Genomic DNA, 54,993 nt, shown 5'->3' with positions numbered 1-54,993 from the left:
TGTTGACGGTGGTGATATTAGTTAAGAAATGTGCTAATGGTAACATTAAGGGTGGAAAGCAGGACGAGCAAGGGACAGATAGCCCTGGTGGGGGTGGGGTGGGGGGGAAATCGAAATAGGCTAAAAGGTAGAGACAAAACAATGGATGGAAATACATTTAAAAATAATGGAAATAAGTGTAAAAGAAAAATATATATAAATTATTGGAAAAAGGGGGATCGGAAAGTGTGTGGGGAAGGAGGAGAGAGTTCATGATCAATTGTTGAACTCAATATTCAGTCCGGAAGGCTGTAAAGTACCTAGTCAGAAGATGAGGTGCTGTTCCTCCAGTTTGCGTTGAGCTTCACTGGAACATTGCAGCAAGCCAAGGACGGACATGTGGGCATGAGAGCAGGGTGGAGTGTTGAAATGGCAAGTGACAGGGAGGTCTGGGTCATGCTTGCGGACAGACTGAAGGTGTTCCGCAAAGCGGTCACCCAGTCTGCATTTGGTCTCTCTAATGTAGAGGAAACCACATTGGGAGCAGCGAATGCAGTAGACTAAATTGAGGGAAGTGCAAGTGAGATGCTGCTTCACTTGAAAGGAGTGTTTGGGCCCTTGGACGGTGAGGAGGGGGGAGGTAAAGGGGCAGGTGTTGCATCTTCTGCGGTTGCATGGGAAGGCGCCGTGGGAGAGGGTTGAGGTGTAGGGGGTGATGGAGGAGTGGACCAGGGTGTCCCGGAGGGAACGATCCCTGTGAAATGCCGCCAGGGTGGTGAAGGGAAGATGTGTTTGGTGGTGGCGTCATGCTGGAGTTGGCGGAAATAGCGGAGGATGATCCTTTGAATGTGGAGGTTGTTGTGGTGATAAGTGAGGACAAGGGGGACCCTATCATGGTTCTGGGAGGGAGAGGAAGGTGTGAGGGCGGATGCGTGGGAGATGGGCCGGACATGGTTGAGGGCCTCGGTTAAGGAAGAGGGAAGACATGTCAGAGGAACTGTTTTTGAAAGTGGCATCATCAGAACAGATGCGACGGAGGCGAAGGAACTGAGAGAATAGAATGGAGTCCTTACAGGAAGCGGGGTGTGAGGAGCTGTAGTCAAGTTAGCTGTGGGAGTCGGTAGGTCAATATTCATTACAAGCCTACCGACTCCCACAGCTACCTTGACACCAGCATCCGCAGTATTTTGCTTTTATCTAAGTTCTTCTTGTCGACTGGTTGCTTTGCAATTAATTGGAATTTAAAAATAAATATTTTTGTTCTAATTGGTTTAAAATTGTTGTGCCTCATCAAGCTCATGACAGAATCAATCCAATAATCAATTTAGAAGAAATTTCTTTCTCCAGAGAGTTGTAAGAATGTGGAACTCTCGAATGCAAAGAATAGTTGTGGTGAATAACACAGATACATTTAAAGGGAAGCTAGATAAATGAATGAGGGAAAAAGGAATTGAAGGATAGGCTGATAAACTTAGGTGATGAGGAGTGGAAGGAGGCTGGTGTGGAGCATAAACACAGGCAGAAACCAGTTGAGCTGAATGATCTATTTCTCTGCTGTACATATGTGATTCTTCATACTGGTTATTAGTTTTGGCATCATTTTGATACATTTTAGAGCCACACGGAGATAATTTTAATCAAACCTAATCCAAGTGGGACAGAGGGGATTGGATTGTCCGCCTGTTTTATATTAGCCAGATTTTACTTTCCATTAACTGTAAACATCTCAAGGTGCTGTGAAAGACTGTGAAGATTCAGAACACAAAAGTGACCATTTTAACCCTATCTATGTGATAGAAACCAGACGAGAGGACAGTTGATGTCAATCAAGTGATTAACTCACTGATGTCTTGCCTAGGTTCTGCTATCTTCCATTTTAACCTGATCTTTTCAGCAGGCAAGGTCCTTCTTTAACTATACAGATTGAGGTCCAATTTTAACTCTGACCTGATTGGGGAAACTTCTGCTTTCTCACCAGGTGAAGGCAGCCAGAAGATGCTCCAGGTCAATAAGAGGTCATTAACGCTAGGTTTTGTGCAATCCTCTTGAATCCATCCCCTCCCTGTGACACCATCTTGCTGGTGTACTTTCCTTGAATGATAGTTAACTATGGTCCAGTAAACAAAAACTCTCACTCATCGACCAGCTGCCCATTTCCACCTATTTGTCCAGGTCACCTGCTGCCAAGGTTGGATGTGCTTAGCACTTAGCCCACTTCCTGCCAACCCTGCCATTCCTCACGCATCACTCCCAGTTAAAATCCCTCTTAAAGAGTTAATAACATTCAGTTGGATGACACCTAGCAACCATTTCTATTTCTATAATATAGAAACTGACATGTGGCTCTAATGGTTGCAAAAATGCAGAAGTGAATTTATAGGTGATATCCATATAGAAAGGAGAAAGTTTTCATTTAAATGTTTTTGCAGATCTTCTCAAGAGAAGACAGCCCAAGGGGTTATTCGGAGTGATTTCAGCTAATGATTGAAAACCCATTTATTGGACATCTTCCAGATGAGTACTTTCTGATTACAATCAGAATAAGGTTTGCAAATATTTGTTCTTGCCTTGCTTAAAATTGCAGGTGTTTGTTGGAATGAGACAGATGACAATTTGATTTTCTTTATTACCGATTGCACCAGTTGCTGAACAGTCTGTAGAGTATAAACTAGTTTTCTCAGCATGACATAAAGCTTTATTACCCACAGCCCAGGTTAGAAATACAGTAAAGGCTGATCAGATTTGTTGTGATCTCTAAAACTGTTGGCTGCACATCAGTGTTATGGATGGATGCAGATATGTTGACTGATCAGTTTTGTGCTGCCAAATATGAAGAAAATACACAACATTTAAAACTTATTTTCCTTGTGGCTGTAACATTTAAATTATGGCAAATGTTTTCACATGTTGTTTGAAGAGTGTCAAGTCAGACAGGTTCTGTATTTTCAATGGTATCTTCACTGACTGTTTCTTTACAGCCTTCTGGGCTGAATATTGAATTCAACAACTTTAGATCTTAAACTCCCCCTCCCCCCATCCCCACCCCGTTTCCCCCCCCCCCCACCCCCCGCTTTTTTTTTCAATAATTTATATAGATTCTTCTTTCCCCACCTATTTCCATTATTTTTAAATCTAAAACTAAAACCTTGTTAGCCTTTCCACCCCACCCCCACTAGAGCTGTACTTTGAATATCCTGTCCTCCATTCTTAATTAGCACTTTTCTCAGACAAAACACCTCTTTGACCCTTTTGTCTGTGACATCTTTTGATTATCTGCTCATCTCCACAATCACCACACCCTCAATGTGTCTCTCTCTCTCTCTCTCTCTCTCCCCCCCCCCCCCCCCCCACACCTTAAACCAATTTATATTTCTCCCTTCTTCTAACTATGCTTCAGTTCTGCCGAAGGGCCATGAAGGCTCGAAACGTTAACTGATTTCTTCTCCGCCGATGCTGCCAGACCTGCTGAGTTTTTCCAGGTAATTCTGTTTTTGTCTTGTTATTAACTGACTATTCAGAAAAAACCTAATTGGTCCATACTTATCGATATATCCCTTTGCAGTAGATGAGTTTTTCGACTGTGGCATAATGGGGAAACTATTTCTCAAATGGAACAATTGTAACCCTATCTACTTGGAAGAAACAGGGTTAAACCAGGATGGTTAAATATTGGTATTTTCCCTATTTTGGTAGCTCATTTTCTCCAGCTGACTGAGATCCCCTTCCTTGAGCCTGTGGACCATGTGTTGATACAATCAAGACCACTACATGGCTTATTCTCAGCTCGTTGCCTTGCATTCCCTATTAGGAGTTGCAGGAAAAGCATAACTTCTTCCTGCTCAGGAAAGCTTTGCAGTTCCAGATATTCCAAAGACAATTCAATGCCATGGTACAAGAATGTAGCGTGTGCCTGTAACAATGTCTGTACTGTGTTCTGCTCTGCATTTTTTAATTGCTGCTGGCTTGATGTTATTGTTATTTTGAGAGTTGGCCCTAGGTGGTAGCTGCTTTCCCAATATGCGAATCGAGTTCTGCATCAAGAGACAGATTGTCACCGTGGATCTAAGGTAGCAGAATTTGCTAACAACTTCCAGCGGGGTGTTACTTAGTGCGGCCAGGGGCAGTTATGACACACCAGATGGTAAACGCTGAGCTGCTCAAATCCCAGAGGAAAACTTGAAACAACTGTCACAACTAATTTTCAATTTGTATGTTTCGAGATGCGGGCTTTGAATCTAGTAATAAAACCACTGATCTTAAGAGGTTTTAATAAAACTAAATTAAACCTTTATTAATAAGGGAAATTATTCTAAATACATACATAGATCTCCAAATTACCACTATGATAACTTCCAAATCCCCTAATCAATCTAACTTTCAGTTACACCTTCGTTAAGGTAACAGTAAGACAAATAGATTTCAAAAGTCCCAGGCAAAGTAAACGATACCTTGAACAGTCTGATTCAAAGTGAAATCTCTTCATTTCAGTCCCTGGGGGCAGCAGTTCGGTACATACAGCTGCAGGCTTTTTCACACTTGTTGGACCTTAACCCACCTTTGGGTCTTAAACTGCTTCCCTTACAAAGTTTTCTCTCTTTTATACATATTTTCCCCTATGAATGCAAATTTCCATTGTTTCACTATGTCTTTTGAACTTTATCTCTCTACTAATAAAAAATCTACCATAGTGCCAATTTCACCAGTAATCTTTGGGGAAAATAAATAAACACACTATTTCTTACTACTTCTGCTGGCTATGTATACATTACACCCCCTCCTTTGAATTCAAGCCACTACAGCTTGTTTAAAAATGCAAATGTTCCCTTTAGATTTCACATTCTCAGACTTCCCACGTTTACCGAATTAACATTTCAAACCTAAATTCTCTCCTTACATCAAAGCTCCCAGGCTAGCTGCCTCTAATTCAATTAAGTCTCACACGCACAGACACACACATAGACACATCCCGCTATTACTCTATTTTAAAATAAATTTCAATAATATAATGGAAATTATTATACCTTCCTAACAGGGGCAGTGATTGACAGCCTGCTCATAACCATGGTTTTCTGGATGCTTATAGTAAGGGAAATGTCTAATGTGTCTTCATGTAAATAGCTTATAATATTTGACCATGTGGGATGCCACAGCCCAACTCAGTCACATCGCATGACTCAGGAGTCTCTTTTCTTCCTCTTTACTTATAGGAATACTGAAATTAAATGCAACATTTCAGATGCTATCAATTTAGACAGTAGCATTTAGATGTGGGAGAGAGAGAGAGAGAGAGGCCCCAAACTCGCAGTGCTGTTAGATCTGAAGTTTGAGGTTACAGGATGGAAAAATATTTCAGTAGGAAACAAGCAGCTGGGTTCCCCTTCATAAATAATTAATGATAAATTATATCATTTAAGCCTTTTGGGCCAACTTGCAATTTTTCATTTAGACACATTGCTCCTTCCCCTCCTGAAGTACTATCTGTGAATCATTTTCTGTTTGTCTAACCAGATACCCACTCAGTGCCGAGTTAATTAATCTTATATGGTAGCATCTGGAGTGCTGCATTTAATATCAGTGTCCTAAGAAAATCAAACTCTTTGTAGATGGTTTTTCTGAGATGTTTATTCAGCTTTCCAGTTAGTAAATGTCTTTTCTTATTGAATAGTCTTTCCCACAGTTATCCTTGTTCTTGTTAGTTTGCTGCACCTTCCATCTGCAGATAATATGCTGCCTGAATAATTGAATTCTTGCACCTGTTCTAGTTCACTTCTTTTGTGAGTATATGAATATTTCTTGGTAATTTTGAGATATGCATCATCTTGGTTTTGTTCATGTTCACTTTCATTCCAAAGTTCATGCCTGCTGTTACTCGCCTATCCATTAGTTCTTGTAATCCTCCTTCTGTGTTTGTTACAAATGCTTTGTCATCTGTAAATGAAACTGATGTTACTGCACCCCACCCCTCCCACCCCCCGAATATTAACGCCAGATCCGTGTCTTTAACCGCTTCTTTGATTGTTACTTCTACATAGACATTGAAGAGGACTGGAGATAAACAACACCCTTGTCAAACTCCTCTTCCAATTACACAGGGCTCCGACTCCCCTTTGGGTACTCTCACTGTTGCTGTTTGACCCACCTACAGATTTCTTATGAGCTGTCTATCTCTCCAGCCTACTCGAATGTCTTTCAGCACTGCCCAGAGCTTAATCCAGTCAACTCGATCAAATATGTTTCAAAATCAACAAAACAAGTACATAATTTGTGTCAAAATTCTAAACTGCATTCACTTATTGATCTTATAATGCCAATTGCTTCTCTTGGCCTCCTTGCTCCCTGGAATCCAAAGTGGTCATCGTCGATGCAGTTCTGTGCCTTCCCACCCACTCTCTTCATGAATCATATCTCAGGTGCAAGAATTCAAGCATTTAGGAAGCATAATATTTGCAGCTTGAAGATGCAGCAAAGAAATAAGAACAAGGATAGCAATGTGAAAGGTTGTATTTGGTAAGAAGAGATGGTTACTAACTGGAAAGGTGAATAAATAACCCAGGATGTGGCTTATAAAGAGCTTGATTTGGAGTGTTGTTTTGTATGGATGTAAGCTGTAGACTTTCTGGAGGGAGGAGATCAACTTGCTAAATAGCTTTGAAATGTGGGTTTGGAGGAGAATGGAAAGGTTCTACTGGACAAAGTAACAAATTATGAAGTGCTGAGGAGACTGAATGAATGAAGAAATTTGTTGAACATAATTTGGAAAAGTCAGAGAGACTGGGCAGGACATGTTTTAAGAGGAAATGGACACGTAAGAGATGTTATGGAGGAAGATTTCAAAGAGGAAAAGGAAGGAAGAGAATATCAATGTTGCATGGCTTGAAAATTGAAGGAAGTTATTGCCAAATGAAAAGAATGGCATAGAATGGAGAGGTATGGAAATTCTACTATGAGCTAAGGAACTGTCTGTGTGAAGAGCACTCATGATGACGATGATGATCCCAAGCAAGTAAAAGGGAAGAAAAAAAACTCCTGAGGGATGTACATGTAGCATAATAGGTTAATAGTTATGGTAATGAGATAGTGATGTGTATCATAATGTAACAGTGACATCAGCAGTTATGTGCAAGAGATTCTGTAGAAAGATGGAATAGTCTGTACATAAGAGAGATGTGCTTACCTAGAAGCTTATCATGTACATAGTGTAAATAAAGTAGTTTTGAAACCTGAGTCGGACCTAAGTCACTGAATGAGTAAGAGAGGGAAACCTTCCCAATATAGATTAGGCCACAAGTTACCCGAAGAGAGGTCCAAATACTATTCTCTGTGGAAACCAAACCACAAAACATGGTGGCAGCGGTGGTGACGCCAATCTAACAATGATTTTGTGCCATCGACAGAACACCCATGGGGAGAAATCAGAAGAAGACTCCTTCAAAGGAAGAATCTGAAGACTTACCTTGGTAAGAGGCGCACTGAGAATCAGTAGCAATGTCAGCACCAGTTGGACAGTCACTGGCCCTTCTACAGCCATTCTAAAACCTTGAAGGGCTACATAGAGGCCAGTGTTGGGAGTTGTAGAAAAAACCCTGCCTGAGATACCAAGCAGCGTCAGGTTTACATGCCAAAGAGCAGAAGAACCAGGTTAGTTCATTCTTCTATGCAGGTGCCTGTTGCCGATGATGTCCTCCTGAGACAGGGGTAGAAGGGATCTCTGCAGATTTCAAAACCATCCTAAAAGCGTTCGATGCATATTTCAGCCTAAAATGGAGTCTCATAGTCGAGTGGGCACAACTCAATCGCTGATCCCAAAGACCAGGGGAATCTGCTGAATTGTCTCTTACAGACCTGTATAGGCTAGCCAGTTGTTGTGGGTATTGTGCTTTGAAAGATGAACTTATTCATGATCGCATTGTTGTTGGAGTCTGTGATGAAAAGCTGTCAGATTTTTTACAAACAAAAGACAACCTAACGCTCAAACGGTTCAAAACACTTGTTATGATCCCTAGCTGAGGTTAATCCTGGACAAGCCTGATCCCAGAGTGAAACGCCAGCTTGATAGATCCTAACTTTTATTTGTTTATTTAGATACGTGGAGAGGGGCTACTGAACAGAGCCACAGGAGTCAGCTAATGAACTTTTAACAAAAGCATAAAACGTTTATTAAACAAGAAAAGATGAATTATATTACAGTACCCCTTCACCTACAGCTATAACTTTACAGATATATACAGATTTGTAAGAATAACTCATCTCTGCACCGGTCAACAATGATCTGACTATATTAGTTCCATTTTCCACCACTTGGCCCATGGCTCTGGAGGCTATGACAACACAAGTGAATATCTAAATACTTCTTAAATGTTACAAGAGTTTCTGATTCAACCCTTTCAAGCAGTGAGTTCCAGAATCCCACCACCTTCTGTGTTAAAAAAATTCTCAACTCCCTTCTTAGCCTTCTACCTCTTACCTTAAATCTATGCCCCCGGTTATTGACCTCTCTGCTAATGGAAAAAGTGCCTTCCTATCCACCCTATCTATGCCCCTCATAATCTTATACACCTCTATCAGGTCCCCTCTCAGCCTTCGCTGCTCCAAGGAAAACAACCCCAGCCTATCCAATCTTTCACAAGCTACATAAGCTATCTTATTCTCTAATGCCCACAGTAAGTACACAGTCCATGTAACCAATAGGCAACCCGTGGTCAGACACACCACACTCTGAAACCAAGTGACAGATGCCACCTCAACCAGATGCTATGGATCTCTCCTTAACTCCCCTCAGATGCTTGTCGCACCATGAGCCAACTAGTCTCGCTGAACTCTGTCTTTCACACGAGAGTTTCCAATCTCCACTCTCCAAGAACTCACTTCGGAGTCTTCTCCTAAACTGACACTTTCTCTCAGACCCTTCCGCAAGGGTTTCGAACTCTCTTTCTGATGTTCCTCTTCCCTGGGTCACCATATGTATTCAAACTATCTTCCATGTGCTCCCTCTCACTGATTCAGCTGTCAAAAGTACACTACTGCTTCACATGCTGATAGCAAAGAGTTACATGCCTTCAGTTGTCCCTTTGGACATTCTTGCCTCTTTCAAGTTTTTCTCGCCTTAAATCTGCTCTCTGCAGCTTTTGTCTCTTTAAACCTGAAGCTTGGAGCCTTTCACTCTACGCTCACTCTCAACTTCTCTTAACAGTCCCTTTTCCCAGGTTCCTGTCTTTCCTTTGACTAGAAGGTCTACTTGGGACTTTCTCCTGTTCAACTCCCTGGATTTTGGGGTCTTTTCTTTAGCTTGGGACTTGCTATCTGTCCCCTTTGCTCCAGTCTGTCTCTGGCAGCTAATTTCAACCAGTTTTAGCTTGGGACCAGCTATCTGTCCCTTTTAGGTGGCTTCTGTTTGGCTGCTATCTTCAAACTGAGCGCAAAACTACTGTTTCTTTAATTTTACTGTGTGTGTCTGGGGGTAGTGGGGAGGGGGTCCTACCTATCCAGACCCCTGTTGCTGGACAACAGCCTAGTTTCTCTACTCTTGTTTGTTTAACTTAGCTTCCAGAGTCATACACCTCTCATTAGAAATGCAGGCACCTTTTAAAGTGAGACTAAAGCTCAATTTGGCCTTTTCTTAACATACAGATCAAGAAATACAAATTAAACTTAAACATTAAAGCTAAAACTCATTCCTAACACTCAAAAAATACAAATATAACTTACTTAACCAACTCTATTTCCTAACATGCTTGGCAGGCTGAACTTAGGGAGTAAAATCGGGCTATAATCTGTGAAAAGGAGATTGCAAGAGTTTTTTTAGATATATAAAGGGTAAGAGAGAGGCAAAAGTGGACATTGGGCCACTGTAGTAGTGGGGAACAAAGAAATGGCGGAGGAAGTGAATAGGCACTTTGCGTCAGTCTTCACAGTGGAAGACATGAGTATCATCCCCAAAGTTCAAGAGAGTCGGGGGGCAGAGGTGAGCATGGTGGCCATTACTAAGGAGAAGGTGCTAGGAAAACTGAAAGATCTGAAGGTGGATAAATCACCTGGACTAGATGGATTACACACCAGAGTTCTGAAGGAGATAGCTGAAGAGATAGTGGAGGCATTAGTGGTGATCTTTCAGGACTCACTGGAGTCAGGGAGGGTCCCAGAGGACTGGAAAATTGCTAATGTAACCCCCCTGTTTAAGAAGGGAGCGAGGCAAAAGACGGGAAATTACAGGCCGATTAGCCTGACCTCGGTCGTTGGTAAGATTTTAGAGTCCATTATTAAGGATGAGATTTCAGAATACTTGGAAGTGCATGGTAAAATCGGGCAAAGTCAGCATGGTTTCATAAAGGGGAAGTCATACCTGACAAATCTGTTATTCTTCGAGGAGGTAACGAGCAGGTTAGACAAAGGAGAGCCAATGGATGTTATCTACTTGGACTTCCAGAAGGCCTTTGACAAGGTGCCGCACAGGAGGCTGCTCAGTAAGATAAGAGCCCATGGTGTTAGAGGCAAGGTAATAGCATGGATAGAAGAGTGGCTGTCTGGCAGGAGGCAGAGAGTGGGGATAAGGGGGTCCTTCTCAGGATGGCGGCCGGCGACTAGTGGAGTTCCGCAAGGGTCAGTGTTGGGACCACAACTTTTCACTATATACATTAATGATCTATATGAAGGAACTGAGAGCATCCTGGCTAAGTTTGCAGATAATACAAAGATAGGTGGAGGGACAGGTAGTATTGAGGAGGCTGCAGAAGCATTTGGACAGGTTAGGAGATTAGGCAAAGAAGTGGCAGATGGAATATGACGTGGGGAAGTGTGAGGTCATGCACTTTGGTAGGAAGAATAGAGGCGTAGACTATTTTCTAAATGGGGAGAGAATTCAGAAATCTGGAGTGCAAAGGGACTTGGGAGTCCTAGTCAAGGATTCTCTTAAGGTTAACTTGTAGGTTGAGTCGGTAGTTAGGAAGGCAAATGCAATGTTGGCATTTATTTTGAGAGGACTAGAATATAAAAGCAGGGATGTGCTGCTGAGGCTTTATAAGGCTCTGGTCAGACCACATTTAGAATATTGTGAGCAATTTTGGGCCCCGTATCTCAGGAAGGATGTGCTGGCCCTGGAGAGGGTCCAGAGGAGGTTCACGAGAACGATCCCAGGAATGAAAGGCTTAACATATGAGGAACGTTTGAGGACTCTGGGTCTATACTCGATGGAGTTTAGAAGGATGAGGGGGGATCTGATTGAAACTTACAGAATACTGAAAGGCCTGGATAGAGTGGACGTGGGGAAGAAGTTCCCATTAGTAGGAGAGACTAGGACCCGAGGGCACAGCCTCAGAGTAAAGGGAAGACCTCTTAGAACAGAAATGAGGAGAAACTTCTTTATCCAGAGAGTGGTGAATCTATGGAATTCATTGCCACAGAAGGCTGTGGAGGCCAGGTCATTGAGTATATTTAAGACCGAGATAGATAGGTTCTTGATTGGTAAGGGGATCAAAGGTTACGGGGAGAAGGCGGGAGAATGGGGTTGAGAAACTTATCAACCATGATTGAATGGCGGAGCAGACTCGATGGGCTGATTGGCCTAATTTCTGCCCCTATGTCTTATGGTCTTAAAATACCGAGATTTCGGATTAGCCTGTCAGTTGGGCAGGCCCAAAGGTGGTAGCCACGCCTACTCAAAAGACCACCAAAACAGATGAAAGAGTGGGAAACCCTACAGCAACCTTCTTGAGGTGCCTACACTGCAGGGCTAAAAAGCAGCACAGAAGGCAAGATCACCAAGCAGGGGCTGCAAAATGTTTCCAATGCAGAAAGACAGGACACTTCAAATAGTCCTGTAAATCTAAAAGAAATAATTGAAAGAAGAAAGCAAGAGAATGTCTATGATATGCAGATAATTCGGGAAATTGGGAATAAGGAAAGAACTGAGATTACAGATTTCCTCGGAAAAGTAAAGGATCAAGAACAAGGATTTTGGTCAGTTACTTTGGAAGTTAAAGGCTTTAAAACTGACTTGAAACTTGATACTGGCCCTGGGTGTTACAATACTGGCTGATCATTTGGAATGGCTCAAAGCAATAGATATCCAGCATTAAATTGCAAGGTCCAGGTAGTACAGATCTTCAAGTAAAGGGCCAGATAACTGTCACCCTTCACCAAAAGGGGTGACATATTACAGAGACCTCTATATCATGCACAATTAAAGCCCCTATCTTTCCTGAGTGGAAATGCATGTATACAACTGAGCATTCTGGAAAGAGTAGGCAAAGTCATACAACAGGACAGATGAGTACCATTCATGGAGGAATTTCCAAAGTCAGGTGCAGAATCAATGGATTTCAATTCAGCAGCAGCTGATGAGATCTATTCATTGATGGAGACACCATCCACTGGATCCCAGGAGGACATTGAGAATTTTTTTTAATATTGGCTTATGGGATGGGGATGAAGGTGTCACTAGTTAGGCCAGCATTTATTGCCTTTGAGAACTGAGTGGCTTGCCAAGCCATTTCAGAGTCAACCCACATTATGGGCCTGGAGTCACATGCAGGCTAGACTAGATAAGGAAGGCAGATTTCCTTCCCTAAAGTGCATTAGTGAACCAGGTGTGTTTTTGCAACAATTGACAATGGTTTCATGGTCATCAGTGGACTTTTAATTCTGTTTTTTAAAATTCAAATGCCACCATCTGCTGTCATGGGATTTGAACCCTGGTACCCCAGAGCATTACCCTAGGCCACTGCTCCAGTGACAATACCACTATACCACGAGCCAGAAGGTATGGAAACTGAAGGAACTGCAGCAGATGGTAACCATCTGCAACAGGGCATTCTAGACCTAGAATGGCTCTTTCCTGAAGGAGGTTAGGAGAAAAAAGACATTGCAGCAATGAGTGACCTGTGGAAAAATGAGGCCCTAGAGATTGGTGCGCTCTTTGAGTATACTACTGCTGAAGCTTATGAAGCCTCTATGGTATTTTTTGAGGAGACAGCTGTGTTTGAGAGCAGAACTCTTAAAGTGTTCCACTGAACCTACTAATGAATGCATTGATCTTAGTCTGCTGTCCAGGAAGAACGAAACGTTTGATTCCATGGTGAATTACACTGCCAGAGTGGCTGTGGGGCCTATTAGTTTGGGTGAAAGTAAGTTGACTTCCACACTTCAATCTCATCAGAAAGTCATCCTTCTACTAAAGTTGTCCTTCAGCGCAGAAGCAGAGGCCAAAACTACACGAGCTTCTACAGTTGAAGAGTCCTATACAGAAATTTTGTCTAGATTTCATTCTGGAGATTCATTCCATTGTTGAATACCTTCTTACGCTGGCACAGTCATCCCATTACCTACAGTGGAGCTGAAGCAATTGTGGCAATGTTAACGCAACCTATAGAAAGTTATTTGTAAAGTGTAGTAGGTAAATCATATTTTCTTCATATCCTGCCGTACTTGCAGAATTTTTGTCATTCTTCTTCTCGTCTTCCAGATTTGCACAATCCTCAAATGTTGAATACCATTTTTGTCCTCAATGCAGCAGTGATTGATACAGCTGTGCAATTCTTCGTCGAAGTTGAAGATACTTCATCTCCTCAAGCCTTTCTCCGGTGTGCTAAAAGGGAGCAGAGGCTTCCTGAACAAGTGTTAGTTTGTCCTCTTCTTGTTCAAGACAGTGCGATTGTCTGTGTCCTGAAGCCTCCTCTCTTGGATCTGTCTTTCATTGAAAAGGTTTCATGATCCTTACAGTTCAGTCATCTTGGAGATCACAGCCCAGTTACAAGCAGCCCTGGAAAGCTGCTGTCCCACTGCGCTGACGTTGTGGTCTTCCAGGAAACAGAAGAGTGACCACATGCGTCTACAATGTCCTCCCGGAGAGCCAAGAACACTGTGAGAGATTGATGCTCTTTATAACAGTGACTTGGTGGGGGGGGGAGTGGTGGAGAAGAATTTTTAACAGTAAAGGAGGTTACAGAGATTTGAAAATATAATGTAAATAGTTAAGAAAATAGTTTAAGATTGTTATTAAAAAGATTATACGTGGGGGGAGATGTAGCACAATGGGTTCTTCATTATGGTAATGAGATAGTGATGTGCGCCATGATGCAACAGTGACATTAGCCGTCATGTGCAAGAGGCTCTGTCAAAAGATGGAATAGTCTGTGCACAAGAGAGATGTACTTATCTAGAAGATTAGCACGTATATAGTGTAAATAAAGTAGTTTTGAAGAAACCTACCTGAGTCAGACTGAAGTTACTCATGAGTAGAGGGAAACCTTCCCAGTATTGAACTCAAAGAGAGATCCAAATACTATTCAACGTGGAAACCAAAGCACTAAACGGTACACTTGTGCAGATGTGATTGGGTTGGGCTTTGGCATCCTTCATGGTCAAATATCCTAGGCTTGTTACATGAAGTAATGTTATGATATTTCCCTTACTGTAAGCATCAAGAAAACCATGATTATGGGACAGGCTGTCACATCTTTGCCCCTGATCACACTCAGTAACACCCCACTGGATGTATTTAGCAAATTCTGCTACCATGGGTCCACGGTGACAGGCAATCTGTCTTTTGATACAGAACTCAATACACACACAGGAAAAGCAGCTACCACCTTCGGCACCTTGTTGTATTTTTGTGAAACATGGACAATTTTCAGCTATCAAGAAAGGAAGTTCAACTACTTTCATCTTCATTGTTTGTGGTGCATTCTGGGCATTTCATAGAAGGACAAAAGCAAGAATGTGACAACTTAGCTGGCTTGGGCACATTCACAGGATGGAAAATGGATGTTTACCCAAGGATTTTCTCTATGGAGAGGAAGCTGGAGCCAAAAGACCTGTAAGACATTCAAAGTTCTGCTTGAAGGATGCTTATAAGCATGACATAAAGGCCCTAAATGTTGATTTTCACACCTGGGAGACACTAGCCAACGACAGAGGGGAATGGTGACATCATCTGTGGGGCAGCCTGCACCATCATGACAATCAGTGGCTGCAGCAGCTTGACAACAGGTGCCAGCACCATAAACAGCAACCCATAACAACACCTGATAACCACCTCATATGTGGCATTTCTGGTAGAAGCTGCCTCTTACAGATTGGTCTCCAGCCATGAGCAAAAGTGCATCATATGAAGCTAAACCTTCCCTAGTGGAATTGATTTATTGCATGTCCATCATGTTACGTAGGGAAAAGATGCTGTTAGACATGACAAATAATTACTTGAGTAAGATTCCAATTGGCTGCTGGTGCCCGGGGAATCAATGCCAATGAAAGTCAAAGAAAGAAAGATTTGCATTTATATCACGCCATTCGCTACTTTACAGCCAATGAAGGACTTTAAAGTGTAGTCATCATTGTAATGTGAGGAACGAAGCAACTAATTTGCACACAGCAAACTTCCACAAGCTGCAATGTCATAATGACCAGATTCTTTTTTTGTGATGTTGATTGAGGGATAAATATTAGTCAGGACACCAGGGATAAATCTCCAACTATTCTAGTGCCTGGCAATCTTTTACATCCACCTGAGAGGTATAGTTGAAGATTCAAAGTAAGCATTTATTTGGCTAGGTTTAAGGAGAAGAATGGGAGTTGTTATTCTGCTGGCTGTACACTATAGACCAGCAAATAATGGGAACAGGTGGAGAGGCAAATCTGACAGGGCCTCAGTTTAAGATCTCATCTGAAAGACAGCACATCTGATAGCGTAGCACTCCCTGAGCACTGCACTGTAGTCTCAGCTTCTACTTTTGTGCTCAGGCTTCTGGATTGGAATTTGACCACACAGCCTTCTGGCATGGAGATGAGCATGCTGCCAACTGAGCCACAGCCAGCGCCTTCATGAGGAAAGGGCAAGCGGCAGGAAAATAGGAGAGTGCCTTTTTGTGGTTCTGTACATGGGGAGCTTCATTGTAGAGATAGATGAAGAGTGCTTTAAGCTTATACTTGTTCCATGACATATCAATTTAGGATTAATCAGCAGCCTGTATTTATGTAGCACCTCTAATGTGGGAAAAATGCCCTTAAATGTTTCACAGAGGTATAATTAAAAAGGGATTCTGAGCCTGAGGAGGAGCTATTAGATGGGGTGGCGGGGGGGAGGGGTGACTAAATGCTTGGTCAAAGAGGGGGATTTTAAGGAGGGCCTTAAAGGAGAATTGGGAGATGGAGAGATAAAGGGTTTAGGGGGAAATTCCAAAGAGTAGGCCTTTGCGGCTGAAAGAATGACAGCAATGATGATGAAGGAAGTGAGGAGCATAGTTAGAGGACTGGGAAGATTGTGAGGGCATTGAAGGAGTTTGAAGCGATAGGGAATGGCAAGGAATTGATGGGTTTTAAATATATTGATGAGAGCTGGCTTAATCAGGGGCAGGAAGAGGAACTTAACATTCCCTGGCTCCAACACATTCAAGAGAAATATCAAAGGAAGAAAAGAGGGTGAGGAACGTCAGTACTGATCAAAAATGCTACTACAGCACTGGGAAACCATGGTGTACTTGAGGATTCAAAGTAAGCATTTATTTGGCTAGGGTTAAGGAGAAGAATGGGAATTGTTATCCTGCTGGCTATAGACCAGAAATTATGGAAAGAGATAGAAAGGCAAATCTTCAAAGATATCTCAGAAAAATGCTATCACCTAGGAAACAAGTTAATGTAAAGGGAAAGAATGGGGAAGAATTTCTGAAATTTGTATGGCAGAAATTTTTGGATCATTATGTTTACATCCAAATGAGGAAGGAAGCAATACTGGATCTCGTTTGGGAGAATGAATTTGAGCAGATCTTGAGAGGGGAGCAATATCATTAGATTTAGAGTAATTATGGAAAGACACTGGAAAGAGACAAGAAACAAAAGGTTAAGATACTCAACTGGAAGAGGGTTAATTGTGGTGAGATGAAAAGGGATCTGGCCCAGGTGCACTGGTATCAAAGTTTTGCATGTAAAACAGTAAATGAGCAACAGGAGGTCTTCAAAGAGGACATTGTTCAGGGGAAGGAAGGACATTCAAATCTGGAGCTCCCTGATGACTGAAGAGTTAGAGATTAAAATGAAACAGAAACCAAAGGCTTATGATAAATGACAGGTTTTTAACACAGTTGAGAATCAAGCAGAACATAGAAAGTGCAGAGGGGGGACTGAAAAGGGAATTGAGGCAGAGAGTGTATTAGAAAAGTTTAGTTATTATAAAAGGGAACACTGAATTACTTTATAAACATATAAATAGTTAAAGATAGTCAAAGGAAGGTTGGCTAATTAAGGAGCAAAAGAAGATCTTCTTGTTAAGATGAAGGGTATGACTGAGGTATTAAATGAATACTTCACATCCATCTCCTCAAGAGACGAGGATGTTGCCAAGGTCACAGTAAAGGAGGAGGTGGAAGAGAAATTGGATAAGATAAAAATAGATAATGAGGAATACCTGAAGGTTGGCAGTACCCAGTCCAGATGGAATGCATTTTTGATTGCTGAAGGAAATAAAAGTGAAAATAGCAAAGGCTCTGTCCATAATGACCCCAATGTTTATGGGGAGGCAGTGGTGTGGTGGTGGTGGGGAGGGGGGGTGGGGGGGCTGCAGTTTTGCAGTCGGAAAACCCAAAACATGTTGCCTTTAGGTTTTGCTCAATTTAACAACAGGACCTGATTACCATTTTTGAAAATAGTTTCCCTGGCACAGACAGCCAGACTGAAAGGCTTGGCTAGCCATTGGGAAATAGGCCTATGATACCAGGCCGCAACCAGGGAACATAGATGACATATGAAGAGATTGGAGAAATAGGGGAGGAGGAGATTGTGGGGGAGAGGGGTCCATAGAAGGATGGGGTGGGTTGGGAGGATATTTCAGGGCATGGAGGACATCAGGAGGGCATCAGACTGCATGGGAGGCATTCAGATCACTGGTGCAGATCAACAGCATTGCTTGGGGATCAGTGGGGGTTGGGGGCGGGGGGGATGCTGGGGAAACACACCTGTTCCTTCTGGTCCACAAGCAGTGCTGGAAATGCACTTACCTGCTCCATGCAGCAGTCCTCGGCTCCCTGTAGCTGCCCGGTGTTTCTTGTTGGTCTGGTGTTCCCTGTCGGCCAGTATTGAAGCCGGATATCGAAATAAATCTGAGACATGCTGCATAATTAAAACATTTAAATGAGGGAATCACCCCCTGGCAGCGGGATGGTCACTGACATTAAAACAATAAGTGAGCTGGCATAAGGTGGGCTGGCTTCGAGATAGAAAGCAGTGATGAATGGTGGTTTTTCAGCTGGGAAAGTATTTGACAGTGCTGCCCCCCCAGGAGCTATATATATAATATATATATGTGTTTTATTAAACACACACATACACAACACACACACACACACATATATATATATATATATGGCATTATTTCACAGTTTGCAGATGACAAGAAACTCAGAAATGCATTAAACAGTGAGGAGGATAAAAGTAGATTCAGATGAAACAGACTGATGAAATGGACATAAACATCAAATACAGAGACGTGTGAAGTGATACGTTTTAGAAGGAAGAATGAGGAGAAGCAACATAAACTAAATGGTACAATCGTAAGAGGGATTCAGGAGTAGAGAAACCTTGGGAAGGGGGGGGTGGAATTAGCTACACAAATCTGTGATTGTGGCAGAACAAGTCAGTCAGGTTGTTAAAAAAAAAGCTTTATAAACCGAATCACAGGGTACCAAAGCAAGGGTATGTTAAATTTCATAAATCATAGGTCAGGCCTCAGCAGGAGTTTTGCGTTTAATTCTGGTCCCTGTACTTTAGGAAGGGTTTCAAGGTTTTGGGGAGGGTGTGGGCTTCAGTTCTATAGAGAGACTGAAGAAGCTGGGGTTATTTTCCTTGGAGCGGAGAAATTCAAGGGGCGATTTAATAGACATTCAACACAATAAAGAAAAAGAAATTCTCACAGAGTTCCCTGGGGGTGGCATTGACACATATAAGGACAAAGTAGGCAATAATATCTTTCGATACCTTGTTCAACATCCTGTTTGTGACTCTGTTTATAAAGCTTTTTTTAATAACCTGACTGACTTGTTCTGCCACTTTGGATAGTAGATATAGAGAAACTATTTCCAATTGCAGGAGGCTTGGTAACCAGGGGATACTAGGTAATTGTCAAGAGAAACAAGAGTGGATGAAGAGAATTCTTTTCTACGCAATATTGTTATAATCTTTTTCACTCTGCCTGAAAGGATGGTAGAATCAGATTCAATGGTAACTTTCAAAAGGGAAATGCATCAATATTTGAAAGGGAAATAATTGTATCGCTATGAGGAAAGAGCAGGGAAGTGGAACTAATTGGATATTTCTTTCACAGAGGAGGCATAGGAATGATGGGCTGAATGGCCCCTTCTGAGGTGTATGACTCTATAAATCATTGCATGTCTTAAAAGAGCATGGATAGAGCAAGAACACAGTGAGAAGAGAGTGGCAGAAAGTGGACCTGGAGCAGGAGTGGCTGTGGTGGCCAGTATCTCAGGATTCCCATAGTGTTCCCTAGAGATGACATATAAGGACTAGGAGGGCAAGAACATCTTCCGATACCTTGGTAGCATTCAATTTTGATTTAATTCCTTGCTTTTTTTTTTACATACATTCATATTCTTTGCAAAGGAATAGGTCACTCACAATAAGTACCTAGGTGGAAGGAAGGCAACCATCAGATCCTTAAATGGGAATTTTGGAAGTATTGCCATCGCTTTTGGGCAGATATGCCAGGTGGTAGATGCAGGAGAGCTGCCAGGTTCAGATCGGCAATGAGATGGCTCACCTGTAATTCTGTGAGTGCTTACTGTGAGTATTTTGAGTATGTGAAAGGCTCGTTAACTTTTTCTGAATCACAAGTGAGAGTGCATCTTTCTAAAATGAAAGACCTTTGTGTCCCTCATAAACACTGGACACAAAGGAAAACTTGACAAGCAGACTGGCAGTTTTGTACAGCACTAAGCACTAATTCCTGCCTCTGACACCCTGACTCCATCTTGGCAATTTACGTAATTCAAGTATCAGCCTAGATGCATCCATTTGCGAGAATTTAACTGGTGTGGCATAGGGTATGTCACAGTGTGATGTAGAATGCACCAATGAGATGAAAGGGCTTGGGAGTGACAATGAGAACCGAGGGTGCAAGCCATGGCTTAACTGCAGAGATTCTGATCTTAGGCCATAATCTTCAATGACAGCACAATGGATTGGCTCAAAGATGACTTGAAGCTGGCAAAGGGGTCCTTTGTGTAACCTAATCATCTTGCTACAATTGCACTCCTTCCTCTTACTTTGCTCTTCCTGATTCACATACTGCAAAAGTTGTGCAGTATGTAGCAAGCTACCGTAGTCCTTGGACACCCTGGCTTGGACTACACTGCAGGTTAACCCCAGCTCTATCAGGACACTTGAAGTATGCTTTCAGAAGGCTTGTCAGCTGCTCCATAAATGGTTTTGGTGGTTCCGTGAACATCACTATATCAGTACTGAACTGGAATCTTAGAAGAATGGAACGAGGTCAACAGCCACAGCACCAGAGAATATCTTGGGTTTCCAAAAAGCCACACAGACAGTGGTGGGTGCTGCACAATGAAAGCACATGGCAGCTTTCTGGATATCAAGTATTCATATGCATTGTTAGGTATCTCTGGTCACTATAGCAACATGAATATCCATCGGATGAAACCCTTCCCTGTTAAGAGTGTCCCACACTAAGTGGTTGACTCATATTGAGCAACTAGTGTTCAGCAATAAATGCAACTTTGCCAGTGTTGGCAAAGATTGCCATGCTCCCTTGTCCATATCCCAAATTTAATTTGATTTTTAGCCAATTGGCAGGCTAGTATGTTTACTTTCTTGTCAGCCAGTGTCCTGTCTGTTTGGGGATGATGAAATTTCTGAATGAGGAGCTCCTGCCTCTTGACATTGCCTTTTCTCCATCAGCAGGCCTTGTTTCTGGTGATGAAAATCTTCATACTTAATCAAGGCAGACAAAGGAAATTGTTCAGAAAGGTTGGGGCCTGGTATAGACGGACCCTGGCTTGATTTGCAGTCTTTTCTCCGCTGTGCTGCACTGGGAGGGCCACAGATTATGACCCTGCAATTATTTAATGTTCTGTCAAACAATGGATGGACCACAGACTGAAATCCGATGCTTGACATCATAACAGCATTTAAATTCAATTAACAGACAGCCACCGGTATTTTGGTAACAGCTTCCATTTGTAGGATTGGAGCAGCGGGATTGTTAATTACCACCAAATCTCCCTCTCGCAACTGCTCTGAGACCACCTAAAATTATATGGCAAAACAAAGGAAATAAAGTACATCAGCTCAATGTGAAATAATTATGTTCAGATTTGCACTAGATAAGTGTAGATAATTTATTCTAATGGTCATATTCCCATTAGTTACATGGCTAATTAATATGTTTGAATCCTTTCTCTATAGATTTTATGTTTCCCTCCGTCTAATTAAAAGGATTCCACTGTGCTTAGGTATGTAAACCATTATTTTAAAACCATATTTTGTGTTTTGTTGACTAGTTAAGTAATTTTGGATAAATGTTAAATGTTTATGTCATCAATACAATTGGATAAATTCTGAAGCAAAGGAGAGCACTGAGGTCACATAGCTGCACTCCTGTTGCAGAACTTCAGGTGATGAGACTGTGGATCGAAGAAATGCCACAAAGCTCACCTAATTCATACTGCTCCTTCTCTCCCAGTGATCAAAATCCCAAATGGCCACATCCTCTGTTGAATTCTGCAAAAAGAAAAACTTCCCTGATGTTGCTGTTGTAAGTACAGTTACATCTGCAGCACATTCTGAGAGATGGTTCTAAGTGCCTGCACATAAGTTCTGTTGCTCATTAAAATCCTCCCCTTTGGTTTGTGATCCATGAAATCTGAAATCCTAGCTCTCCAGTCAAGAGTAACTGGCTTTGCAGCTTTTGTTGAGGTACCATCAAGCCCTCCCCGCTCTCCACTCCTGTGAATCCCTCTTCCTCATCTCAAGTATCACCCCCCCACCCCGGTCGAACTCTTTAAGCTGGTGTGTGGGAAAGGATTAGAAGGTTTGAAAGAGCCTTAAGGACAGAGGCCAGTCTCCTCATCATTCTCCTTTCTCTTTTCCTCACTATCTGCCTGCTTGACTGTGAATAATCTTCAGAAGAAAAGTTAATGAGCTCAGAATGGAAGTGCCAGATCTAGAGAGAGTGACAAGATAAAGTGACAAGATGCTCTGAACCTGGTGGCAGCTGTGTTCACGAAGGTACTATTGTAGTAGGATGCACTACTTTGTACATACTCAGCTACACATAGTACTGGTCCAGTGACCTCTCCATCACTAATAGCTAAAGCAGAGTACCTAGTCCTCCTACTGAATCTGCTGCCTTATGTCCAAGATTTTGCAGTTGGTAGCCTGCCTTTGCCGGGCCTTCTGTGCTAGTTTTTCCTCGAACAAAATTAACAGTATTAGGTAAGGAGTGTTGAATGTTAATGAAAAGTTGCCTTTGAATGTTATTTTCCAGCTGCCAGCAGACAGTTGATGCTCCAGATCCAGGGCCGATTCTAGAAGGATTCTACAACATAAAAGATCGGAGTTGTAAGGAGATGCAAATTTCTGTAACGCCCAGCGCTGCCACCATGTTGTATGGTGTTGGTCACAGTTCGGTAGGTCTTGAAGAAGTCTTCATAGTCTTTTGCAGGTTAAGTGTAAGACTGTTAGAACTATTTACATATATATAGTAAAGGGTACAAGCTAGGAGCTGTCTCCATGCTTGCTGGTCTCCATGACTCTGTCCAACACTAGACTGTCCTCTTACATCACTGTGTGGAAAGTACTGTACTCAGTGCCGCATTAACCCGATATGCGCCTGACCCTTATACTGCACAGACAAGGTTCTAAGTAGAGTTAATGACCATTGAGCCATTGTATGTTGTGTAATTTATTGTAATTTATTTTAAGAAATTAGGGTGATCAGTGGAGCTGATCCCATGGTGCCTAAATGAAAAGGGAAGGCTGTGACCTTGCTTTTCCTGTCTCCATCAGGTCATTGAAACCTTTGTGGCACTAATCTGGTGTTATGGGGGCGGGTGGGGGGAGAGATGGCACTCTACATCACTCCTACTTAACTCCACATGGTTTCGGTTACGCATTTCACTAGCTTTCTCCTGTGCGGCCCCAGTTTTCTTATTTGCTTTCAGAAGGACCTTGATTTCTGCAGATAAAAATGACGTGACCTGTATTTCAACCTCCTCAGTGTCTGAGTCTGCTGGCACACTAGACAATGAAGTTGCTGTGAAATGGCTTAGCTCCTGCGGCCCTTGTTCCGTTCTGAGAAGGCACTTGAGGGAGGCACAAACAATACTTTACCAAGAAGTCAGTGCAGTTTGACATGCTGATAAAAAGTGGAGCTAACAACATTGAGCTGGCCTGCCAGGAAGCTGCTGCCACTTTATGTTGCAACAGGCATTTAAACTGTGTGACTCAAAGCTCTTTCCTGCCAGCCTATTTTGGGGTTGTGCTGGGCTATGAATTACTGTGCAAATGAGCTGCCGTGTCACATTCTGATGTGCATAGTGACACTCTTCACCAGTGATTGAAATCCTTTCCCAGCATCATCCTGATCCCCCAAAAACACCTTGAGGAACATCAGGATTGGTTCATTTAAATACATGGTTGCCATGGTAAATGTGGTTATACATGTTGCAGTCTTCGTTCATGACAGGTCCCTAGGATAAAGACATTCACACCCACAACACCATTTATCATTTTTTTTTTTATTCATTCACAGGATGAGGGCTTCACTGGCTGGGCCAGCACTTGTTCCTCATCCCCAGTTGCCCTTGCTCATTTAAGTGTCAACCACATTGTTGTGGGTCTGGAGCCACAACGATTGCAAATGGTTTTTTTTATTGAATTCAAATTCCACCATCTGCCGCAGCAGGATTTAAACCTGGGTCTTGGGGCATTACTAATCCAGTACCAATACCACTATGCCACCACGTCACCTGGCTTTATTTAGCTTTATTCTGATTCTAGCTGAAGCAGGTTCGATAAATTAGCACGGTCATCAGTGATTGTAGGTCCTATACGTCACACATGCTGCCCAAATCATACCTGAAAACCACATTGTGTTGCAGATTGGATGCATTCTTGTTTCAAAGTGCTGGTAAAAATGCACCACAATTATACCAAAACAAAAACAAAAATACCTGGAAAAACTCAGCAGGTCTGGCAGCATCTGCGGAGCGGAACACAGTTAACGTTTCGAGTCCGAATGACCCTTCAACAGAACTAAGTAATAATAGAAGAGAGGTGAAATATAAGCTGGTTTAAGGGTGGGTGGGACAGGTAGAGCTGGATAGAGGGCCAGTGATAGGTGGAGATAACCAAAAGATGTCACAGACAAAAGGGCAAAGAGGTGTTGAAGGTGGTGATATTATCTAAGGAATGTGATAATTAAGGGTAGAAAGCAGGACAAGCAAGGTACAGATAGCCCTAGTGGGGTGGGTTGGGGTGAAGGAATCAAAAAAGGCTAAAAGGTAAAGATAAAACAATGGAAAGGGTCATTCGGACTCGAAACATTAACTGTGTTCCTCTCCGCAGATATTGCCAGACCTGCTGAGTTTTTCCAGGTATTTTTGTTTTTGTTTTGGATTTCCAGCATCCGCAGTTTTTTGCTTTTATCTTAGTGTTTAATTGACTGCCACTTCTCTTCAAGGAATGCCTACCTTGAAGAAGTATTGCTCTTCTCCCCATCAGGATTTACGTATCTCTCTTTTGCCTTGTTCACCTTCATTGCTTTCCATTTCTCTCCTGGTGTTTGACAAGGTGTTTACTAAAACCCGCTTTTGCAGCCATATTTCCTTCCTCAGTGACTGTCTCATTATTTTTAAATGTATTTCCTTTCCATTGTTTTATCTCTACCTTTTAGCCTTTTTTGATTCCTTCACCCCACCCCACCCCCACTAGGGCTATCTGTACCTTGCTTGTCCTGCTTTCTACCCTTAATTATCACATTCCTTAGATAATATCACCACCTTCAACACCTCTTTGTTCTTTTGTCTGTGTCATCTTTTGGTTATCTCCACCTATCACTGGCCCTCTATCCAGCTCTACCTGTCCCACCCACCCTTAAACCAGCTTATATTTCACCTCTTTTCTATTTTTCCTTAGTTCTGTTGAAGGGTCATTCGGACTCGAAACGATAACTGTGTGCCTTTCCGCAGATGCTGCCAGACCTGCTGAGTTTTTCCAGATATTTTTGTTTTTGTTTTGGATTTCCAGCATCTGCAGTTTTTTGCTTTTACCACAATTATACCACACTGGTTTAGAGAGACAGGAAAATGTTTATTAGAACAAAATGATCCCAAAGATATATTTAAGGACTTTATTAGCTATAAATCATGAACAATTTAACATTGGAAATACATACTCTTTAAATTTCATGGAAATGATTTAAATTAATGTTGAAAAGATGTTGCAGCAACGATTGATTCCTACACCTAGAGTCAGGACAATAATCCATAGATGGGACTGAGTCGCCAAATATTTTCTTTTCTTCATGCTTAACATGGGGTTCTTGTGCCATGGACAATTATAGTACAAAACACCGAATTCAAGAAGTATGTTGGGCTGACATAATTAGTTTTCCACTCATTTCCTAGACAAACCCAATGGAGGAAGTGAGGATGTGAATTATAGATTAAATTGGAGTATGCCTGAGGTACCAAAGAGTTCTGGGCTGATTCTCTGAGTTATCACCTGTCCTGGGATGGATCTGGAGTAAGTCACCAACAAGCTGGTGACAAAGACCCAGTCTGTTCGGCCCCTCCCAGAGGTTGGAAGCATTAAGAGAATGGCCATCTCCACTCCGAGATGCTTATAACATTTCGAGGTAATCATTTTCATCTCAGGCGCTCAGAACCCAGGCACTCAGGTGGTGCTTAGGTATGTTAGAATAGGTTAGAAGAGAATCACACGTGAACGTGATCACACGCTTTATGCGCAGTGTAAAAAGAAAATGAATGTTTCTGTAAATAACTGCAATAAAACGCTGGAGTATTTGATGCTTGGAGAAAAATGGGCTGTCCTGATGTTGAGGCTCAGGATTAGGAGGTGATAGCTAGGTACGAGAGGCAGGACTTTTATTTAGATCAGATAAAGATTGATGAGAAGAGATAAAGATTTTTATGGATTGAGACTACAAAATAACTTTGCTATATTTGTTGCATAATTTATATCTCAGATCTATGCAGAGATGACACTAGTTTCTGTGTGTAACAGGTTTTATTTATATTGTTTTGAAATGTCCACTCCATGTTTCAGCTCTGGCTTCCAGCGCTTGTTACAGTTTGTTTACTTTTCTCTGACTCTGCAATCAGGTTTAACCAAGCAAGCACAGTGAGCATTATTAGTAAACAGACTCACATAATCAAACACATAACAACCACAATATATATCCATGACAGTGTTCTAAATGAGTAGCTGTCCAGGAGTCATTGCTGCTATGACTGCTTCCTACAATTCATAGAGTGGTTGTTTACCATCAATATACTCATCAGGCTGTCTGACAGCCTCTACATTATGTACCATCAGTTCTTTGCAAAATATAAAGTCATGAAGCCATCACCATATGTGAGATAATTCTAGGTGCATACTACAAGAAAATCCCAGACCTATGCACGCACTGAGACAAAGAACAAAGAAAAGTACAGCACAGGAACAGGCCCTTCGGCCCTCCAAGCCTGCGCCGATCATATTGCCCGTCCAACTAAAACATTTTGCACTTCCGGGGTCCATATCCCTCTATTCCCATCCTATTCATGTATTTGTTAAGCTGCCTCTTAAACACCACTATTGTACCTGCTTCCACCACCTCCTCTGGCAGCGAATTCCAGACACTCGCTACCCTCTGCGTAAAAAACTTGCCCCGCACATCTCCTCTATAGTTTTCTCCTCTCACCTTAAACCTATGTCCCCTAGTAATTGACTCTTCCACCCTGGGAAAAAGCTTCTGACTATCTACTCTGTCCATGCCACTCATAATTTTGTAAACTTCTATCAAGTCGCCCCTCAATCTCCGTCGCTCTAGTGAGAACAATCTGAGTTTCTCCAACCTCTCCTCATAGCTAATAACCTCCAGACCAGGCAGCATCCTGGTAAACCTCCTCTGCACCCTCTCCAATGCTTCCATATCCTTCTGGTAATGTGGCGACCAGAAATGCACGCAATATTCCAAGTGTGGCCTAACCAAGGTTCTATACAGCTGCAGCATGACTTCCCAGCTTTTATACTTAATACCCCTGCCAATGAAGGCAAGCATGTCATATGCCTTCCTGACTACCTTATCTACCTGCGTTGCCACTTTCAGTGACCTGTACACCCAGATCCCTCTGCCCGTCAATGCACTTAAGGGTTCTGCCATTTACTGTATAATTCCTGCCTGTATTAGACCTTCCAAAATGCATTACCTCGCATTTGTCCGGATTAAACTCCACCTGCCATTTCTCTGCCCAAGTCTCCAACCGATCTATATCCCATTGTATCCTTTGACAATCCTCTTCACTATCTACAACTCCTCCAACCTTAGTGTCGTCTGCAAACTTACTAATTAGCCCAGTTACATTTTCCTCTAAATCATTTATGTATACTACAAACAGCAAAGGTCCCAGCACTGATCCCTGCGGAACTCCACTAGTCACAGCTCTCCATTCAGAAAAGCACCCTTCCACTGCTACCCTCTGTCTTCTATGACCAAGCCAATTCTGTATCCATCTTGCCAGCTCACCTCTGATCCCGTGCGACTTTACCTTCTGTACCAGTCTGCCATGAGGGACCTTGTCAAGGGCCTTACTGAAATCCATGTATATAACATCCACTGCCCTTCCATCGTCGATCATCTTTGTCACTTCCTCGAAAAACTCGATCAAGTTAGTGAGACACGACCTCCCCTTCACAAAACCATGCTGCTTCTCACTAATACGCCCATTTGCTTCCAAATGGTAGTAAATCCTGTCACGAAGAATCTTCTCCAATAATTTCCCTACCACTGACATAAGGCTCACCGGCCTGTAATTTCCTGGATTATCCCGGCTACCATTCTTAAACAATGCAACAACATTGGCCATTCTCCAGTCCTCTGGGACCTCACCCGTAGCTAGTGAGAATACAAAGATTTCTGTCAAGGCCCCAGCAATCTTCTGTCTTGCCTCCCTCAGTACTCTGGGGTAGATCCCAACTGGCCCTGGGGACTTATCCACCTTAATATTCTTCAAGACGCCCAACACCTCCTCTTTTTTGATCTTAACATGATCCAGGCTATCTACACACTCTTCCCTAGACAAATCAACCGCTAAGTCCTTCTCTTTGGTGAATACTGATGAGAAGTATTCATTTAGTATCTCTCCCATTTCTTCTGGCTCCACACACAGATTCCCACCTCTGTCCCTGAGTGGGCCTACCCTTTCCCTGGCTACCCTCTTGCTTTTTACATATGTATAAAAGGCCTTGGGATTTTCCTTAATCCTGGTTGCCAGTGACTTTTCATGACCCCTTTTAGCCCTCCTGACTCCTTGCTTAAGTTTCTTCCTACTTTCTTTATATTCTCCACGGGCTTCATCTGTTCCCAGCCTTCTAGCCCTTATGAATGCTTCCCCTTACTTTTTGACTAATCTCACAATATCCTTCGTTATCCAAGGTTCCTGAAACTTGCCATGCTTATCCTTCATCCTAGCAGGAACATGCCAGTCCTGAATTCTTATCAACTGACGTTTGAAAGCCCCCTACATGTCAGCTGTTGATTTGCCCTCAAACATCCGCCTCCAGTCTAAATTCCTCAGTACCTACCTAATATTGTTATAATTAGCCTTCCCCCAATTAAGCACCTTAACCCGAGGACTCCTGTTATCCTTATCCACCAGTACCTTGAAACTTACTGAATTATGGTCACTTTTCCCAAAATGCTCCCCTACTGAAACTTCGACCACCTGGCCGGATTCATTCCCTAATACCAGGTCCAGTATTGCCCCTTCCCTAGTTGGACTATCTACATATTGTCTCAGGAAGGCCTCCTGGATGCACCTTACAAATTCTGCACCATCCAAACCCATAGCACTAAGTGATTCCCAGTCAATATAGGGGAAAGTTAAAATCACCCACCATAACAACCCTATTGCTTTTACATCTTTCCAAAATCTGCCTACATAACTGTTCTTCAATCTCCCGCTGGCAATTGGGAGGCCTATAGTAAACGCCCAACAATGTGACTGCACCATTCCTATTCCGGAGCTCTATCCATATTGCCTCGCTGCATGAGCCCACCAAGGTGTCCTCCTGTCATACAGCTGTGATATTCCCCTTAACCAGCAGTGCAACTCCCCCACCTCTTCTACATCCCTCTCTATCCTGCCTGAAACATCTAAATCCTGGAACGTTTATCTGCCAATCCTGTCCATCCTTCAACCAAGCCTCTGTAATAGCAATATAATCATAGTCCCAAGTACTAATCCAAGCTCTAAGCTCATCTGCCTTGCTTGTTATACTTCTCGCATTGAAACAAATGCATTTCAGCCCACCGTCGCACTGTGTTCAGTAATTTCTCCCTGCCTGCCCTTCCTCTTAGTCCTACTGGCCATATTCACTGGTTCCCAGTCCTTTATTTCACTTGCTGACCTATTGCTCTGGTTCCCACCCCCCGCCATACTAGTTTAAACCCTCCCGAGTGACACTAGCAAACCTCGCCGCCAGGATATTGGTGCCCCTCCAGTTTAGATGCAACCCGTCCTTCTTGTACAGGTCCCACCTGCCCCGGAAGAGATCCCACTGATCCAGATATCGGAAACCCTCCCTCCTACACCATCTGTTCAGCCACGTGTTCAGCTGCACTATCTTCCTATTTCTAGCCTCACTGGCACGTGGCACAGGGAGTAATCCTGAGATTACAACCCTAGAGGTCCTGTTTTTTAACTTTCTGCCTAACTCCCCGAACTCCCGCTGCAGGACCTCGTCACTCTTCCTGCCTATGTCGTTAGTACCAATGTGTACCACGACCTCTGGCTGTTCCCCCTCCCCCTTCAGAATGTCCCGTACCCGATCAGAGACATCCTGGACCCTGGCACCAGGACGGCAACATACCATCCTGGTGTCTCTTTCATGACCACAGAAGCTCCTATCTGAGCCCCTGACTATAGAGTCCCTGTGACAATTGCTCTTCTGTGCTTTGACCCCCCCTGCTGAACAACAGAGACAGCCGTGATGCCACTGCTCTGGTTACTGCTGTTGTTTTCCCCTGATAGGCCATCCCCCCCAACAGTATCCAACATGGTATACCAGTTAGAGAGGGGGACAGCCAAAGGGGATTTCTGCACTGACTGACTGCCCCTTCTAGCGGTCACCCATCTATCTGTCTGTACCTTGGGTGTGACCACGTCTCCAAAACTCCTGTCAATGACGCTTTCCGCCACCTGAATGCTCCTAAGTGAATCCAACTGCTGATCGAACCGATCCATGTGGTCTGTGAGGAGCTGCAATTGTACATTGTAGTTGTCCAGGACTCTTGAAGCATCACAGATTTCCCACATCCCACAGGTGAAGCACTTCACCCCAGCAACTGCCATTTCTAGAACTATTTAATAAATTAATTTAAATCTAATAATTGCTTATTGACTCCTTATTAACTATACGTTCCCTAGGGCTAGATTTCTACTAAAAATGCTAAATTCTAAGAACAGTAATCCCCTGATTCTGGTCTAGATAGCCTCTACTTATTAATTAAGTGATTAATTTATTTGGTTTAATTAGTTTAACAATGTTTTAGTTTCAAATTCAGTGTAGATTCCCTAGCAGCCAACCAGGTCACAGATTTACCGTGACGCCACTTTAAAATTTTTTTTAAGACCGGAGGTCCGCGAATCCCCGAGGTAATGTGTTTATACTCACATCGCTGGAACTCCGCTCTCCGACTCTGCTCCCTGGAACTCTCCTCACGCTCTTTTATCCTGTGTCTCCACCGCTCTCCTCGCGCTCTTTTATCCTGTGTCTCCACTCTCCTCGCGCTCTTTTATCCTGTGTCTCCACCGCTCTCCTCGCGCTCTTTTATCCTGTGTCTCCACCGCTCTCCTCGCGCTCTTTTATCCTGTGTCTGCGCTCTCCTTGCGCTCTTTTATCCTGTGTCTCCGCTCTCCTCGCGCTCTTTTATCCTGTGTCTGCGCTCTCCTTGCGCTCTTTTATCCTGTGTCTCTGGTCTCCTTGCGCTCTTTTATCCTGTGTCTCTGGTCTCCTCGCGCTCTTTTATCCTGTGTCTCCACCGCTCTCCTCGCGCTCTTTTATCCTGTGTCTGCGCTCTCCTTGCGCTCTTTTATCCTGTGTCTCCGCTCTCCTCGCGCTCTTTTATCCTGTGTCTGCGCTCTCCTTGCGCTCTTTTATCCTGTGTCTGCGCTCTCCTTGCGCTCTTTTATCCTGTGTCTCTGGTCTCCTTGCGCTCTTTTATCCTGTGTCTCTGCTCTCCTTGCACTCTTTTATCCTGTGTCTGCGCTCTCCTTGCGCTCTTTTATCCTGTGTCTCTGGTCTCCTCGCGCTCTTTTATCCTGTGTCTGCGCTCTCCTTGCGCTCTTTTATCCTGTGTCTCCGCTCTCCTCGCGCTCTTTTATCCTGTGTCTCCGCTCTCCTCGCGCTCTTTTATCCTGTGTCTCCGCCGCTCTCCTCGCGCTCTTTTATCCTGTGTCTCTGGTCTCCTTGCGCTCTTTTATCCTGTGTCTCTGCTCTCCTTGCGCTCTTTTATCCTGTGTCTTCGCCACTCTCCTCACGCTCTTTTATCCTGTATCTCTGCTCTCCTTGCGCTCTTTTATCCTGTGTCTCCGCCACTCTCCTCGCGCTCTTTTATCCTGTGTCTCTGCTCTCCTCGCGCTCTTTTATCCTGTGTCTCCGCCACTCTCCTCGCGCTCTTTTATCCTGTGTCTCTGCTCTCCTCGCGCTCTTTTATCCTGTGTCTCTGCTCTCCTTGCGCTCTTTTATCCTGTGTCTCCGCCGCTCTCCTCGCGCTCTTTTATCCTGTGTCTCTGCTCTCCTCGCGCTCTTTTACCCTGTGTCTCCGCTCTCCTCACGCTCTTTTATCCTGTGTCTCCGCCACTCTCCTCGCGCTCTTTTATCCTGTGTCTCCGCCACTCTCCTCGCGCTCTTTTATCCTGTGTCTCCGCTCTCCTCGCGCTCTTTTATCCTGTGTCTCCGCCACTCTCCTCGCGCTCTTTTATCCTGTGTCTCTGCTCTCCTTGCGCTCTTTTATCCTGTGTCTCCACTCTCCTCGCGCTCTTTTATCCCGTGTCTCCGCCACATTCCTCGCGCTCTTTTATCCTGTGTCTCCGCCGCTCTCCTCGCGCACTTTTATCCTGTGTCTCCGCTCTCCTCGTGCTCTTTTATCCCGTGTCTCTACTCTCCTCGCGCTCTTTTAACCTTATTATCAGCATTGCAATGGCTTACTCAGTCCCTGTCTCCGTGTGTCTCATTGTGGTAGTATTATAGAGTTGCTTTTCCAGGCAACGTTTCTTGGTGGAAACATTGAATTTTATTTACAAGACAGCAGCAGCAACAGCTACACGTGCATCTAACTCTATAACTAAAGAAGAACTCTCTCCTAGAGGTTCCCCGCACTGCTAACTCATTGGTTTACACAGGTCATGTGATCTTACAACAGGATTATTCTTTTATCCTACGCTTATGAAAACTATAATTGCAAAACAAAAACAGAATTACCTGGAAAAACTCAGCAGGTCTGGCAGCATCGGCGGAGAAGAAAAGAGTTGACGTTTCGAGTCCTCATTACCCTTCAACATTTTGTTTTGGATTTCCAGCATCCGCAGTAGTTTTTTGTTTTGAAAACTATAATTACTATAGGTAGGGAGAGGGACAGGGTTAACACTTCAGGTCTGTGACCTTTCACCAAAATTGGGGTTAAAAAAGAAACTAATGGGTTACGTGATGACTGACCCCTTAAGCTCTGTTCAGCTGAGTAGGGGTCACGTGATTTGTTCAACCAACATGTGGTTAGTGCGGGGGAATAAATCCTAGGGAGGGATTTCCGAGGAAAAAATGTCTGTATAAGGGGCTGGCTGGATACAAGCAGCCACGGAAGCTCTTGTTTAAATAAAGTTTGTTTTGTTTGACTAAGAAGCCTCCCAGAGCCTGTTTCTGCGGGTTACTTGAAGTTTTAAATATGGGGCTAGAGATTGTGCTAGAACTTTTCAGATCACTGGTTCGGTCTCAGCTGGAGCATTGCGGACAATTCTGAACAACACAATGCAAGAAAGAGGTAAAGGCCTTAGAAAGGGTAGAGAGAAGGTTTGCCAGGATGTCACCAGGGATGAGGGACTTCTGTTATGAGGAGAAATTGAAAAACTCCTCCTTGAGACCAGAGAAGGTTAAGAGGTGAGGTAATAGATGTTTTCAAGATGAGGAGAGGTTTCGACAGAATAGAGAGAAAATAATTATTCCCTCTGGCGAACGGTTCAATAAAAGGTTAAAATCATTGCCAAAAGATCTAGAGGGGAGATGAGGGAGTTGGCTTGATTGAGAACAATCTACCTGAAAATATGGTGGAATTTTAAAAAGAAGCTGATCAGGTACTCAAGAATGAGGAATTTTCAGGGTTACGGACAAGAAGAACAAGGATGTTGTCTTTCAAAGCCAGCACGTGCATGATGGGCTGAATGGCTTCCATCTGTGCTGTATGTTTCTATATTTCTATTCTATTTACATGTTGCCTCTGGGCATCATCCAAAACATGTTTGATTCCACATGTATACTGATGACACACAGCTCCACGTCATCATTATCTCTTTCGATTCCTCCACTGCCTCTGATTTGTCATGTTGCTTGCCCAACACCCAGTACTGAATGAGTAGAAATTTCCTCCAATTAAATATTGGGAAGACACAATCTGTTGCCTTCAATCCTGCCCCAAGTTTCATTCCCCAGCCATCGACTCCATCCCTCCCCTTGGTAACTTTGGGAGGCTGAACCAGACTGTTTGCAACCTCCGCCTTTCTATTTGAACCTGAATTTTGCTTCCATCCACATACCATGTAGTTTATATTGCATCTCATAATTTCACTTCCAAAATCCATCATTTCATAATTTTCTGTTTTAAATTTTTATCCGTCATGTGTCTGCCCGCCTCACCAGTCTGACTATCCCCACCTGAAGTTTGTTGTTGTACTCCTCACCGTTTACAACGTTCCCAAGCTTGGTGTTGTCTGTAAACTTTGAAATTTCACCCACGGACCCAAGTTATATATTAAACAGAGCAGTTGTCCTAATACTGCCCCCTGGGGGACACAAGTCTGAAAAACAACTGCTTTCTATATTGCAGCCAGTTTAGTATCCAGGCTCTGCCACTGTCCATTTAATCACATGGGCTTCAATTTTGCTTTCAAGTCTACAATGTGGCACTTGTTCAAACACCTTTGGTAGCCCATATGCACACAAAATCAGCTGCATTACTTCCAGCAACCCTCTTTGTTATTTAATTGAAGAACCTAAATCAGGTTAGTCAGACATTAAGGAATCCAGGTTGACTGTCATTTATGCTCTTCCAAGTAATAATTCATTTTAGATCAGTTAATGGTCCCTGGAAGATATAGGCTGTGACTTCCGAGCTCCAGGGCAGTGTAATTGTGGGGGTACCTCAAAGATGTGCTGGGGAAGGGCCCCTCCACAACCCCACCCCCCGCCATAAGACCATAAGACATAGGAGCAGAAATTAGGCCATTCGGCCCATCGAGTCTGCTCCACCGTTCAATCATGGCTGATAAGTTTCTCAACCCCATTCTCCCGCCTTCTCCCCGTAACCTTTGATCCCCTTACCAATCAAGAACCTATCTATCTCGGTCTTAAATGCACTCAATGACTTGGCCTCCACAGCCTTCTGTGACAATGAATTCCATAGATTCACCACTCTCTGGCTAAAGAAGTTTCTCCTCATTTCTGTTCTAAAAGGTCTTCCCTTTGCTCTGAGGCTGTGCCTTCGGGTCCTAGTCTCTCCTACTAATGGAAACATCTTCCCCACGTCCACTCTATCCAGGCCTTTCAGTATTCTGTAAATTTCAATCAGATCCCCCCTCATCCTTCTAAACTCCAACGAGTATAGACCCAGAGTCCTCAAACGTTCCTCATGTTAAGCCTTTCATTCCTGGGATCGTTCTCGTGAACCTCCTCTGGACCCTCTCCAGGGCCAGAACATCCTTCCTGAGATTCGGGGCCCAAAATTGCTCACAATATTCTAAATGTGGTCTGACCAGAGCCTTATAAAGCCTCAGCAGCACATCCCTGCTTTTATATTCTAGTCCTCTCAAAATAAATGCCAACATTGCATTTGCCTTCCTAACTACCGACTCAACCTACAAGTTAACCTTAAGAGAATCCTGGACTAGGACTCCCAAGTCCCTTTGCACTCCAGATTTCTGAATTCTCTCCCCATTTAGAAAATAACCAATGCCTCTATTCTTCAGACCAAAGTGCATGACCTGACACTTCCTCACGTCGTATTCCATCTGCCACTTCTTTGCCCATTCTCCTAACCTGTCCAAATCCTTTTGCAGCCTCCCCACCTCCTCAATACTCAATGTCCCTCCACCTATCTTTGTATCATCTGCAAACTTAGCCAGGATGCCCTCAGTTCATTAGATCGTTAATGTATAAAGTGAAAAGTTGTGGTCCCAACACTGACCCCTGCGGAACTCCACTAGTCACCGGCCGCCATCCTGAGAAGGACCCCCTTATCCCCACTCTCTGCCTCCTGCCAGACAGCCAATCTTCTATCCATGCTAGTATCTTGCCTCTAACACCATGGGCTCTTATCTTACTGAGCAGCCTCCTGTGCGGCACCTTGTCAAAGGCCTTCTGGAAGTCCAAGTAGATAATATCCATTGGCTCTCCTTTGTCTAACCTACTCGTTACCTCCTCAAAGAATTCTAACAGATTTGTCAGGCATGACCTCCCCTTGATGAAACCATGCTGGCTTTGCCCGATTTTACCGTGCACTTCCAAGTATTCTGAAATCTCATTCTTAATAATGGACTCTAAAATCTTACCAATGACCAAGGTCAGGCTAATCGGCCTGTAATTTCCCGTCTTTTGCCTCACTCCCTTCTTAAACAGGGGGGTTACATTAGCGATTTTCCAGTCCTCTGGGACCCTCCCTGACTCCAGTGATTCCTGAAAGATCACCACTAACGCCTCCACTATCTTTTCAGCTATCTCCTTCAGAACTCTGGGGTGTAATCCATCTGGTCCAGGTCATTTATCCACCTTCAGACCTTTCAGTTTTCCTAGCACCTCTGCCCCCCAACTCTCTTGAACTTTGGGGATGTCACTCGTGTCTTCCACTGTGAAGACTGACGCAAAGTACCTATTCAGTTCCTCCGCCATTTCTTTGTTCCCCACTACTACTTCTCCAGCGTCATTTTCCAGCGGCCCAATGTCCACTTTTCCCTCTCTCTTACCCTTTATATATCTAAAAAAACTCTTGCAATCTTTTTTTATATTACTGTCTAGTTTACCCTGATACTTAATCTTCTCCATCCTTATTTCTTTTTTAGTTGTCCTCTGTTGGTCTTTGTAGGCTTCCCAGTCCCCTGGTTTCTCACTGCTCTTTGCTGCATTGTATGCTTTCTCTTTAGCTTTTATGCTGTCCCTGACTTCCCTTGTCAGCCATGGCTGCCTCATCCTCCCTTTAGTATGCTTCTTCTTCCTAGGGATGAATTTTTGCTGTGTCTCCCAAATTACTCCCAGAAACTCCTGCCATTGCTGTTCCACTGTCTTTCCTGCTAGGTTTATCTCCCAGTCAATTCTGGCCAGCTCCTCCCTCATGCCTCTGTAGTTGCCTTTATTCAACTGTAATACCGTTACATCTGATTCCAGCTTTTTCCTTTCAAACTGCAGGGTAAATTCTATCATATTATGGTCACTTCCTCCTAAGGGTTCCTTCACCTTAAGCTCCCTTATCAAATCTGCCTCATTACACATCACTAAATCTAGAATTGCCTGTTCCCTAGTGGGCTCCACCACAAGCTGCTTCAAAAAGCCATCTCGTAGACATTCCACAAATTCCTTTTCTTGGGATCCACTACCAACCTGATTTTCCCAGTCTACCTGCATATTGAAATCCCCCATGATCACTGTAACCTTGCCTTTCTTACACGCCTTTTCTATCTCCTGGTGTATCTTGTGCTCCACATCCTGACTACTGTTCGGAGGCCTGTACATAACTCCCATTATGGTTTTTTTACCTTTGCGGTTCCTCAACTCTACCCACACAGATTCTACATCATCTGATCCTACGTCATTTCTTGCTATCGATTTAAGTTCATTTCTTACTAACAAAGCAACCCCACCCCCTCTGTCAACCTGCCTATCTTTTTGATAGGATGTATATCCTTGGATATTTATCTCCCAGTCCTGATCCCCTTGCAGCCATGTCTCTGTGATGCCCACCACATCATACCTGCCAATTTCAATCTGCGCCACAAGCTCATTTACCTTATTTCGTATACTGCGTGCATTCAGATACAACACCTTCAGTCCTGTATTTCCCATCCCCTTTCTCATTGTCGTCCCTTTATCTGATGTGCTTGAAGTTAGATTCCACCCCTTTCCAAATGCTCTGTCCTATTTTGTGTTCTGGGGACTTTAATAGCCTCTCCTGGGCTCTCCTTTCTTTTTAGTTTTTTCATAATTTTCCATGAAGTTGAATCCACCCCCCCACATGCTAACCTGCTGCTTTGTTTCCCATTAGTCATACTTCTTTGGAGTTTTACCCTTCCCTTCCCCCACCCACTTTCTACTTTAAAGTCCTGTTGACCACCCTATTTACCCTTTTCGCTAGAACATTGGTCCCAGATCGGTTCAGGTGGAGACCGTCCCAACGGTACAGATCCCTCCTGTTCCAATACTGATGCCAGTGCCCCACGAAATGGAACCCCTCTTTCCCGCACCACTCCTTTAGCCACGTGTTTACTTTCCTTTGGTTTTAATTCTTCTAACTGTTCCTGGATAACTATAGCTGTATGACAGTCAGAACCATCTGAGTTCTGTGATTTAAACGCATTTTCAGATGTCCGAAGTAGTGAATTCCCAGTGGTTGCACCTTGAGATGTGGAAGGCAGCTGAGATTCCTCTGAGGTCACTTCAGATGGCCGTGATGGTTGACCAAGAGCAGCTGTGGGCTCTGAGGGCTTGGCTGCAGCAGCCTGGCCTATCTGGCACTAACAACGGCACTGGCAAAGTAAGTGGTGTAAGAGCAGGCATGATGTTGTCCAGAGAGAGGAGAGCTGCTGCCTCTCCCACAGAATCCAGGCATCATTTCAGAGCTGCTGAAAAGCAATACATGTACAAGTCATGAAAATAATATTCTTTTTGTGAAAACAGGTCTCTACTGAGTTGCCAATGATGGAGAGCACAACAGAGATGCCAACTGCTGATTATGAATACCTGTGTGAGAAAGAAAACATCAACGCATTTGGAGAAATACTCATGCCCAGCTTCTATGCAATAGTTTTAATGCTCAGTCTCATTGGAAATGGGTTAGTTTTGCTTGTACTTGTGAAATATGAATATCTAAGAAGCATAACAAATATATTCATTCTTAACCTTGCCATTTCTGATTTACTTTCTACTATTTGTCTTCCTTTCTGGGCAATTCATCATTTACATGGTTGGATCTTTGGAGTTGCCATGTGCAAATTAATGAGCGGTTTGTTTTACATAGGCTTTTACAGTGGTATAATGTTCCTGACACTGATGACCATTGACCGGTACCTTGCAGTTGTTCATGCTGTATCTGCTGCAAGATCTAGAAAAATTCGCTATGCAACAGTAACAAGTGTGATTGTTTGGCTGACCAGTACCTTAGCAACCATCCCTGACTTTATCTTTGCTGAATTAGAATACGATTATGAGAGAGTTACTTGCGACAATATTTACCCAATTGAAAAAGCAGTTCCATGGAAACTATTAAGATATTACCAACAAAATATACTGTTCTTCATCCTTCCATTTGTTATCATTGTGTACTGCTATTTTAGGATAATTCAGACGTTGGTAAAGTGTAGAACAGTGCAGAAGCACAGGACGCTGAGAGTTATATTCACCATTGTAGTGGTGTTCTTTTTATGTTGGGCACCTTACAATGTTGTGATTTTCTTGAGATCTTTGGAGGAGTTTCAGCTGCTGGAGTTTGACAACTGTGAGTCAGAGATGCACCTGGATTATGCACACACAATCTCTTACACTGTGGCTTATTTTCACTGTTGTCTCAATCCCATTTTTTATGCCTTTGTGGGTGAAAAATTTAGAAGACACCTAATTCATTTCTGTGACCACTGTTTGCCCTGTAGTATGTGTCACCAGCGGAAATACGTCACCAAGAATACCCATTTGGAATATTCTGATGGTTCCATTGGTAATGATACAACAAATAACTGGTAGTCTGGCCTTTCTTTTAAAAAATGCATGGTTGAAGAAATTTTTAATTTGTGGTGCTTTTGCTAACTAAATGTTCTTTTTTTTGATGTAATGTGAACAAAGTGGATTAGTTGTAATAAGAGTAATACAGCAAAAAAATACTGTTTGACCTTTCATAGACAGTCAAACCAGTGGGATGATATAAATTGGCTTTGTCTAGTCTTTTCTCTAAGCCTGCTTTGTATCAGCTAAGTTTTTTGCTAAATTGTGCATAATTTACCTCTTAACAATATTGTTTCTCAACATTAATGTAAGATTTTCTTGTCTACATATTTCATGGTTGGTTATTTGTTGCAACTGATTATTGCTAAGTTTGCTTGTGTTTAAAATTATACTTTCGGGAAATGACAAATAAATAAAAACCATAACGTGGCCATTGCACAACTTGCACCTGATCAATTTTGTGTTTCAAACTAATTTAGCAGATATGGAATTCAGGTCTTAACAATTATTCAAAAGCAAACAGTGATAGGTGCCTTGCAAAAGTAGCATTGATTGCTGAAGGTGAGGATGATCCCAAACTCCAAACATATTTCAAGAATAATTAGGCATTCAGCTCTAAGATTTTACATTCCACCACCCCCCAACACACCCCCATCCCCACACCCTCAGCCCCACCCAGCCTGGGCTGGCTGACTGACTGGCACCAGTAACGGTTCTGGTGAAGTGGTTGGTGGAGCAGTTGGCATGTGGTGATCTTAAGAGAGGACAGCGAATGCCTACGGAGCCCAGGTCACTCTCCCACGGCAGCACCTCAATAGCCACAAGGTTTTGTTGGAGATCAGAGCACCAGACTGCTGGATTGACGTGTCACCCTGGAAACCTCTTTCAGCATTGGCTGCCAAAACCAAGATGGCAGCCGCATGAGCTTCCATGCCAGCCGGTTGTGTTGCCATGGAGCCTTCAGAATTGCCACTGAGTCCCCAGAGTTGTCATAAGACACTGCCACATGTGATTTCTATAACCAGAGGGCAAAGATTTAAAGTGATTGGTAGAAGGATTAGATGGGTGATGAGGAAACATTTTTTCACTGAGGGGGTGGTAGGGACCTGGAGCTCACTACCTGAAAGGGAGGTGGAGGCAGGAACTCTCACCACACTTAAAAAGCACTTTGCTGTCTGCTTGAAGACTTGTCAGCTATGGGCCTAGTGCAGGAAAGAGGTGCTGGTTACTTTTGAGAATATTGGCGCCCCCACTACCCCCTGAGTCGCGCTGGTTGCAAAAGGTACGTTAGTAAAATGCCAACACAAACAGCCCACCCCTCACACACTTGGTGCTGCACCGCCTCACCCACCCACCCAGTTTTCTACAATATGTTATACGTGTTTATCCAACTGAATGGTTCGTTATTCCACAGAGCTTTTAAGTAGCAGCCAAGCATACGGGTGGAGCCTGGAGTGTAGGCTAGACCAGGTAAGGACAGCAGGTTCCCTCCCAACGTGGGGTTTTTGCAACAATCCAATAGTTTTATTACTAGCATTTTATTCCATCAATTGAATTTAAATTCCTCCAGCTGCCATGGTGGGATTTGAACACATGGGCAGAATTTTGCCCTTGGCGGGGGCGGGCGGGAGCCGTCTGCGATCGGCAACACACCGTGATTTCATGCTGGCGGGCCAATTAAGGCCTGCCCAGTGTGAAAGGCGAGCTGCAGAGCTGAGCGCTATCTGTGCGGGGGGCTTGGGGGGGTTGGTGGGGTGGGTGGGGGGGGGTGGGGGAGTGAGCGAGCTGAGTGCGATCTTTGCGCATGCGTGCGAGTGAGCGCTGCATAATCACCCTGAGGCACGGAGCTGCACGGGGACTTCAATGTCCATCGCCAAGAGTGGCTCGGTAGCACCACCACTGACAGAGCTGGCCGAGTCCGAAATGACATAGCTACTAGATTGGGTCTGTGGCAGGTGGTGAGGGAAACAACAAGAGGGAAAAAATACTTGACCTCATCCTCATCAATCTGCCTACCACAGAGGCATCTGTCCATGACAGTAGAGGTAGGAGTGACCACCGTACAGTCACTGTGGAAACGAAGTCCCTCCTTCGCATTGAGGATACCCACCATCGTGTTCTGTGGCACTACCACCGTGCTAAATGGGATAGATTTCAAACAGGCTTAGCAACACAAGACTGGGCATCCTTGAGGAATCGTGGGCATCGGCAGCAGCAGAATTGTACTCAGCCACAACCTGTAACCTCATGGCCTGGCATATCCCCCACTCTACCATTACCGTCAAGCCAAGGGATCAACCCTGTTTCAATGAAGAGTGTAGGAGGGCATGCCAGGCCCAGCACCAGGCATTCTTAAAAATGAGGTGCCAAACAGCAAAGCAGCAAGCAAGTGGTAGACAGGGCTAAGCGATCCCACAACCAACAGATCAGATCTAAGTTCTGCAGTCCTGCCACATCCAGTCATGAATGGTGGTGGACAATTAAACAACTCACTGGAGTGTGAGGCTCCACAAATATCCTCATCCTCAATGATGGGGGAGCCCAGCACATCATGCAAAAAACAAGGCTGAAGCATTTGCTACAATCTTCAGCCCTTCAGCCAGAAGTGCCGAGTGAATGATCCTCTGAAGATCCTTAGTATCACAGATGGCAGTTTTCAGCCAATTCGGTTCACTCCATGTGATATCAATAAGCGGCTGAAGGCACGGGCTAATGCAAAGGCTATGGGCCCTGACAATATTCCTGCAATAGTACTGAAGACTTGTGCTCCAGAACTTGCTGCTCCCCTAACCAAGCTGTTCCAGTATATCTACAACACTGGCATCTACCCGGCTATGTGGAAAATTGCCCAGGGATGTCTTGTACACAAAAAGCAGGACAAATCCAACCCGGCCAACTACCCCCACCCCCCCACCCCACCCCACCCCATCAGTCTGCTCTCAATCATCAGTAAAGTAATGGAAGGGGGTCATCAACAGTGCTATCAAGCAACACTTGCTTAGCAATAACCTGCTCACTGATGCTAACCCAAACTGGGTTACACAAGGCCCCTCAGTTCCTGACCTCATTACAGCCTTGGTTCAAACATGGACAAAAGAGCTGAACTCCGAGGTGAGGTGAGAGTGACTGCCCTTGACATTAAAGCTACATTTGACTGAGCGTGGTGTCATGGAACCCTAGCAAAATGAGTCAATGGGAATCGGGGAAAACTCTCCATTGATTTGAGTCATACCTACCACAAAGGAAGATGCTTGTGGTTGTTGGAGGCCAGCCATCTCAGCTCCAAGACATCACTGCAGGAGTTCCTCAGGGTAACATCCTCAGTTCAACCATCTTCAGCTGCTCCATCAATGACCTCCCTTCCACCATAACGTCAGAAGTAAGGATGTTTGCTGATGATTGCAACACCATTCACGACTCCTCAGATACTGAAGCAGTCCATGTCCAAATGCAGCAAGACCTGAACAATATCCAGGCTTGGGCTGACAAGTGGCAAGTAACATTCATGCCATACAAGTGCCAGGCAATGACCACCCCCAACAAGAGAGAATCTAACCATTGCCCCTTGATGTTCAATGGCAATACCATCACTGAATCCCTCACTATCAAAATTGTGGGGGTTACCATTGACCAGAAACTGAACTGGACTAGCCATATAAATACTGTGGCTACAAGAGCAGGTCGGAGGCTAGGAATCATGTGACAAGTAATTCACACCCTGACTCCCCAAAGCCTGTCCACCATCTACAAGGTACAAGTCAGGAGTGTGATGGAATACTCCCCATTTGCTTGGATGAGTGCAGCTCCTACAACACTCAAGAAGCTTGACACCATTCTGGACAAAGCAGCCCACTTGATTGGCACCACACTCACAAACATTCACTCACTCCACCACCAACAAACAGTAGCAGCAACGTGTACATCTGCAAAATGCAATGCGGGAATTCGCCAAGGCTCCTTAGACAGAGCCTTCCAAACCGATGACCACTACCATCTAGAAGGACAAGGGCAGCAGATAGATGGGAACACCACCACCTGGAAGGTCCCCTCCAAGTCACTCACCATCCTGACTTGGAAATATATCGCCGTTCCTTCCCAGTCGCTGGGTCAAAATCGTGGAACTCCCTTCCTAACAGCACCGTGAGTGTACTTACACCACATGGACTGCAGCGGTCAAGAAAGCAGCTCACCACCACCTTCTCAAGGGCAAATAAATGCTGGCCCAGCCAGCGAAGCCCACATCCCGTGAATGAATTTTTAAAAAAAGAAGGCCCATTAGAGTGCTCACCCACACCCTTCACTGGCACAGATACGCAGATCACGATGGGACCTAGTTCTAGAGCAGGCTCTGGGTCACGACCTGGTGAGCACAGTGCACAATTTGATCTGCAGCAGGCAGAGGCAGGGACATTTGAGGTTGCTGGCACTTGGAGGACTGCTGGAAGCCATGGTTCTGCTGAGTCCGAGTCAGATGATGAGCCTCAGGACTCAGCCCTAAATCAGGTGCTGGAGCTGCAGCAACAGTCACGGGAACATCAGGAGGGGATGTCAGCTGCACTCCTCAGATTGCTACGTACGATGGAGGAGTCCGTCCACGTTCAGTCTGAGGTGAAAGCGCCGGCATACCAACGCACCAAGGTTAGGACTGGCAGGTTGGCGGCTGCCGTGGAGACCTTGGTCCAGGACGTCAGTCCTGCATTGTTGCAGGAGCTGCGCTCCATCACTGCAGGCATTGGTGGCACCCATCAGTGGCTACACAAGAGGACGGCCAGGCACCTTGATCTCACTCCAGCTGCCCCTTCTCTTCAAGGAGCCAGCCTGGGGCCCTCGGGCGCCCATAGGGAGGTGGACCAGCAGCTGCACACACCAGGGCCATCCAGCCAGGTGACTCCAGGCCCTCCGGTCAATCCAAATCCCCTCTTCCTGTGGCCCATCACCTCCAGATCAACAGGCCAATAAGAGTGCACCTGCTCAACAGGAGGGCACCTAAAGCAGGCTGGAGCTTTCCAGGCCTGGAGTCTCCAGAGGACACCCGTCAAGGTCAACACAGACGACAGGGCGCAGCAGTCAGCAGGCTGCGTCCGCCTCTGTTGTGGATGTTTGGGAAGCACCAAGATGTAGTGCTAGGGTTAGGAAAGTTAAAGAGATTTGGGAGCTTAGCGGTTGCATGGGTGTTCACAACATATATGTAATTTACACAAATGTGTAAATTTCACATCTCCCCTTCTGTTTGCCTCCTTTTTATGATGAGCTTTGTTGCTGTTAATCAGATGTGATACCATGGCCCCTCCCCCCACTTATCACTCATGTTGCTATCATGGGCCTCCTGTTTATGTAGTGTGCTTCCATATCACTACAGTGTGTGTCCCTTTTGCCCAATGGCCTACACCTGCTCCTTGTTCGTACGTTCGTGTGTTCAACATCAGCGATGTCTCAACCTTAATGTTAAGTTTGCCTGTGGAACGAACCTCATTCACACGCTTTGCAAGTGATGTCATGTTTATCCTTGGCTGTTTAAGATTGAGACAGAGGTGTTCTCCTATCTTGTTTGCATTCTTGAAAGTGAAGGTGTAGTGTATATTATGCAAATCCATGTGCTCTCTGCCTCTCGGCAGGGTTTTCATGCCATGAGCCCATGCTCAGAGCTCGTGTGCACTGCTGTCAGCCAACTGCGCTTTTGGCTTTGAGTGTACATCTGTTAAGCTCACCAATAAGTAGGGGTACCTTGCCACCTCAGGGTGATGAAGCTTGGCTCCTCTCAGCCACATTATAGTTCTGACGCTCAAACGTCCAACCTTGAGTGTCTCTCACCGTGCGGTTGTGTATCTTACGGGGACAAGGCTCTCATCTCAAGCTGGGGATGCAGTGCTGTGCATCCTCCTCACCTCAGCACTCACCGAGGTCACAGATGCTAATTGCAAATGGTCATTTCTGGCAGGCAATAGAGGCTTTGAGCAGGCTCTGGAAGCACACGTGGCTGCTTTGGACAATGTGTAGGGGGGCAATGGGATAGCAGCAAGGATGTATTCAAGCTGAAGTGTGCTCCTTATTAACAATGGCGCATGCCCTTGAGGGCGTCATGGCATTGTGGACTTGGCAAGGACCAGGGCTGGCCATGAGGGCACAATGTCAGCGTTAAAGAGGAAGTATTTTAATATCTGGCAGGAAAGTGTTTGACATTGTCATGCTCAAATGGTCCACATCTATATCAAGCTGAGGATAAATGCTGCCCAAGATCCCTAACTGAGAGTGCTGGGTGTCAGTGTGATTTGGAAGATTGCACCACAGATGACTGAGTCATCTTTAAATGGATTCACAGCAGCAGAACATTATCAGCTGCCTTGCCCAAGTGTGAATTATCTGATTCACCATCGATGTTACACAGAGTGCGCAGTTCCATTGCTTCAGATGGACCTGCTTGAGGAGGCTTTCACATTGAAGGCTTACAGCCACGAGAACACTGAGGATTGACCAACAGCTTCTGGCTCTTGTAGGTGTCGTTGCGACTGGGATGCTGGAGAGACACTTGAAGAGGCAGCACCTTCTGACATCTGATGCCGGGACACCCTCCTCCAGTTAGCACCTCATCTCAGCAAAGACACATGCTGCTGCGGGTTCATCATCCTTCGAAGGATCAGGACAATGTAAACCTGATGCGTAACAATTCACTCTCATTGAAGTGACTGGGCGAAATGAGAGGAATAGCAACGCTGGTGCTCATGCTGATCCATGATGGAGGGCTCTTGTCCAAGAGGGTACTCACTACAACTCATTCTCCTCCTGGTGGAATCTGTTGGCTACCAGGGTCTTTGGCCCACACTATGGCCTCTTCTCCTGCAACCTCGGCTTCTTTGAATTCATCACCTTCCACCCCTTTGAAGTCCTTCTCATCGGAGGAGACGTGCAGCTCCTCCATCTTGTCATCTGGCAAGTATTCCCACCTTAGCAGCGCCAGGTTGTGCAGCGTGCAGCAAACCATGATGATCCGTGACATCCCTCTGGGGAGTGTACTGGAGTGCTCCATCAGGTCTGTCCAGGCATTGGAATCGCATCTTTAGAATGCCTATGGTTTACTCCACCGATTCTCGGCTAGTGCCATGAGCCTCATTGTACCTTCTCTCTGCAAGAGTCTGGAACTGCCGCAAGGGTGTCATCGGCCACATTCTTTGTGGGTACCCTCTGTCACCAAGCAGCCAGCCCTGGATCCTGTTTGGTCCTTCAAAGATGCCCGAGATTTGCGATCTACTCAAGATGCACGAGTCATGGACGCTTCCTGGGTATCTGGCACAAACCTGCATAAGTTTCTTATGGTCGCAGACCAGCTTCACATTGAACGAGCGGTAGCCTTTCAGGTTTATGTGTTTGCTGTGTCTGTTGCCAGGGAGCTTTTATAGCCACATGGTGCAATTGATGGCGCCCTACATCTGTGGGAATCCGTAAATCTCAGCAAAGCCCAATGCTCTGGGGCCCGGGGTTGCTTGACCTCTGTCGAAATTGATGTAATTGTGGGCCTGGGCAAAAAGGGTGTCTGTGACCTCATGAATGCATTTTTGCATGGACGCTTGAGAGATCTCACAGAGGTCCCCAGTGGAGCCCTGGGAGGAACCACTGGTGTAGAAATTCAGACCGGCCATTCCTTTCAGTGCCACCAGCAATGGATGCCCTCCCAGTCCCTGTGGCACCAATTCTTGGAGAATGCGGCATATGTGAGTCACCAGATCCCTGGACATGCGAAGCCGTCGGTGACACCAGTCCTCGCCCATCTGCAGATAAGACAGGCGAGTTCTGTGGACCCTGGGTTTTGCGAGCTGTCTATACACAACATCTCTGTGAGCCTCATCTGCTGAGTCCAGAGGAGGCCCAGCTGGCCTTGGTCTTGAGGGTCTTGCTCATCCCTTTGGCAATCCAGACACGCTTCCATTGTGATCTTCTCCTTCTCTCCTGCCTACAAGCAATAATGCAGACAGCAATAAATCCAGCCTCCATCTTCCTGATGGTCTCCTCTCTGCAACATCAATGAGAAACAGACAAGTATCAGCATTAGTCTTGAAATGTCCTTTCTCTGTTAATGATTCATCAGTGAATGTGAGTTCAAGGGCTTTGTTCCCGTGTCGAAGATTACTCCCCCATGAAATGATGTTCAGTGTGGGGTGCTTTTCAAGGTTTCTCCCGCACACCCCCTGGCCCCAACATGGCCAACTGCTATGATATTGCTTTGGCCAGGGGCTTGGATGTGCTGCTTTCAGCCTGGGTGCTAAGAGCATCATTCACTGCGCTTTAATACTACACTTTTGGGAGTAAACATGAGGGTAAATGTTTCAATAAGAGATGAGGTTATTTGAGGGGGGGGGCCTGACACCTCTCTTCAGTGAACCGCCCAGTACCAAATACCAGCTAAACAGATCCAAACAGATTCTGGCAGCAGCAAACAGAGTCAAAGAGAGCCAAAGAGAGCCAAAGAGAGTCAAAGAGAGCCGAACAGAGACAAGCAGATGCTGGCCAAGCCAAAGAGAGGCAAACAGAGCATGGCAGAGCCAAACAGAGCCAAACAAATCCTGGCAGGGCCAAACAGAGCCAATGAGAGGCAAACAGAGCCAAAGAGATCCTGGCAGATCCAAACAGACCCAAACAGAGCCTGGCAAAGCCAAACAGAGCCAAACAGAGCCCGGCAGAGCCAAACAGATTCAAAGAGTGCCTGGCAAAGACAGACGGGGCCAAACATAACCAAACAGAGCCTGGCAGAGCCAAACAGAGCCTGGCTGAGCTAAACCGATCCAAACAGAGCCTGGCAGCACCAAACAAAGTCAAAGAGAGCCAAACAGAGCCAAAGAGAGACAATGGAAGCTAAACAGAGACAATCAGTGACTAGCAGAGCCATGCAGATCCAAACAGAGCCTGGTGGAGCCATACAGAGCCAAACAGAGCCGAATAGAGCCTGGTAAAGCCAAACATAGCCAAATAGAGCCAAACAGACGCTACTAGGCCAAACAAAGCCGAACAGATCCAAACAGAGCCTGGCAGAGCTATACAGAGCCAAACAGAGCCAAACAAATGTTAGCAGGCAAAACAGAGCCGAACAGGTCCAAACAGAGCCTGGCAAAGCCAAACAGAGCCAAACATAGCCAAAGAGAGTCAAACATATCCTGGCAGATCGAAACAGAGCCAAACAGAGCCTGGGAGAGCCAAATGGAGCCAAACATAGCCAAAGAGAGCCAAACAGATCCTGGAAGATCTAACCAAAGCCCAATAGAGCCTGGCAAAGCCAAACAGAGCCAAACAGAGCCACACAGAGCTCAGAAGAGCCAAACAGAGCCAAACAGATCCTGGCAGATCCAGACAGAGGCCAAGAGACTCTGGCAAAGCCAAAGAGAGGCAAACAGAGGCAAACAGAGCCTGGCAGAGCCAAACAGAGCTCAGCAGAGCCAAACAGAGCCAAACAGATCCTAGCAGGGACACACAGAGCCAAAGAGAGGCAAACAGAGCCAAACAGAGCCCGGCAGAGCCAAACAGAGCCAAACAGAATCAAATAGTGCCTGGCAAAGACAGACGGGGCCACACATAACCAAACAGAGCCTGGCAGAGCCAATCAGAGCCTAGCAGAGCTAAACAGAACCAAATAGAGCCTGGCAGCACCAAAGAGAGTCAAAGAGAGCCAAACAGAGCCGAAGAGAGCCAAAGGGAGCCAAACAGAGCCAATCAGAGACAAGCAGAGCCAAGCAGATCTAAACCGAGCCTGGCGGAGCCATACAGAGACAAACAGAGCCAAATAAAGCCTGGTAGTGCCAAACATAGCTAAATAGAGCCAAACAGACTCTAGCAGGCCAAATAAAGCAGAACAGATCCAAACAGAGCCATTGCAGAGCTATACAGAGACAAACGGAGCTTGGCAGCACCAAACAGAGTCAAAGAGAGCCATAAAGAGCCAAAGAGAGCCAATCAGTGCCTGGCAGAGCCAGACAGATCCAAACAGAGCCTGGCGGAGCTATACACAGGCAAACAGAACCAACCAAATGCTAGCAGGCAAAACAGAGCTGAACAGGTCCAAACAGAGCATGGCAAAGCCAGAGAGAGCGAAACTTAGCCAAAGAGAGCCAAACATATCCTGGCAGATCGAAACAGAGCCAAACAGAGTCTGGGAGAGCCAAATGGGGCCAAACATAGCCAAAGAGAACCAAGCAGATCCTGGCAGTGCCACACAGAGCCAAAGAGAGGCAACCAGAGCCAAACAGAGCCTGGCAGAGCCAAACAGAGCCAGGCAGAGCCAAACAGAGCCAAACATATCCTGGCAGGGCCAAACAGAGCCAAAGAGAGGCAAACAGAGCCAAAGAGATCCTGGCAGATCCAAACAGAGCCTGGCAAAACATAGCCAGAAAGAGCAAAACAGAGCCAAACAGAGCCTGGCAGAACCGAAGAGAGCCAAAATGAGCCAAACAGAGCATAACAGAGCATAATAGAGCCAAACATAGCCTGGCAAAGCCAAACAGAGCCAAACAGAGCCCGGCAGAGCCATAGAGAGCCAAACAGATTCAAATATTGCCTGGCAAAGACAGACGGGGCCAAACATAACCAAACAGATCCTGGAAGAGCCAAACAGATCCTGGCTGAGCTAATCAAATCCGAAGAGGGCCTGGCAGCACCAAACAGAGTCACAGAGAGCCATAAAGAGCCAAAGAGAGCCAAAGGGAGCCAAACAGAGCAGAACAGAGCCTGGCGGAGCTATACAGAGCCAAACAGATCCAAACAAATGATAGCAGGCAAAACAGAGCTGAACAGGTCCGAACAGAGCCTGGCAAAGCCAAACAGAGCCAAACATAGCCAAAGAGAGCCAAACATATCCTGGCAGATTGAAACAGAGCCAAATAGAGCCTGGGAGAGCCAAATGGAGCCAAACATAGCCAAAGAGAGCCAAACAGATCCTGGCAGATCCAAGCAGGGCCCTAGAGAGCCTGGCAAAGCCAAACAGAGCCGAACAGAGCCAAACAGGGCTCAGCAGAGCCAAACAGAGCCAAACAGATCCTGGCAGATCCAAAGAGAGGCCAAGAGAGCCTGGCAAAGCCAAAGAGAGGCAAACAGAGCCAAACAGAGCCTGGCAGAGCCTAACAGAGCTCAGGAGAGCCAAACAGAGCCAAACAGAGCCTGGCAGAGCCAAACAGAGCTTGGCGGAGCTATACAGAGCCAAACTGAGCCAAATAGAGCCTGGTAGAGCCAAACATAGCCAAACAGAGCCAAACAAAGGCTGGCAGGCCAAACAGAGCCGAACAGGTCCAAATAGAGTCTGCAAATCCAAACAGAGCCTAACAGAGCCTGACAAAGCCAACCAGAGCCAAACAGGGCCTGGCAGAACTAAACCGATCTGGGCAGAGCCTCACAGAGCCAAACAGAGCCATTCAGCGCCACACATAGCCAGAAAGAGCAAAACTGAACCAAACAGAGTCTGGCAGAACCAAACAGAGCCAAAAAGAGCCAAACAGAGCATAACAGAGCATAATAGAGCCAAACATAGCCTGGCAAAGCCAAACAGAGCCAAACAGAGCCCGGCAGAGCCAAACAGAGCCAAAAACATTCAAATAGTGTCTTGCAAAGACAGGCGGGGCCAAATATAACCAAACAGAGCCTGGCAGAGCCAAGCAGAGCATCGCTGAGCTAAACTGATCCAAACAGAGCCGGGCAGCACTAAACAGAGTCAAAGAGAGCCAAACAGAGCCAAAGAGAGCCAATGGGAGCCAAACAGAGCTAATCAGAGACTAGCAGAGCCAAGTAGATCCAAACAGAGCCTGGCAGAGCCATACAGAGCCAAACGGAGCCAAATAGAGCCTGGGAGAGCCAAACATAGCCAAATAGAGCCAAACAGATGCTAGCAGGCCAAACAAAGCCGAACAGATCCAAACAGAGCCTGGCAGAGCTATACAGAGCCAAAAATAGCCTGGCAGCACCAAACAGTGTCAAAGCGAGCCATAAAGAGCGAAAGAGAGCCAAAGGGAGCCGAACAGAGCCAATCAGTGCCTGGCAGAGCCAGGCAGAGCAAAACAGATCCTGGCAACACCAAACAGAGTCAAAGAGAGCCAAATAGATCCAAAGAGAGCGAAAGGGAGCCAAACAGAGCCAATCAGAGGCTAGCAGAGCCAAGCAGATCTAAACAGAGCCTGGCGGAGCCACACAGAGCCAACCAGAGCCAAATAGAGCCTGGTAGAGCCAAACATAGCCAAAAGGAGCCAAACAGACTATAGCAGGCCAAATAAAGCCGAATGGTCCAAACAGAGCCTGGCAGAGCGATACAGAGCCAAACAGAGCCTGGCAGCACCAAACAGAGTCAAAGAGAGCCATAAAGAGCCAAAGAGAGCCAAAGGGAGCCATACAGAGCCAATCACTGCCTGGCAGAGCCAGACAGATCCAAACAGAGCCTGGCGGAGCTATACAGAACCAAACAGAGCCAAACAAATGTTAGTAGGCTAAACTGAGCCGAACAGGTCCAAACAGAGCCTGGCAAAGACAAACAGAGCCAAACATAGCCAAAGAGAGCCAAACATATCCTGGCAGATCGAAACAGAGCCAAACAAAGCCTGGGAGAGCCAAATGGAGCCAAACATAGCCAAAGAGAGCCAAACAGATCCTGGCAGATCCAAACAGAGCCCAAGAGAGCCTGGCAAATCCAAACAGAGCCATACAGAGCCCAACAGAGCCAAACAGATCCAAACAGATCCTAGCAGGTACACCCAGAGCCAAAGAGAGGCAAACAGAGCTAAATAGAGCCTGGCAGAGCAAAACAGAGCCTGGCAGAGCCAAACAGAGCCAAACATATCCTGGCAGGGCCAGAAAGAGCCAAAGAGAGGCAAACAGAGCCAAAGAGATCCTGGCAGATCCAAACAGAGCCTGGCAAAGCCAAATAGAGCCAAACAGAGCCCGGCAGAGCAAAACAGAGCCGAACAGATTCAAATAGTGCCTGGCAAAGACAGACGGGGCAAAACATAACCAAACTAAGCCTGGCAGAGCCAGACAGAGCCTAGCAGAGCTAAACAGATCCAAACAGAGCCTGGCAGCACCGAAGGGAGTCAAAGAGAGCCAAACAGAGTCAAAGAGAGCCAAAGGGAGCCAAACATAGTCAATCAGAGACTAGCAGAGCCAAGCAGATCTAAACAGAGCCAGTCGGAGCCATACAGAGCCAAACAGAGCCAAATAGAGCCTGGTAGAGCCAAACATAGCCAAATAGAGCCAAACAGACTCTAGCAGGTCAAATAAAGCCGAACAGATCCAAACAGAGCCATTGCAGAGTTATACAGATCCAAACAGAGCCTGGCGGAGCTATACACAGGCAAACAGAGCCAACCAAATGCTAGCAGGCAAAACAGAGCCGAACAGGTCCAAACAGAACATGGCAAAGCCAGACAGAGCCAAACATAGCCAAACAAATGCTGGCAGGCCAAACAGACCAGAACAGGTCCAAATAGAGCCTGGCAAACCAAACAGAGCCAAACATAGCCAAAGAGAGCCAAACAGAACCTGGCAGTTCCAAACAGAGCCAAACAGAGCCTGGCAAAGGCAAACAGAGCCAAACAGGGCCTGGCAGAACCAAACAGAGCCAAACAGAGCCAAATAGAGCCAAAGAGAGCCTGGTAGAGCAAAACATAGCCAAATGGAGCCAAACAGACTCTAGCAGGCCAATGAAGCCGGACAGGTCCAAACAGAGCTTGGCAGAGCGATACAGAGCCAAACAGAGCCTGGCAGCACCAAACAGAGTCAAAGAGAGCCAAACAGATCCAAAGAGAGCCAAAGGGAGCCATACAGAGCCAATCAGTGCCTGGCAGAGCCAGACAGATCGGAGCAGAGCCTGGCGGAGCTATACAGAGCCAAACAGAGCCAAACAAATGTTAGCAGGCAAAACAGAGCCGAACAGGTCCAAACAGAGCCTGGCAAAGACAAACAGAGCCAAACATAGCCAAAGAGAGCCAAACATATCCTGGCAGATCGAAACAGAGCCAAACAAAGCCTGGGAGAGCCAAATGGAGCCAAACATAGCCAAAGAGAACCAAACAGATCCTGGCAGATCCAAACAGATCCCAAGAGAGCCTGGCAAATCCAAACAGAGCCAAACAGAGCCCAGCAGAGCCAAACAGATCCAAACAGATCCTAGCAGGGACACACAGAGCCAAAGAGAGGCAAACAGAGCCAAACAGAGCCTGGCAGAGCCAAACAGAGCCTGGCAGAGCCAAACAGAGCCAAACATATCCTGGCAGGGCCAAACAGAACCAAAGAGAGCCAAACAGAGCCAAAGAGATCCTGGCAGATCCAAACAGAGCCTGGCAAAGCCAAACAGAGCCAAACAGAGCCCGGCAGAGCTAAACAGAGCCAAATAGATTCAAATAGTGCCTGGCAAAGACAGACGGGGCCGAACATAACCAAACAGAGCCTGGCAGAGCCAGACAGAGCCTAGCAGAGCTAAACAGATCCAAACAGAGACTGGCAGCACCAAAGAGAGTCAAGGAGAGCGAAACAGAGCCAAAGAGAGCCAAAGGGAGCCATACAGAGCCAATCAGGGACTAGCAGAGCCAGGCAGATCTAAACAGAGCCAGTCGGAGCCAGACAGAGCCAAACAGAGCCACATAGAGCCGGGTAGAGCTAAAAATAGCCAGATAGAGCCACACAGACTCTTGCAGGTCAAATAAAGCCGAATAGATCCAAACAGAGCCTGGCAGAGCTATACAGATCCAAACAGAGCCTGGCAGCACCAAACAGAGTCAAAGAGTGCCATAAAGAGCCAAAGAGAGCCAAAGGGAGCCATACAGAACCAATCAGTGCCTGGCGGAGCCAGACAGATCCAAACAGAGCCTGGTGGAGCTATACAGAGCTAAACTGAACCAAATAGAGTTTGGTAGAGCCAAACATAGCCAAAGAGAGCCAAACAGAACCTGGCAGTTCCACACAGAGCCAAACAGAGCCATTCAGTGCCAAACATAGCCAGAAAGAGCAAAACAGAGCCAAACAGAGCCTAGCAGAACCGAAAGAGAGCCAAAACAAGTCAAACAGAGCATAACAGAGCATAATAGAGCCAAACATAGCCTGTCAAAGCCAAACAGAGCCAAACAGAGCCCGGCAGAGCAATAGAGAGCCAAACAGATTCAAATATTGCCTGGCAAAGACAGACGGGGCCAAACATAACCAAACAGATCATGGAAGAGCCAAATAGAGCCTGGCTGAGCTAATCAGATCCAAACAGGGCCTGGCAGCACCAAACAGAGTGAAAGAGAATCAAACAGAGCCAAAGAGAGCCAACGGGAGCCAAACAGAGACAATCAGAGACTAGGAGAGTCAGGCAGATCCAAACAGAGCCTGGCAGAGCTATACAGAGCCAAACAGAGCCTGGCAGCACCAAGCAGAGTCACAGTCAAGAGCCAAAACCAGCCAAATGGAGCCAAACAGAGCCAAACAGAGCCTGGTGGAGCCATACAGAACCAAACAGAGCCAAACAAATGTTAGCAGGCAAAACAGAGCCGAACAGGTCCAAACAGAGCCTGGGAAAGCTAAACAGAGCCAAACATAGCCAAAGAGAGCCGAAGATATCCTGGCAGATTGAAACAGATCCAAATA

General features: G+C 45.2%; 1 protein-coding gene across 2 annotated transcripts; it reads left to right on the top strand.

Moving 5' to 3' along the window:
• Positions 1-2,413: 2,413 nt before the first annotated feature.
• On the top strand, positions 2,414-39,846 carry LOC144679150 (C-C chemokine receptor type 3-like). Of its 2 annotated transcripts, none has more exons than XM_078539512.1 (4): positions 2,414-2,524; positions 21,400-21,446; positions 22,481-22,622; positions 38,374-39,846. In XM_078539512.1, the coding sequence occupies exons 3-4, from the start codon at positions 22,563-22,565 to the stop codon at positions 39,430-39,432; spliced, it is 1,119 nt and encodes a 372-aa protein (XP_078395638.1). In that variant the 5' UTR covers positions 2,414-2,524; positions 21,400-21,446; positions 22,481-22,562; the 3' UTR covers positions 39,433-39,846. The 2 variants fall into 2 exon arrangements, with proteins under 2 accessions (XP_078395638.1, XP_078395637.1); XM_078539511.1 differs by lacking the exon at positions 2,414-2,524 and adding an exon at positions 7,481-7,617.
• The last annotated feature ends 15,147 nt before the right edge of the window (positions 39,847-54,993 follow it).

The sequence above is a fragment of the Cetorhinus maximus genome, chromosome 3 (genome assembly GCF_964194155.1).
Source record: "Cetorhinus maximus chromosome 3, sCetMax3.hap1.1, whole genome shotgun sequence".
In the NCBI taxonomy this organism is placed as follows: domain Eukaryota; kingdom Metazoa; phylum Chordata; class Chondrichthyes; order Lamniformes; family Cetorhinidae; genus Cetorhinus; species Cetorhinus maximus.
Note: the sequence above shows the minus strand (reverse complement) of the source record. Positions and strands in the feature narration are given on the sequence as shown.

Bases quoted from the DNA above. Each gene is read 5' to 3' on its own strand.
- LOC144679150 (XM_078539512.1), top strand. From the start codon at position 22,563: ATGCAAATTTCTGTAACGCCCAGCGCTGCCACCATGTTGTATGGTGTT. The intron at 22,623-38,373 runs GTAGGTCTTGAA...TTGTGAAAACAG, and splicing joins ATGGTGTTGGTCACAGTTCG to GTCTCTACTGAGTTGCCAAT.